This window comes from Amblyomma americanum, chromosome 9 (genome assembly GCF_052857255.1).
Source record: "Amblyomma americanum isolate KBUSLIRL-KWMA chromosome 9, ASM5285725v1, whole genome shotgun sequence".
NCBI lineage: Eukaryota > Metazoa > Arthropoda > Arachnida > Ixodida > Ixodidae > Amblyomma > Amblyomma americanum.
Genome location: NC_135505.1, coordinates 101,630,643 through 101,686,602, shown reverse-complemented (window position 1 = coordinate 101,686,602; position 55,960 = coordinate 101,630,643). Strand labels below are relative to the sequence as shown.

The following is a 55,960-nucleotide window of genomic DNA, read 5'->3' as shown; positions in this document are numbered from 1 at the left end:
CAATCCATGTGAAGACACAACAGACTCATCTTCCGATTCACTAGTGTCGTCGAGAATTTTCTGCCTGCACCTCTTGCTGGCCTAAACATAAATAGATTCCCAAAATGCAGTACAGGTGTTTGAACTATACACAGCACATCCCAGAAAAAGAAAAGGTCAAATTTCACTAATCTTTCATTGCATTTTTGACAAATCCCCATTAAATAGGTTTTCATCATAATTCAACACAGTCACTGTCAAATATGGTTACTTGTAAGAAACACATCCATTTGATCTTGAAATTATTATGATGCATGCAACTGACACTGTAGTAAATCAGTTTGCTAACCTACTTATCAACCCATCAGTTGCACCAAAAAGATAGAACACACATGCAACTTGAGAAGGGACTGCAGTTAGTGCGACACTTTGTCTAATGTCTACTGCAGAGTAAAAAAGCCAGGGATATAAAATCATAACAATTGGCCTGTTGCAGAGTATGTAAAGCAATATGTGGTTAATTTACAATGGTGACTGCCACTGGTGAAATATTACGTTTCTGCTAATTAAAATAACGTGCACCAGGTACTGCATGTGCCCAAGCCTGTTATTCTGTTTGGCCCCCTATGTGCACATTCATGCTTCACTTTTGAGACAAACATGGGCAGGCTGTTGAAACTAGTAACCTCTACTAATGGAGTGGCACTACAAACTGCTACATGGCTTTGGCTGCACAGCAGCCTTTTGTCTTTAAAGGCAGGGTCAAAGAGCCATGCATTGTTACTGATTGGAAAAATGCAGGCAAAAGAGATTCAAACAGTATTACAACCCTAGACAAGCCAGAAGCAGCCAGGGATAACTTTTCTAGCTACCCTCCTTAATTCTATGCCCATTTTAATCTATACGCTGATTCTCTATTTCTGCTTTCTGCCCTGTCTTCAGTTACTTCATTTACCCCCAACAATAATTTCCATTTGGAAAGATCTCTATCGTTTTCTTCTCTTGCCCCATTTCTTTTATTTGATATCTGGGGTCACCCTAGAATTTTCGCAAATGAGGTAGCCGGCCAGGCTGCTGGTAATGATGGGCAATATAGCGATTCACATACTTCTACCCTTTCACACCATTGCGTGCGTTACCCTTTACACCATTCTTCACTTCTTTTAAGGTGAACTTATTGGCAAAAGAATAATGGTGGCACAGAATTATTTAACTGAATCGCTAATACGCTCTATATTCCTTCCATCCGTTTAACTATGAATCCTCTAATTACTTTACTCATAGGGCATGGCAGATTTTCTTTCTACTTTCAAAAAGTTGGGCTATCACCACTTTAAACTTGTTCATATGGTGTGTGTTGAGTGAAGATGTCAATCATTATTTACTTTCAGAATTGTTCCCTTACTAATCCTTTTGTTTCATGTTTGAAGTCTCTCTGCTCATCTGACATTACACCATCTACTTACCCCTCTCTTCTGAATAACCTTGCTGCTGGTGCTGTTCTGATTCAAATAATTCCCCTCATAAGCAGCTCAATACCTACAAATACCTGGTGAATTCCTTCATCACTCTCATTTCTCCTGCACAAGCTCTGCACAGAGAAGCGCTCTGTGTTCCGCTGCTGGGGATGGATGCCTCTCTATCGCTATGGCCTGACACTGCGTTTGCACAAACTGTGCTTGTGTTTCCGGCTGTAAAATGCCAACTCCAGTTGAATTTTGGGAAACCAGCTGCAAATCCAACCGGAAAATTCGATTTCCAGCTGGAATTCCTGCTTCCATTTTCATCTGGAATGAGAAGGCTTACTTGTGGAACACTGACAGTGCAGGCAGCAGCGTGAACATCCCACCTATTGCATGGTGCATTGCAGACCGTGCACATCTGATGTGCATAGCTGAAGGCATGCCAATGATAGGAGGGCCCTTGTTGCTAGGCAAAAAAATAGCCTAGACCCATAATTATGGTTTCTGACATTTGCTACTATAGTCTACGGCTACACCGCTTTTAGACCCTGACTCGCTTGTCACTGATAAAGTTTGTCTTATGGCCGGATACAACTTAAGTCTGCAGTGAAGCTCTGCCCACATTCAAGACCACCATACAAAATTCTTACACGACAAAAAAGTAGTTCGTAGTTAACAGTTTTCTCGTTATCTAAACAAGAAACTGATCACCAGAAAAAAATAATCTGTAGAATCGATACCAGGCTCATTTAAAAAGTTAAAGATTAAAAAGCCGATTTCATTTACTGTTAATAGTTTGGCCAGCGGAGTAATACAAAGTGCCGTTGATCATGGCCCAGTGTCAGCAACTGCTGTTTTTAAGGTGATAGCCTTTAATGGCTCATACTTGCGTATGTCCGCTACATATTAGGTCACGTGACCTTGTGATGTCACGTGATCTCCCTGCCATACTTGCACCCGCTGCTCTTCTCCTCCGTCGTAAATTTAAGTGTGGAGTACTACTCACCAAGATCTCCGTACACAGGAGGCTGCCCTTCAGTCTGCCTCTGTTACCTTTAATTATGCAATTAATGTTATCTCTAATTATACATTGTTCATTGGGCTTCAGCTATCCGTGCATAAAACAACATACACGGCGGTTGCGAACTGCTGGGGATGCCGTAAACTTCCTGCAAGTCCAATCCGTCTTTGCTTAGGCACTCCACTACAGGAAAGTCCGAGTGTAAAAATCCTTGGCTTAATAGAATCAGCGACTACATGGCTTTCTCAATTGCAAAAAGGCAAGCTATTTAGACTTTGGGCTTGATTAGAAGAATTGCTCCTAAAACGGGTGGCGCAGGCTCGTTCGTTACACGGCAATTGGTGAGGGCAGTTCTGCAGCCACGTATTGTTTATCAAGCCCAGTTTCAACATCCTGCAAGAGCCCTATGCATGGGATCACCTTGAAGCCGTGAACCGAGAGGCTATGAGGACCATTACGTGCCTCACACGCATCACACCAGTCATAGCTTTACAAGAGAATGCGCAGCTCAAAACTATTCACGAGCTGGTGCAGCAGCGCCGTGATGCACGCAGCCTTAAGGCCAGTCTATTGCACTCCACGCATGGACTGAGGACTTAATTATGCAACGTCACACTCAATTCTTCTGCCGCCAATGCCAGTTCTTCCCCCACTAGAAGTTTGTGCAGCTCAGTGACAACAAGGCAACAGATAATCGCCGACCAACATCTGCTAACTCGGCATCGTTGCTTCGCCAGAAATTTGAGCAACAAGATGCTAGCCTGCGTGAAGGATCCATTGTTGTCTGCAAGCATACAAGCCTGCGCAGCAACAACAGCAATATACTGCCCATGCAGACGCCCTAAATCAAACCTCTAGGTTTCAACTTACGGAACCCCCTTTGTCCTTTTGTACTGAGCTCGTTGCAGTTCAAGAAGCGCTCTGCTCCCTGCGGCCCACGTTGTCTACCGCACTGATGCCCTTCAAGTTGTCCAGTTCCTGCGACGTGTTAGCCGCTGTCCAAAGATATGTCAGGACATCCACCTGCTCGCGGCACGCATCCTGCAGGCAGTACGTATTGAGTGGGTCCCACAGGCCTAGATCTGCTGACCTCCAGCCACGCAGGCAGACTTAGCGACCCGCCTTGCGAATATAGACTCATAACTGCCTTAGCTCCTTCATTTGAACAACTTTACTCTCCTTTCATCAAGAAAGGAACCGCACACGGAATCCTTCCGTGTGCAACAACCCTCCCTCGCGGTCTTACCTGTGCAGAGGAGGTTGCACTTAGGAGGATAAGGGTCGGGGTTGCCCTCACACCTGGCGTCACTTGGAAATGGCCTCAGTACCGAGATTAGTTTCCTCGTCCAGGGTGTGCAATATGAAAGACAAGGACATTGAAGCCGACATTCATCACTTACTGTGAGACTGCCCGGCTCTCAAGCCTACAAGGATTTGGCACCTGAAGGTAGCGGGTCTTTCACCAAGCAACCCTGCTTCATACATTGCCTGGACGCAGGGACCATACCATCGTGATCTACTGTACTTTATCACATCAGCTAGCCTTTTTTCATTCATTCAATCACTATTACATCATTCATCACACCTTCACCCATCATTGATATGCCCTGAGGCAATAAATTTCGCTTAAAAAAGTGCTGAAAATTCAAATCAGTGCAATGAGTCGCAAACGGCTTTCGCCCTCCCGCAGTTAAGAGAAATCTAAGTGCCTCAAACGAATTTTTAAGTTGTATCCTACAATAGAGTGAAAGGCTCTACTCCACCCATGCTGAATCTGAAGGTCAACTGGCTCTTTATTGGGCCTCTAACAGGAGGCGCTCCTCGTGGCTGTACCATCGTGCCATGTGACTTGCCGACACCACAGCTGCGCGCTTCGCAGTCACGTTCGCCACTTTGCTGGCTGCTGCTCGGCCGTTTCTCCTCGCCAGTAGTGGCATGTTATGTGTCACGTGATTTTCTCTTGCGCTTAGCGGAAGCTCGACCTTACACTTGTGGCACATGACACATCACGGCCGGGATTTCCTCTCGCTAATATAATTGCAGTGCTTTCTGACAGAGCTTTCACTCTGTATATCCTGTCTGAGTTGAGCCACAGTTGCTTCATACTGGCATTCTCACAGTTTTCATGCCAGGGTGCGTTTCCCTCTTTTACGTCCACTTTGTTCTTTCAGCATGCCAATCACTTGCTGTTCGCTGTTTGGGACATGGAGTGTCCTCACAACCTGTCACCGCATTTTTGGCAGTTATTTTATTGAAAAAGGGAGGGGAGGGGGAAAGGCAGCATTTGATGTGGCGACCATAGTGTTGTTCTGGAATTTCTTCTGGTGTCCTGAAATACGAGATAGGAAGCTTTTACCGCCCATCATGCTATTAATTAGTGGCCACTTAAGTGTCAGTTCATGGATTTCAATTTTTCACTTATTGAGCATGATCACGTACATTACAGGTTGCATACTGTTATATGTTTCCTAATCAAGAAGTATACATTGCTGTGCACGTTGCTTGTTTTTTTTGCATGGTGCTGAGTTACTCTGACTTTGTTTTCTTGGGTTGCGATGTCCATACATAGTTGATTCATTCCTGAAATTTTTTTTACTAAACAGATATGCAATATTCGATGCGATATATTCAAAGGAATTTTTTCTTGATGTTCATATTCAATCTGTAGTTTAAAATTTCACTATTTACACACCCCAATAATATATGACTATATGTCACAAAGACCCACTGCAAGTACATTTCTTTTGTATTTGATAACCCAATGACACTGCATAAGGGAGCCGGAAGTAAAAGCTTCTTCTGTTCAATTCTAAAAACTTACAGTTGAAAGAACTAAAGAATATTAAAAACACAAGTAGTGTGTTTTCCAGACATTTCTTCAAGCTTCTGGGTCATACTACACAAGGTTCTTATCCTGAATGAAGCGAAACGTACTAGTGGATGGCAATGAGTTTGGTTAGATGAGGAGGTAGGTAGTTTGCCAGGATGATGTGGCTCATGCTGACAAACCACAAGGTTGACTGGAGGTCAGTGGAAGAGGCCTTCGTTGTGCTGTGCAAGTAGTTAGAGTCAAAAAAAGGAAGCAAAAATGTTCATCAATCCTTATACAAGTCACCATGCTTCCATGAAGTCACAGTGAAGCCGCCACATTATTGTTCACCTTACGCAATGCAACAGAGTGGCCCTAAACACTGCTATTTTATTCGGAGACCTTTGACCATGCAAGATGCACAGGCTAAGAGCACACCTTCTGATACGCTTAATTTATCCTTTGAGTCTTTCCTCCGTGTCCAAAAAACATAAAAGGGCAAAATAATAACAACCCCAAATGGACAGTTAAAACAGCTGGAGTAACGGACAATAAAACAGCCAGTCTGCATCCGCTTGGGCTCCAGGAAGAACTGCACGCTGGTTTAATTGTCAATCTACATACATCCTCCTAACGCATGGCAAAGTCAATGAGCCTCCTGATGAGGAAGGCATTACTTAAAGGACATGAAAACTATAAGCATGGGCGTGGTGCATCAATCTAAGCAACAATGAATGAGAAAAGTGGAACGATGAGAATTGGGCTATGAATGCAGTCTAATAGTAATATGCTGCTGTCAGCGTGTGCCTGCAAAGAAATCATAAAAGAACAAAGGATGCAAAGAAAGAACTCAATATGCTTCCCACCATCAAGCCAACAATATTTGTGTTTCAAGAAGAGCATTCCGTCCTGTGAACGTTGCTTTCAAAACTTTAATAGCATCAAACAGAGAAAAGGTGGTTAGGAGGGCTACATGGAAAACTCGCAGTTCATCTTCAACAGATGTGAGAAAGACGATGCTGCAGCAGAAAAAATTGCAGCAGTCTGCTAGATTTTATTTTCTGGCAAGCTAACAAAGATGACCGCATAAGTTTAGTACACCGTAGGCAGAGTTTCCTGTGTTTGCTACTGGTAATTCTGTTCCCCCCCTGTGCCGTGCTATCTTCTGAACGTATCCCATTTTAAATTAAAAATAGAATGAAAACTGCAAGGCAGCAGCGAGTTTTCATTGTAAAACTGATTGTTGCGATGAAAAATGCTAATTGGAATGTGCCTTTGATGAATTAGTGTGATGCATCAGAGCCAAGATAACTTGTATGTTATAACAAACTCCTAATTTTCACATAACTGATGTCAGTATCCACAGAGACTTCTGTATTTAATTATATGAGGGATTGAAAAAATTCCTGCATGTAAGCTACTGACCTAATTATATGCAAACAGCTCCCACAAGGCAGCCATTACTGTGGTATATGTTCTTTGAGATATTAACAAACATTAGTAATTGTCTGCATTATCTGAAATTAATAAGAAACTGCTGTTCGCTGTGAGTACAATTTTGAAGATGAGAGCCAAGTATCTGATCCGACAGACTGCTTCACCTGCTAGGTGAGGAAGCGACCGAAAGTGTGGCTTAAGGAGTTGTTCACCTGTTTTGAAGGTTACTGCCACATTTTAACATGTTTTACTTAGTGGAGTGGTGGCTTTTCCTTTGGCTTTAATTTTAGCAAGAAAACAAAATGGCATCTCTGAGAATCTGCACAACTCGCCCACCTGCCAAGCCAGGCCAGCGGTTGCTTCTCCAACTGTTTTGGCTGCTCACACAGCCTTTCTGGAAACTGTATGTGCAAATGGCACATAACTCACATTAACACATTTTCAGAAGAAATAAACAACGGTCAAACATATATTAGAGGAATTTTTCATCATCATCAGCCTGACTACTCCCACGGCACGAAAAATGCCTCTTCCATATCTGAGACTCTAATTAACCCTATCCTGTGCCAGCTGTCATCACGCTAACTCGGCAAACTTCTTAATCTCATCGTACACCTGACTTTTTGCTGCCCCTGCTATGCTTCCCTTCACTTGGAGTCCAGTCTGTTACCCTTAAAGGCCATCGGTTATCTTGCCTTTCCATTACATGTCTTGCCCAGTCTTATTGCTTCCTCTTGATTTTGACTAGGAAGAAGGGCAACAATGGCATAGAGGCAGAGCATCGGACTCACATGCAAAAAGACAAAGGTTCGAATCCCAGTGTCGTGAAATTCTCCACCGTGTTTAAAAAATTACAGAATAAACTCTACATGTCGATAGAATTGCATAACCAGGTCTCGTGTGTGGCCTGCATGATCTCAGTGACTAGAACCGAGAGTGCACTTACTCACCAGAACAGAATAGTCACCCTGGTGCTGTACTTGACCGCAACCTAGCTCGTATATTGAAAACTTATTTGTTGCAAGAATATTTAGGAAGCAAAAAATATGAGGAATCTGCATTTTATGCTGATACTACAAAATTAGCAAGCTACATTGGAAGTGCTGTGGCAGTAAACAATAAAAAAGGGCCACAAATCGGCTTGCAATTAGAAAACTGGCGGGTCCCCGGTGGCACTGGGGTCGATCCCCAGCACCTCCCGAATGCGAGGCGGAGGCTCTACCACAAGGCCTTTTTCCGAGCAAGGTTGGAATCAGTGGCAGTGAGCAAGGTGATCCATGTGCTGCACAAGCTCAGCACAAATAAATCAAGAGTGAATGTTTTCTGCAAATGCTACTCTACAAATTAAGCTCCATACTCTGTAAGCTTTCAACTACCTTACTTAACGGAATAATGGCGCAGATCAAGTGACAGGACAGCAAGAGAGTACTTGATCTGCACCTGTCACTTGATCTGCGCCATTATTCCGTTAAGCATGTCTGACCAACTTGCCCAATCCTTTACGCTTCTTTCAACTACCATTGTTGAAATCTTTAGCCTATGCAGCAGTTGTACGGCCAAGACAAGTGTGCATGCACACTGTGAGACTCTAATCAAAATAATCTTTCCAATACACTAAAGCAACACAAAACTGTTTCGCTATAGTTAATCTTCTCTGCTTATTCTTATCATGAAGTGTTCCCAAATTAAAACGCAATGCTCTTCTCACAAATTTAACTCACAGGTCACATCGAAAAACTTTGTCTGTACTACAAATGCTATTATCAAGTTCTGCATGAGTATGTTATCATCCCTGTCTACAGCACCTTCAGCCGCATGATCCATGAAAAGACCGCACATGTCCTCCGCCTGCCCCCACATGTGCACATCTGTTTTCATTTGTTGTGTGCGCTATGAAAGACTGGAATGACTTGCCCAGCCACGTCTTGCTCCATATGCTGACCCCATCACTATTCGAATCATCAAATATTAAATTAAGCAATGTACTTTAGGCTATATATATATATATATATATATATATATATATATATATATATATATATATATATATATATATATATATTGTAGTATAAGACGTCAACTGGCCTTCAACCAAGAGGTCCTTCAGAAACCAGGAATCCGGTAAGGGCACGACACAGAAGCGTCTTTAGCATTCGGCACGTCGTCGGCTTCTTCAACAACACCCACATTGTGTCGTCATCTTCTTTTGTCACCGGCCGCTGGCACTTCCAAAGCCTCATTTCTGTCCAACAACAACCCCCTGGGCGAAAGAAGCCATCCTGGCGGCTGGGAGTATACAGACGGGCGACTTATGAAGAGGCAACGATGAGGGGATCATAGTACAATTTAAGGCGATCGACGTGGACAATTTCGCAGCCATGGTGACGGTGATCCGGGGACGGTTGGAGGGGCTCGGTGAGGTAATTTAAAGGAGAGGTTTGCTGGATGATGCGATAAGGCCCTTGATTGATACTGGCTTACGAGCTTCGAGGAGAGGCCGGGACTGGAAGACGGGATCCACAGCAAGACAAAGGAGTCAGTAGGGTAAGGCGGAACAAGAGCAGATGGGTCACGGATGCTTTTGTGGTGCTGCTGGGCTTCAGACGTGAAGGAACGGGCAAGTTGACGACATTCGTCCCCAAAAGCAAGAACACGAGAGCTATCCTCGGATTAGACTTAAACAATTAAGGCCTTTGACAACGTGTCACACGAGGCCATCCTCATTAACCTATTGAGGCTAAATCCAGGATTCAGAACCTTGAATTACAGTGAATCATTTCTGGACCAAAGGACGGCAGAGATATCGCTCAGTGGGGTCATCTCGGATCCTAAACGCATGGGCTGTCGGGGGACCCTACAGAGCTCGGTACTCTCGCCGTTCTTATTTAACCTGGCCCTCATAGAACTACCGAAACACCTCGAGGCCATCACTGATCTCGGACACACTTTCTATGCCGACGATATTACCTTCTGGATTACGAAGGGGAATGATGGGGAGATAGAAGAGACCCCACAAAGGGCCGTCGATACCATAGAAGCCTACATTAAAGCGGTAGGACTTGAATGTTCTCATCCCAAATCGGAACTCCTAATTAAAAGAGACATTCCTAGAGGACAGAAATCCAGCCTCCCGCCAGCCAACATAAGCATGCAAGTGCAAGGAAAAGTAATTAGACAAGTGCGTTCCATCCGAATCCTTGGAATGATAATCGAAGAGAACCGCCAAAATACCGAAATAATCAATAATTAACGCCTCAGTTCACCAAACCATAGACAATATATGGAAAAATTACGTTTAAAAATCCTTCAAGTGAGAAATGAGATAAAACAGATGCCTTTGATCTATAGCAGAAGGAGAGAGAGCGAAGAAAAGAACTGCAACGCAGGATTTAGGTCATATGAATAATTGGGCATCAAAAAGAAATAGAAGTATAAATAATTTACTTATTAAGTTTTCATGTTGAAATCTCTTGGTGCTTGTTGTTATTAAAGTTACTCAAGTAAGAAAACGGTGTAAAACATATATTGAATCCCATTAAATGTGAAGCATGGAGGAATGCACCTGTGATCACTGTAAAAATGATGCAGAGGTCACAATAATTAAGTGCCAAAGCCGCTCAAGAAGATTGAAATTCCCAATTTAAAAAATCTTTCATAAATCAATAACATGTTCAGAACAGTGCTTGCAAAGTTACATTTCAGATATTAATTGAGCAAAATAAAATAAAAGGCACTGCACTGGTCTCTACGTATGTTATTGTTGAAAAGGCATGGATTCACTCTGAAGTGGCCTTGGTGTCGAGGTTTTTTTCCTTGGCCTGGGTGTCCAATTTGTAAACGTGAGGACATTGAAGCCGACATTCACCATTTGCTGTGTTGGGACTGCACAGCTCGCAATTTAGCCTACAAGGATCAGGCACCTGAAGGTAGCGGGTCTTTATACTGAGCAACCCTGCTTCATATATAGCCTGGACGCAGGAACCATACACCATCGTTCATTACTGGACTTTATGAAATCGGCTAGCCTTTGTTCATTATTTTAACCATTACTGCATCCTCCATTACACCTAGCCCAAATTCATGCTCTGAGGCATTATATCGTATTTTATGCTCATGTGCAAAAAAAAAAAACACTTTCCAGTGTCTTCCGATATTTTCACTCGTGTAAATTTGCTCATTGGAGAAAGTGCACTTGCGGACATGCATGTCTTGTGTTTTTAGATTTTTATAAGAAATGCCAACAAACTGAGATTTTAAATACCTCAGAGGTTACTTAAAGGTAAACAATTTATATCATTTGATTGGGGCGTGATAGTCGTCGCTTATACGTACGTTATAAAAGTCAACGCAAGACAACACGTGTGCTAATTCTTGTCAGCGATGTTTGGTCTTTAATTATTACTCTGCATTAGACTGCGCCCAGGATAATAATTTCTTTAAGGGAAGTTTCTGTAAGGAGGGTTTTAAAAGTTGATGAAAAGGGGACAGAGCTCGCACCCTAGGGTACAACTAACGCCTTTTCACAGCAACGAATGCGCCGAAATCCATAACAATTGCCGAAGCAGAACGTTAGCGCGCCTACAACCGCAACGAAGCGTACGCTCCAAACGATCTCTTTGCATATCGTTACCTATTCGCGTTTTCCGGAATGAAGTCCGGACAAGGGGCCATAATTTAAAACTGTGCGCATGATCAGGTCCTTGTTGCAAAGGCCCTGGCCATGCAAAGAGTTCACGATACGCGTGACATGCGTTGCGCTTGGTAGGTGGTGGTGGTGGTGAAAAACATTCATAAGCAATTAAATTTTTACAGAAAGGTGATTGGGGTAGGACCCTATTGGCCCTTTCCCCTCACAGTACTAGGTGGAGCCCCTATTCCGGGGCCCCATTGGCAAGCAACGCCGCCCGCGTCCGTTGAACCAAGGCCTTTTGGCTCTTCAGGTCTTGACAGCCGAGCAGGGCCGCCTCCCAGTCCTCTCTGGTGGGGTTGGGGTTGGGGGGGATAGATGGGTTTAATTGACACGCCCAAACCATGTGGAAGGTGTCAGACACCTCCCCACAGAACTGGCACGTGCCATCAAAGGATGTATTGAAGTGTTTAAGCACCGCCGGGCACAGTACAGTGTTAGTGAGAATTTTGATGAGGAGGCGCTCGTCAGCGCGATCCAGACCCTTACAAGGGGCCGGGTAGCGCCGGTGCTCCTCCTTGTAGTAATCGGTGATTTGTTTGAATGTAATGGCCAGATTGTCTGATTGGGAGTACCCTTCCAAGGACAGGGAGATAGCCCGGGGAGAGAGTGCGCGGGCGGCCTGATCGGCCTGTTCGTTTCCCTGGAGGCCCTGGTGACCGGGGGCCCAAATCAGGTTGCGTGGAGTTGGATCTTCAGATCGACAGCGATATTCCAGTATGCGCCAGGCAAGCGGGGGAGCCCAGCCCAACTCGTAGTTCCGACAGGCCCCTCGCGAGTCGGTGATGATGTGTTTTGACTTGGGATTCGTGAGAGCCAGAGCAATGGCAATGTCCTCCGCGTGTGTTGCGCTGTAGGCTTTGAAAGTGAGCCCGTTAACTGTGTTTTTGTAGCAGCGAGCTGGACGGGTTCTAGTACTGTGCATTCAGCAAATAAAAAATTGGGTGCTATGCATCGGTGGAATGTAGGTTCAAGAGAGTGGAGAAGTCTCTCCACGCACGATTTCTATTCAAGCAGCACGCAGTGGCAACGAGTAAATAATCGCACGTACAAGCTCAGCCAGCTATAAATTTCGGATATAAAATTGAATGATTGTGCTCCATCGAGTGCGATATCGAAACCAACCGCATCAAAATTCGGTTTTGGTTTCGATCGCGCTGTAAGGTCGCAACTGACAGCCATTTTTCAAAAAAATATACAATGTGCACAGCTCACACTTTGCTGCGTCATTAATACTTAACTGAGGCTGTCTACATGGTTCTTATAATGTTTATATTTAAACGTGTCCACGCCTAACATGCAGGCAGGATGCAAGCTGCATTGCGGGCGCCATCAACAATCGCACAAATTTCGTTCTTTGCCTGTTGTTGCGGTTCTTCAATTTGTTGTTTACATATTCGGTTTTCGTGTCTTGTGGGTCTGTTTGAAGAAGTTTTGCAGAAGTAAATCTGGCTGCCTACAGAGCAAGGGTAAGTGCGTGCGACCCGGTGAACGTCACTTTTGCAGCGTGCGCTAGTGAGGACGCGCTCCGTCTTAGTGCGCGCTTGGGCAAATGTCGCCGCACTGTCAGGAAAGATTCGGTTTTGTAAACGCCTTCACTGGTAACAGGCAAGCCGCAGAAATGTCCAACCACAATAGCATACGAATTTGCTCTGTTGAAGGCGGTCGTAGTCATCTCTTTAAACCTGCTATTCTTAACACTAGCGTCGGTGGGCAAGTGGACACAACGGGGACCTTGCGCTGAAGTTTGCGGTGCCGATTGCAGCCCCATAACACACTGCCTAGCGGGAAGAGCAAGAGGTCTCCTCGATTTGGCTGGACTTTCTGCACTAGTCCATAAAACTGCCGTGTCAGTGTAGTGCCAGCTCTTGCGGCGCGAGTGTAGCCCGACACAAGTGCTGTCGGTGCAGCGGCCAAATCGTGTGCAAAAGTGCAGAAACTTTCGTCTGCTGCGGCCATGTGTTGGTGTTTGTCGCGTGTTTTCACATATGCGCGAGATTGTGCTAGCCGCATTGAACGCTGTGCAAATTTGCTCGAAGTGGCATATCTCGTGGAGCGGCTATAAAATTTGTTAATTCCAAAAGTGGTGAAGAATTTGACACCGTTCGTTCCGTTGCGTTGTGCAAAGTGGCACAGGCCGCTCGACCGTCACTGATTCAACGGGAACTTTGAAGAGTCAACAATGAATTCGAGAGGTTATTCAAATTACCGCTCGAGACGATCTTTTACAGTCCATACGCATGATTCAGGCTGCTTCCGTTCTATCGAAAAGTGACTGCGGTTGTCCGCCAAGAGTTGCCTGATCTCTATTCGAACTCAACTCAATCGTGTTCATTTTCGGTGGACGGGGACAGCGACGTGACTGTCAGAGGCTAAGTGGCAGGCGAAGGTGTGGGCTGACAGAGACCTCAAGCCCAGTCGCTGTCTTAAGCGGAGGTACTGATGTCGCAGCGAGTCACAAACGTTGCGATTGCCCACGTAGTATAAAACATCTCACAATCTGCACCTTACACTTACGCGCGTACACAGACGCGCGCGCATACCCACACGTACATGCACTGTCATTTCAGCTGTTTGGTGAGGGCCCGGCACGGATGCCGCGTCTTTCACGGGTACGCGGCCGTCTCAACCATGGTCTCAACGCCGCTCACTAAAACAGGCATAGCCACCGTAGCATGGCCGCGGAGCCGTCTGCTACGGAGCGCGCCAAGCACATTGCATTACATTCACGAGAAGAGAACTCGCCAGGAGGCTAGTGCAGCTGTGCAGAAGAACTCGTGAAGAACGAAGCCAAATCGAGTGCCGAAGTGTAGGTGGCACTAGCTGCACTGTCAAATCGAGTGCGAGAGTGTCCCACTTTCTGAACTGGCACAGAAAGTGCAGCCAAATTGAGGAGACCTAAGATGTTTTGGGTCGTACTCTTAGTACTTTTCCGTGCCACCTTCAGGCGCTTATTGGCGTGAGCCTCCGCACTCTGTCGAATGCGCACGTGCCGTGTGTCGGCTATCTGGGCTATGCCGAGAGAAGCTAGGCAATGAATGCTGTCAGCCAAACGCGGGTATCTAATCGCGCAGAATGTGTTCTCGCGTTTGCGGTGGCTCAAGCGGCTGACAAAAGCAGTTTTGAGTCACTGAACGGAACAATTGCAGTGCCACCTTGGCAGCGCAGGTTCCCCATAGGCCACAAAGCTGTAATTGGCATTAATTTATCCAAATTCATTACGTATATGTCTTCAGCCACGGCTATCTCACTAACTGGGTCGCCAGTTAGCTCTCCACGCCTTATTTCTCTTGTAGCAGGCCTTAGCAAAGATAGCACGTTCGTGGCGATCGCCCCGTTCACATTTCTTATTGGATTTTTGCGTCCTTCTATGTCTGTAATCGCATAGCAAATGCAACACTTAGATCTTTTGCAGCCTATAGCTTTGCTGTAAAAATGGAGATGCTTTATGAATTCTGTGGCGGTATGTGAGAACTGTTTCGTGGTGCATTATCGCGACCTAATTGTGAAAGCTGGTGAACCATATCCGTATGGCAGTACCTGTAGCTAGCAGTTTGTGCTGAAAACTGGTAGAAATAGCTACTAGTTAGGCATGTCACCAGGCTTTTTTCATATTGTAGTCGTCCGTTTTGTTCATGCTCACATGGCATACAAGTATAAAATCCTTATTCCGCGTCTTAATAGCCGCTACACAGGACTGAAAAAGGCATGGTACTCTTCGATTGCACTATATGGTCTAGTTTAAAGTGCAGGACTAGTCGCCATATTGAACAATGTTGATGTCGTTTTTCGTCTTTTTGTTTTTGCTGGGCCTGTTTTGCGTCCTTGTTTTGCAGGAATTGCAGTAGTACCAGTAGCCTGGGGAAAACATTCCAGAAGAACTGCAGCCAGCCATTTTGAACCATAGCGTGCTGCTTCTATCCAGTAAAACAGAGTACTGAAGGAGCAAGTCTCCCCTAGATAGATAACTATTGGCATCCTCTTTTTATCAGGCCAGTGGTGAGAGGTACCTTGCCTTGTAAGTTAGTGTCGAATTGTTTTATTTGTTTTGTACTACCCCTTCCTTCTTTCAGACTTATAATCCTGTTCTGTTTATTTTTTTCTATTCATGGCAGTTTTTCATGTTCAAAGCTGTATTCCTTCATTTCTGTGACGTTTCGTGCTGTTTCTCCATTCTGCTTTTACATCGCATTTTAATTTTTCTTTCGATACCACTGAACCCGGAGGCTATTGGAAGGCTGACTATCTTCTCAGCGTTCCTGTTGATATGGGGGGCTGAACTGCCTTCAGGTCTGGAGCCCAGTGCCCATCCTGGGAGTACGGCGCGGCCAGGGCACCACCCTGCAGATCCGCTTTGGGGCGCTACAATCACCATCTTATGTTACTCTACAAATTCCGACTGCCAGTACGGCCAGCCCTGCCGCACCCTATCCAATGCAGTCGCTGCAGCCGCCTTGAATACGTGACTGCCACCTGTACTCACCCCAGGCGCTGCCGCTGCTGCGTACGCCACCAGGAGATCGGTGCCTGTGATGCCTCTGCACCACGGTGCACGAACTACAGCGAAGGCCATCCAGCTGACAATCCGGCCTGTCCCTGTTGGCAGGAGGAACGACGTGCGGCAGAAGCGGTTGTAGCTGCTGCGGAGCCTGTGTCATGGAAGGCCATCCGGTCGAACCTCCGGACAGGGGAGAAATCATATGCCCAGGCTGTCAGGCAATCAATGTCAGACTCCCCCAGGCCACCCCTGCAGGCCCTGCATCCCACGATCCCTCGACATGGCTCAGGACCTTCCCTCCCCCAGACCGGCACACCACCTGTCCCCCTGAGCGGCCAGCGGGAACAGCTGACGAGGACCTTGGCTGCAACCCTCCAATCCCTCAATAGCAGTCCACCCAGCAGCCAGGCAGCCACCACTGAGCATGGTGCAGGCCCAACAGCGTCAACCAAACCACAATGGCTAGCCTTCCACGCGTGATCCCCAGACCACGGCTCCTCTAGTGGAACTGCCATGAGCTTTCGTCCCCGTCTCTCCGATCCCCACGACCACTTCTGGCTGGAGGAATATGACGTCCTTTCCCTCCAGGAGGTGTACCTTCTGCGGAACAAGCTTCACCTGCCTGGCTCCATCGGCTATGGTCGCAGGTCCAGCTGTCAGCAGCCCTCCTGTTTGGCGGACCCATGCTTAGAGGACAGCCATCCTCCTGGACCTTCCCGGGCAGCCATCTTCGTCCACAAGACTCTGGCCCAGATGGAGATTTTGGTGAGTGATGCGGTAGTGGCCCCCATGGAGTTCGTCTGTTTGAGGGTCAGGCTGGGTCGGGTTGATACTGGTGTGGCAAGTGTATACGTGCATACTCGGACCCCTTATGATGCCGAATCCTTGCCGCAGCTGGTCAGTCTCATTGGCGGCGACTGTTTTCTCTGCGGGGACTTCAACGCAGCACACCTGCATTGGGGATAGCACAGGGCGGATCTTCGTGGCTGGGATCTAGTTCTGGCTCTTCGCGGTACTGGGCTGCATGTTTTCTATACTGGATTCCCAACGTTTGTCTGTCGAGGGGGCGTCCGCATGTACATTTACCTCTCCATTGGGTCGCCGTGATGTGTTTATGGATGGCACCCCTCGGCAGACACTTGGGGTTCGGACCACTTCCAAGGGAGAGGATGAACGGAGATGCAAGGTTGTCCACTTGGACAAGTTTCAGGATTTCCTCCGCAGCTTCCCAATGCAGGACGACATCCTGACACATGTGGCCCGGTGTGCTGAGGCAGCCAAGGTCTGCTATGAGGTTCCCCCGACCTGCCCGTCCCAGATCTCCACCTCCCCAGCTGAGAGCACAATGGCGCCGGGCAGAGTGGGGGACCCTCCGCTTGAACAGGCCTGAACAATGGACCTAGCACAACTGGCTAGATGCGAACTGCCGTCGGACCCCCAACCGATGCCGCAGAGTCGTAAGATTGGATCTGTGCTTCCCTGGTGGCAGCCAGAAGGAGTGCCAGGGCCTGGTGCTTGTTGTGGTTGCTACTGCAGCCTCCCATCCAGCGGGCTTCTTACCTGGCCATCGCAGTGGCTGGTGGATTCGCCTACCACCAGCTCTCTGACAAGCTGGCAGAGGCCCTCCTCCCTCGGGAGCTTCCTCCTGCTGGTCTCTACCCCAGTTGAAACAGCATCCAGACAACCGGCAGACATGCTGCTGACATCACGGCCATCTGCTCCACGACTCTCACGAGAGGGGAACTCACCTCTGCCCTGCTCATTCCTTGCACCGCAGCGCTCCTGGTCCAGATGCCAACACGTGTCAGATGCTCCGGAACATTGATGACACCATGTAGAGAAGCCTGCTGCAGACATATAACAAGGTTGGAACAAGAGGCTGCCTACCGGAGGTCGGGCGCACGGCCCTGGTGGTCTCGGTCCTCAAGGCTGGCAAGCCACCTGCTGACCTGCAGTCATACAGGCCATTCTCACTAACACCGCCCCTGGGGAAGCTCCTATAATCCTTGGCCTTGGGAGTGGATCACTGGGGTCACCGGCTTTCTGCCTGAGCAGCAGTCTGGGTTCCTGAGGCAACACTGCACCGCTGAAGCCATCTCAGACATCGTCACGGTTCAGCATCGAGGAGGCACGTCACTCCCGCCATGTTATCTGCCTCACACTCCTGGATGTGAAGGGGGAATTTGACAACATCACCCATGTAAGCAATCCTTGAGGCTGTGGACTGCCTTGGTGTCACTGGCAACCTCCGGGGGTACATCCAGGGCTTCCTGACATACCGCACGTGCTGCATCCAGACAGGAGGTGCTAGTAGCGTCTCCGAGGTTCTCGCCAGTTCGTTCCCCTAGGGTAGTGTGCTGAGCCCCATGCTGTTCAACCTGGTGATGGCCCAGTTGCCCTGCAGCCTTCCTGATGGCCTGGGACTCCCCGTCCACATTGCCATCAACGCGGATGACATTGCTGTTTGGTGCCGTGTACCACGGCGCCAGGGGGTTCAGGTCATCAAGAACGTGCAGCGAGCCATTAACAGGGTGAGCTCCTACCTGGAACGAGTTGGCCTGCAGCTTTCCTCCACCATGTCTGAGGCCATGCTGCTCAACACTTGACCAGGAGCACTCCCAGGAAAGACCTGCCTCAGCATTGCAGGCCGGGAGCTCCCATGGCGGAATTTTTGCCACTACCCGGGCCTCCTGATTGACCGTCACTTCACGTGTCGGCCAGTTGTCAAGACCTGCAGGCAAGCAGCCAGGGTCTGTGCTGCCATCTGGAGGCTCCTGGCCAGAAGGAACGGCATCGCCCCACAAATTGGCTGCAGTTCTTCCAGGCCATGGCTGGAGCCCAGAGGGCTGTTGTCCGTCTGTGCCTGGGACTTTCCCGGGGCTCTCAGGTCTGCCACACTTGCAGAGGCCGTGGTGTAGCCTATAGTGCTGCAGGCCCAACGGGCAGCACTCTGACATGTTGGGCGACTTGATCTCGCCCTGAACCGATGCCCCTTCCTGGAGTGCCTCCTCATCCATCCCCATTCACGGATGGGGAAGATTCCCCTGGCACTCGAGCAGTTGGTGGGAGGGCAACCTGAGCACCTTCCTCCCCTTTCATGACTAGACCTGTGCCACCGGTTCTGGGTGCTCTTGCCACCAGACCAAAGCGCCTCACCCCAGAAAGTTGGCCTCCGGCAGTTTGCTCGTTGCCTATTCTGTTGCCTTAACCTATTAATTTTTTGTTCATGTGGATTATTTCTCGAGTAATTCACGGATTGTGCTTGCATGTTTCCTTCTTTCTCAAAGGGATGAAATTTGTGATGCAGTGCATCACATGCTCTTTAAATTGTACCCGCAAGGCGGCTGGTTGCACGCAGCTGTTCGTGTACTGGTCGGTCCTCACGGGGGCCTGCCCGTCTGCTGCAGCTGCCTGCATTGGCCCCTCATTGGGAGAGAGCCGGCAGGCCAGGCTCCTGCTCATGCCCAGTTCCACCACAGCACAGCTGGCTGCCCTCCGCCTGGCTGCTGACATCCTGGACTCCCATTCCACCATCCTGAGCTACTCCAGGGTGGCCCTCCAGCTCCTGCAAGAGCCGGCTCCCTATTGTTAGCAAGCCAAGCTCAACAGCATTTGTTCCTCCCGTGGCTGCTCCATCTCCCTTGCTTGGATCCCCCCAGCCACTTCGGAGCCCCGGTCAGTGAGGCTGCTGATTCCTGGCCAAGGCAGCCTATTGAGGCTCTACGCCACTGCAGTGGTGCCCCTGGATGCTGCCAAAGCCATCACAGAGCGGCAGCTGCTACTGGAGAACCCCAGGGTTGCCCAAGGGACACCCCCCAACTCCTGCCGGACAAGGGGATCCCTAGATGGCAGAGTCCGGGTTGGCTGCTCATGGACCGGGGCTAGACTCCATCGATAATGTTTGGCCCTCACTGCGGATTGCCCCCGCTGGAGCCACTCGAAGGAGACAACAGACCATGTCCTCCTCGAATGCCCCGCCTTTGCCGTTCACCAGGCAAATCTGGCTTCCAGATACAGGGACCTGCGGCTACCTTCGGACACGGCAAGTGCCCTTCTTTTTCTCACCGGCCCCAATGCTTCCAAGGCCCTCTGGTCTCTCCTTACCTTCCTGGAGGACACAGGCTTGGACGGCTATTGTTAGCCCACAGCAGGTGGTCACTACAGCACGTCTCTATACTCTTTCTCTCCTTCCTTTCTCCCTCTACCTATTTCCCTATCTATCTGCACGCCGCCACTGGTGGTGGTGACAACTGATCAGTCACAGGCCCGTGCTCATTTCCTTTCCTCTTCTATTCAACCTCTTACTACTACTATGAGCATACTTGCAGGATGCAAGCTGCATCGTAGGTGGCAACAACAATCGCACAACTTTTGTGCGTTGCCGGTTGTACAGTTCCTCAATTTGTGTTTTACTAATTTGGTTTTTATGTCTTGTGGGTCTGTGTAACAAAGAACCTTTGCAGAAGCAAATCTATCTGCCTGCAGAGGAAGGGGAAGTGCGTGCGACCTGGTGAACGTCATGCTTGCAGCATGTGCTAGTGAGGACACGGTCCGTCATTGTGCACGCTTGGACAAATGTCGTCGCACAGTCAGGAAAGAGTCGGGCTTGTTAACGCCTTCACCAGTAACATGAAAGCCACATAAGTGTATAACCACAACAGCAGGCGTACCTCTTTTGGTGAAACCTGCTGGAGCTATCTCTTTAAACCTGCTATTTTTAACACTTGCATCAGTGGCCAAGCAGACACAATAGGCCACAAAGCTGTAATTGGCATTAATTTATCTAAATTCATTACGTACATGTATTCAGCCACGACTATCTCAATAACTGGGTTGCCATAGAGGTCTCCATGCCTTATTTCTCTTGTAGCGTGCCTTAGCATAGATTGCACGTTCGTGGAGATCGCTCTGTTTGCATTTCTTATGGAATGTCCGTGTTCTTCTATCTCCGTAATTCCATAGCAAATGTAACACTTAGTTCTTTAGCAATCTATAGCTTTGGAGTGAAAATAGAGATGCTTTATGAATTCTTTGGCGGTATGTGTGATAACCTTGTTCGTGGTGCGTTATCATGACTTGTGGAAGCTGGCGAACCATATCCCGATGGCGGTACCCGCAGCCAGCAGTTTACTCCGAAAACTGGTACAAACAGCTACTACTCAGGCATATCACCAGCCTTTTTTCTCTATATTGAAGTCCCTTTCTCCTTGCTCGTATGGGATACAAGTATAAAATCCTCATTCCGCGTCCCAATAGCCGCTACACAGGACTGAAAATTCATGGTACTCTTCGATTGCACTAAATGGTCTAGTTTAAAATACAGGACTACCTGCCATATTGAGCAATGTTGGTGTCGTTTTTCGGCGTTTCTTTTTTGCTGGGCCTGTTTTTTGCATCCTCGTTTTGCAATCATTGCAGGAGTAACAGTAGCCAGGGTAAGAACATTCTAGAGGAACTGCAGCCAGATATGTTGAACCATGGCTTGATGGTTCTATTCAGTAAGGGAGGAAGTCTCCCCAAGATAGATAACTATTGTCATCCTATTTTTATCAGGCCAGTGGTGAGTGCCACCTTGCCTTGTAAAATAAAGTGGTGAGTTTTATTTGTTTTGTACTGCCAATTCCTTCTTTCAGACTTTGAATCCTGTTCTGTTTATTTTTTGCTATTCATGGCAGTTTTTCATGTTCTAAGCTGTATTTCTTCAATTTCTGTGATGTTTTGGGCAATTCTTCCATTCTACTTTTACATCACCTGTTAATTTTGCTTTCACTATCGCTGAATCCCAAGGCTACTGGATGGCTGACTATGTTCTCGCTCACATCTGGTTGAGTAGGTTTGCAGTCTACCAGAACATGTATAATATTTTCTGCACTGCTCCTCGATGCTGCACAAATATCTCTCTGATTGTACATTCTTCTATATATTTCCTGGTTCTAAGGCAAACTGATCTTGCCTCAAGTTCATGGATACTGACCCTAAAGTTATATAGTGTTGCCTTCCAGATTTCGGTCTGACCAGCTCTGTATTTGCGCCTTCATTACTTTGTTCTCATTTTTTCCTGCACTTGTACTCCATTTCATACATAGCAGGCAACGCTGCGGATAATTCGGAATTAGTCTGTTCGTGAAACCATACTCCACCACACATATCATTCGTTCTTCTCAAGACTCAGATGAGTGATAGGACGAAAACTTAGACCACTGTGAAACGAAGTATAAGCACTGAAAAGCACGGTGGAAACTGTGAACCGCTCGGTGTTCAGGCTTTCTGGCTGTAATTTTCATTGAGCGAACCACTTTTCGGACACGGATTGAGTTTGAGTGATTCACCTTGCCAACCTGGTGTCATATCGCCTCGTGTAACTTTTGCTTCTCGAAGACTGGATGAGTCACAGAGCGAAATGGTGGCAAGAGGTAAAACAAAATCCAATAGGTGCCAGCCTCGGCAATTAAGGTTTGTTGCAACAAAATATGCTTGTGTTCACTTTTATTGTTTGGCAAACAACTTTCTGGGTGCAGACTTAGCCTGCGTGAACAGGCAGGTTAGCTTTGGCAGCATTGCCTGCTTCGTATGAAATGGAGTATAGGAGTCTTGGGTTCACAGACTTCTTTCTTTTGGTGTTCCACAGGCATGTTCCACTGGAAGAGCGAAGTCATGTTGGATTAAACTCTGCAGAGCTTTCATCTTTTCCAGCAGACAGGGAACGTACTTCATTAAGTAACTCACTGCTCCCAAGAACCTTTGCACATCGTGCTTGGATGATGGTCGTGGAAAGTTGAGAACACACTGAATGAGATTTTCATCCATCTTAATTCCTTCCCTTGTGATTGCGTCTCCCAGGAATTTTAATTCTTGAGCACCAAAGATATACTTCTCTTTGTTCAGGGTGAAACCTGGTTCGTGAATCGCTTTAAGCACTGCCCTAAAATGACTGACGTACTTCGGCTTTGTTGTGTCCGAGATCAATATGTCGTCTATGTACATTCTCACTTTAGGCATGCTATCCAGTGCTTTACTGACTCCATTTTGAAATATTTCTTATGCGGAGCTTAAGCCAAAGCCCATAAAGTGTACTGAGGATGCAGATTTGGGACGGTTGCTCATCTAATGGCATCTGATAAAATCCATAGTTGACATCAAGTTTGCTATAGTAGGATACAATTTAAAAAAACAGCAGTTAACACTGGCTCACAGTCTGCGGCATACTGTATTACTTTGCTAGCCAGTCATAAAAGGGAAAGCAATAAGCTTTTTAATATTTGTCTATTAAACAAGCCAGGTATGAAAATTCTAGAGCTTATAACTTTTTTCTCTTGGTTAGCTTCTTGTTTAGGTGATAAGAGAAGTTTTAACAATGGCCTACATTTTTGTCGTGGAGGAATTCTGTGCGCCGGTCTGAATTTGGGCGGAGCTTCACTGCAGACTTAAGTTGTATCCGACTATAAAGTAAGTGGCACCGGCCAACTCTGCTGCAGTATCCTCTCTTCTATGAAGTTTGTACCTCTCACACTTGATGTTTTCGTTGGTAACCCATTTCTGACACAATGCTTCGAGTTCCAAGACACTGACACTCTATGACTGGCGTAGGAAGAACCACCTGTATTGCACTGAGCTTCCTTTTATACCCCATAGATTTGGCCAATGCGGCGCATGATACAGCGTAATCCACCACATATCAATACAGAGATGTGTCTTCGGAAGTCAAAATTTTTTTTGAAAAAGCACAGGGTCACATAGTAGGCTGCGAGTCTGGCAGTGGCATGGTAAACAACGGTAATGTTGGGGTGCCCCATCATCCCCTGATATCTCTACAGCTGTGTATTTGGCCAGAAAGCATTACCACCCTCTGATCATTCATGATAAGTAAAGCTGTGAGATAGTATTTAATATTTCTGTTAAGTCAGCAGTGATAATGTAGCAATGTTCAAATTTGATTTTGCAGCTTCCTATCTCCTCCATGGTTGGTAATATCATCATAGTTTTTAGTTACATATACATATATGTGGCCGCAAAGATTCAAATTAATGGTCAGAAATGAATATTCCTACTCAGATGCTTCTTGGATTAGGTTTGTATCCTGAGGTTTTAATTAAAGGTTTCAAGTTCCATAGACCACATTTTTAAGTTTAATGCAGATTAGTGCTATCTGTGCTTTTCTTTATGCCAAAATTAGATAGCTTGTATATTTGTCGGAAATGGTATACTGATTGCAATTTGTCATGGTAATAGAACTCTCACCAATATTAATTTACCTAGTTGGCTGTCACAGTGGCTCAGTGGTTATGGTGCTCGGCTCCTAACCCAAGAGATGCGGGTTCGATCTCGGCCACGGTGGTCTAATTAGATGGAGGCGAGATTCTAGAGGCCCATACTGTGCGATGCTGGTGCACATGAAAGAACCCCAGGGGGCCAAAATTTATGGAGATCTAACTACGGCATCCCTCATAGACTGAGTCACTTTGGTTTCAACTTGGATATTACAGAATTCAAGTTGGATAGGTCACATTTTGAAGTGTAACACAGATTAGTGCTATGTGAGCATTTCATTATGCCAAAATTAAATAGCTTATATATGTGTCACAAATCATATTCTGGTTGTAATGTGTCATGATAATACAAACTTTTAGCAATAATAAGTTAGGCAATCTTGTAGGTGTTAAGATCAAAATTTCTTGAAGAACTAGCTTCATAATGGTTTCTTTAAGGCTTTCATAAAGCTGCTTGGTTTTATGATAGAATCACTTGTTCCTCTAGACAACTTTTAAGACTGTATGTACATAATCATACCTAATGCTGTACACATCGGCAGATGCTCTGCTGACGACTTGATTATCAGTCTTATCAACGCTACAGGACTAACTAGGGTGGACATTTGCACTACCATTGTTTTGAACTGTGCTGGTGTGCCAAAGGAGTACTGTGTTTGCTGCTTTTGCAGCAGTATATCTAAGCGTTTTATTTCTGTATGTAGGGTTATTCATACAAGCACTGCTGAACGCAACAAATGAAGGAAATGGCTCTGCGCTTCATTAAAAAGTCTAACTTATTATGACTAATGTTTTTTTAGAAAAATCTGGGGTCCAACAGCTATCTGAGGATGTCATTATGATGGCAGTGATTGTATGCTCATTGATTCTAGGGTCCATAAATTTCAGCTTAGCTTCATTGTTCATCGATTTCCTTCACTTTTCAATTCCTTGAAAACTAAGATGTTGGGATGTACTACCACCACTAAAGCACTAAAGTAGAAAAAAAGCATTGTTTCTAAACAGACATTACTGTAGTGTGGTGTCATTTCTCTAGTCGGACACTAATTGTATGTTCACTATCACACAGCCAGGTGGCATGTGGTCGCAGTAGAAGGGGGAGGATATTGGCAACAACTTGGGAATTCCCTGGGTGCTCACATAAACAAGGACTAAAAGACCACTTAGACAGCAGTGCTGTTAACACACGCACCTTGTCAAAACTATGGCTAGAGGTGGCAAAGTGAAGAAGTGTATGCATCATGCACACTTTCAGCAGGACTGCAAACTCAAGCTACAAGCTGCGACACGAAAAAGATAAAAAATGCTACCCTGCCTGCCTTATACTGTTAGCGTCGGGAGTACGAGTGGCCAGAAAAGTTTCCGCGAGTCCTCGTGGAATTTCACGCTGACATGTTCGCATGCAATGAGTTTCTGAGGCAAAAAGAGAGCGCTGTCTCGCCAGTGCCTGTAATAGTCAACTCCGGCGATCGGCGCTAGGGTCGCTGCATTGCACGTGCCCTCCCTTGTTGGTTAAAGTAACTAGGGAGGACGACATTGTGGGGAAGTAAATCCAAGGGCACAGAGCGGGCAGAGTGCCCACAGCAGAGAGAATGCGCTCTCTAGTTTAGTTTTTGACATCAGAACTTGTACTCCTGGCTGCATATTATCAAAAGGGTCGCTGTGAATTTATCTCTGAAATCACATTCACAAGTAAAGCTTTGCTTTGAGATGCATGAGGCTGTGTGTGCTGATAAAATAGGTAGCTGCCTCAACATGTCTGATCTGCAATTTAGGGTGCACTCTGCTGGCTCCTGACACCTCCTTAAGGCAGTGGATCCGAGTTTAACCTTAGCCAGGAGTGTGCATCTAAAATTGCACCTGCTTTGCCTATATGCATCACACCATCGGCATCCTATGCATGAGTGTCTTCTCCGCTGCCATGGTTTCTTGGCAGTATAAAATGTATTCCTGCTTATTAATGGCTGCCTCTCCGACATTATGGGGCCCTGATGCCCATCGATCACACTAAATATTCTCTGCTTGCTCCATCTACAAGTGGCTACTGTATTAAAATCTTGTTTTGTGTAATTGTGGTTTTCTCTTGTGTTCTTTATGCTTTTCTGTGTGCCTTTTTGCAGAGAAATCGAGCGTACTCCCAGATGGAGTGCTAGGTTCTGGAGGAACAACCTGCATGGACAACTGCTGCCAAATTATGCAGATGATATCCTCAGCCTCTATCTTTTCAAACTGTCTATCTGTTGCTCTGAATTTGTGATGACTACGTGCCGAGTTAGGCAAATTACCCAATCTTGGGTAATTTGTGACGAGTATGGTGGGTCTTGATCTGACAGCACCTATATACGGCCTGCAGGCCATTTTGGTGCTCAGGTCTATGACTTTTCGTGGCATTTCTGTTGTGTTCATTGATCTCACTTTTGGGTGTGTTGAGCTGTATGCATTGACCTTTCAGCCAAGATCATCTGCTACTCCCGTAATAAATAGGGGTTGCAAAAATATAGGTCTGAGACAAGCAAATTGTTCTCACATTCCCCTAAGTACTCACTCAGTTGCGTGTCCTATGTGAATTTGGGCCTGGTGATCTTCTTGGGTGCTGGCAAAAAAGACACTGCGTTTACTTTATTCTTATGTATCTGCATCGTCTTGTTATCCTAATCCCACACCCAATGAAGGAGTTAGTTTGTTATGGTGTTATAAACAACCAGGTGCAGCGTTAACAAGACAGGCATGAAAAGAGTCTGGAGTATGTTCAATCTGGGTCAACTCTGGTGGCTTATGGAACTTGATGCAGGCACTAAAACAAAGTTTCAAGCATGGCAATCTTTCCTGTCACCTGCAATGCTTTTCATACTGTCATAAAATGTATGCCTGCTCCAGTAACAAAACAATTCCTCTCTGGTCAGCAGTGCATTTGTCTATCTTCTAAGCGCTGCTCCTCTGCAAATAACTGTTCATACCTATGGCTGTTGAAGTTAGGTAATCTGCTATTGCAAATCAACACAGGGATGCCAGTATATCGCATTTGAAGCAGCGCAAGGACTGGAAGCAGTAAGGAGACGCCACGAATGCTGGCTATCAACTGGTTTTATTCCAGAACGCTCAGCAACGTATATAGGTTTGCATATATATGGGAAGCATTCATGATTAATAAGGAAGAACAACTTTGTGTGAGCACACCATCTGTCACCCTGTTTCCCAAGGAGGCCGCATTTCCAGATCATCGGATTTATGGCGTGCGTCCTGACGCTAGATTTTAGCTGCCTTATACATTGTTGTGAATTTTTGCTTTTCTTGTTTAAACTTGTTTTGCCCCTTTTGTGGCTTCCTCTCACATCATCACTATGTATCTGATGCACGCCTTATCATTACAGTTTAGCTGTCTTATAGACCGGTTATTAATTTTTGTAGCTCCCCCTTTGAGATCTTGTTAGCAACTGAGCTGGGCATGTGCCGTTTTCTCCGTCATGCCAGGTTTAAATTATTTTTCTTGTTGTCCTTAGCTTGTCAAACATATAACGCATTCTTCACCTTGGAGTAAAAGTAGTATGCTCAGCACTCGTGTCTCCTTGCTGTGTCTTGTCTTCGCTCTGTTTCAATAATAGTCGGTAACCAGCAAGCCCAATTCATAACACTTGTGCCAATCTATGATTATTGAATGTATAGAGAGCATGTAGGCACCTTTGCTATTAGCATTTGGGTTTTTTGTCTTCTGTCTTGCTCTGTTTTTTTTCACAGAGATATGTAGTCCTGGTACTACCCTCCGCCAAGCATTAACCTTTCAAAATGCTTCCAACTCTTAGTTCGCTTGTCTTAATATTGAAAACATGTTAATTTCGCATCCCCAGTAGTAGTAATAGTATCTGGCTTTATACTTGCATTAAGCCATAAACACAACCAGATGCATTTCAAACAGACAAGTACCTACTGAATTATAAGTGCTGCATGCATTATAAATGCTGTACAACTATTCAGATCAGCTGTGCTAAATACACCACAATTGACATTGCATTGCATATACCACAATTGATATTTTCGTAGAAAACGTCAATTTCATGTCTTTATTCTCTTATTTTTCTGCACAATGCAGTTACACTTCTTTATTTCTGGCCATATCCTTTCACATTTTGTGCCTAGGGAAAAAAGAAAATGACACAATGTGTTGTCAAATCTCGTTTTTGTAAATGATTGCTGCTGCTCTGTGCATCACCATTTGCACAAAAGCATACAATCACTGGTGCTTGTGGCATTTGTGTTCATTATAAAGTGACACTCTATTTCTCTCCGTTATTTTGCAGGGCATTATTGATAAGGGAATGTGTACAGCGTTCCAGAGGAAGAAACCTTCAGCACCATGCCTGCCAGCCTTCCATGTCTCCATTGCTTCATGTTCATAACCTGATAAATTGTGTGTGCAGTGGTCTCAGTGCATTGTGCTTATGTACAAAGTGAGATGAAAATGGTTTTGATGTAATTGTATTAATTAATGGAATCTAAACTACGAATATGGGCATTGCCCTCAAAAGAAACATTTTGTTTAGTGAACTTGTTTTGTAAACAATGTAATTTTTTCTGCAGAAGTGGCAGCTGCGTTGGGAAAGGAGAGGGAAGGAGGGGATAACGAGAATAATGGATGGCTTCAGATGTTACTGATGCTGAGGGGGCACCAGGTTCTTTTTCTTTTTGGGCCAAAGATTGTCGAGCAGAAACCATTGGTGTACATTTGCTGAACAGTTTAAATTATGCTCTGAATGAGATTCCCATACAGAGCATGCGACCATGTACAGCAATCAAATGCAACCCCCGACCTGTGTGCTCTTGCAGTCTGCACTTAGCAGTATTAGTATTATAATCAATGTATTTGGTCACAAGAATCAAGCACCATGGAGGGAGTTGACCTAACAAACAAGTGCCAGCCGGTCTTGCAGCTATCTTAGACAAGCCAGGCACTCTGAAAAAGGGGCGGAGAGGCAAGGAGGTTTAATGGCGGTAGAGCATTCCAGGAGGCAGTGGGTCAAACTGGTTTATGTTTCAGGGCAGTTCCAACGTTCAGGAAATGTATTCTTTTGGAAAATCTCTGCGCCAGTGTCACAGAGACGTTGCATGCCTGTTCGTAAACTTTGTGACTTGGAGAATTGAATAAAATAAGCAGCTGGAGCTCACTTTTGATAAAGGAAAGTCATTGGTTCCGAAACATTATGCTCAAATAAAAATTCAAATTGTAGAAAATGACGCCTTTATTTTGGTGCAAAGTAAGGTGAAATAGAAACCATCCTGTTAAACAGAGGTCAAAGCAAGATCTCTGGAACCGAAGCGATGGTCACCGTGAAAAACTTAAACTTCTTATGAAGAAGGACAAAATGCAATTATGCTGGACATTCTGTGATCGTTCTGTTAAATGTGCAAATTGATTCAATGTTTTTTCTTGCTTTTCAAAACAAACTCAGATGATCTGCATGCACTTGAATAATCAGTGTTTTCGGGCATCTGTGTTTGACACTTCAGTCTTGATCTTCATTGTTGTGTTGTATGGTCTCATGTTTGAAAATTCATGTCAATGTAATTGAATGTGACTCCATCACTTTGCACTGTTGCTTTGTCTGCTGATTCCGGCCTTGTGAAGGCCATAGCTGTGCAAAACCTGTCCTGTCAGTATCATGCTGTGTATTCTCTATGTTATTGTATGTGCAGCTGTTCACTGCTTTATGTGCATTTTTTTCTGCTTTGTTGAAGATTATAATATGATTCCTTGTGATTAATCACCAGTGAATTAACTCATTTTGTGATATGCATATCATTACTTACTCTTTCAAAACGGTATTTGTTGCTGTATGGATTTAGCCTGCATTCTGACATCTTCCGTTCCATTTGGGGCTTTTTTAAGAGCAGGTGACATTTATGTGTATAGTTAGTACTGTGAGAAAGGTTGTAGTTTTCTCACAAAACTGATTGTTCTGCACATCTGTTCTACAAGGTGGCACCAGTTTTACCAGATTTGCTGACCCACGGTGTTCTTTCTTTTAGTTGCCCTACTGGGGCCCTTTCACGAGTCAAGCCTTCATGCACCACAAAATTTCTGTAAAATCAGTATAGTGCTGTGATTACGCCCAGAATAATGCAGCAGCTGATAACAAGGTGGCAATGCACTTTTATTCACAATTTATCGCCATGTTCACTCCCTCTACAGCGGTGGTCTAACCATTGGAGCATGCACATTACATGTAGGATGTGTGGTGTTGGGTTCCCAGTGCCACTGGATACCTGCCAATGCTACAATACGCAAGCTTTGTCCCTGGCTTGTGCTGGGTGGAATGCCTGGAAATGGGTGTTTGGCCCCGCCCTGTGTAGACAAAAGTGCATTGCGCCATGCTGCTATTTGCCAGAGCTGCCCTTAGAGGCCCACTTGTGTTGGTGGCCGTCTGGTTTGCTTAGACGATGCTGCTGCAGGTTGCAGGGTGAAGAATGCCATGAAAATTCACCATTGTCTTTATCAGCTCCCACTCTCGCTGTTCCGATGACATCACCTCATCATGGTGTTTTCAGAGATGGGCTTCTTTTGTACCATCCATGGTGTTAGAAAAGCTTGTAACCTTAAACTTTTCTGAACAGCACATTGATGAACTGATCCGCATTTAGAAGTGCATTGTGAAACTCGGTCGTGAGAGCTTCTTCCTTTCTTCACTTGTCCTAAAATTTGAGGCGCAGGTATTAAGCGAGTAAATATAATACGCTCTAACTGCACTCAACAGACTGTAGTGCACAGTTTAGATGTTGCACTGATTTGATTTGTTACACTCTTGGAGACAATGGAGGCAGAACATCATAATGGGCATAATGGCAACATTCATGGGCAGCTGTAAGCTCGGCATTTTTACCAGTAGCTATGCTCTGAAAGGTTTTTTCCTTTGTGCAGTACAATGCCTATAAATGGTTTAATGAAGAAATGACGACTGTATCAATGTTTTGTACCATTTTTGCGTGTTTTGTGTCTGGGGAGACGTACTGTCCTTCCCATGAAGCCAGAAATTGTGCAAATTCATTCATCAATGCAATGGCTGTTAACTCAGTTCAAACAGGTGTATAAATTTGAAGGACGTTATCAGTTTTTCTTGAATGTAAGTATAGTACTTATCTGCGTGCAGAATTAAAAGTCAAGAATGTTTGCTTTGCAACTATTTTCTTTTAAGGCTCTCTCTACTGAATTGACGCAACTTTGGAAACCTGGTTTACGAAATTGTATGCCATATTCCAAGCGCGCGACACCACATGAGCGGTTGCACATGTAATCTTTGTCTCAGTGGATGTAAACCGCTTTTCACATGCAGGTCTGAGCTCCAGGGACCACAAGCATAGTGTACCTTCTGGACAGAACTCGCCAGGTTAGAATCTGCACTTTTTCTCCATATATGCTTTCCTGAAGAGCGTCTTTGAAAGACTAGGTTGAAAGATACAGAAGCTTCAATTTACTTAACTGTGGTAAATGACAGTGATATGTGCCTTCGATATTCTGGAAAGCTGTTTTCTGTGATATTTGAACTACTCACCAAACTCACTGCTGAGAGTTTTGTTTATTGATGCAAAAAATTATTCAAGGGGCAAAGGCCTTGTCAGGTTTTTAGACTTTAGCCTTAATTGGCCTCCTTAGACACTCTGAGAAGCTAATAAAACAAAAAATGGCATTCTGCATTGGCCTAAGCATAGCCGACTGCCACTTGTACAGTTATGTAGCCCACCTGGTTGGACTTTGGACAATGTCGGTCATGATGCCAGTAATGTAAGTTCAGTGATCAAATACATCAACTTTGGATGCATTGAAAGGCTGCCCTATTTTTTTGGCAGTGATAACATTTCTTGTAGCCTGAATTTTTTTTTTTTGCGTGCAACCAGAATTGACTATAGAGACATCTTGTTTCAGGCTTGAACTCTCTTTAGAGCTGATTTGTTTAATAAAAGTTTTGGTCAACATCCCCAGCTAATGATGAGTGCGCCCTCTGCATTCAACTTGTTTCCTAACTCCATGTGAAGTGTGGATTGTTGGTTCTGTCATTTTATTTAAAGTACTCTGCCTGTGCAACACAGGTTCAGTCGTCACCCAGAGCACCCACGGCACACCTCCCGTGCAAGATTCAACCACTGAAAGGTGCCCTGTGAGCAACTGCATGGAGTCTACTCCTTCCGGCATAGGTAACCACCGGGCGAAACCCACAGGAAAGAAGCTGCATGAATGCACCGACTGCAGAAAGGGTTTCAAACACAGATCCCAGCTAGTGGCGCATCTCAGAGTCCATACCGGCGACCGCCCATACCAATGTAATGACTGTGGAAGCAGCTTTGCACAAAAGGGCAATCTGAAGGCACACGAGCGCACTCACACGGGCGAGCATCCTTATCATTGTGACGAATGTGGTAGCAGCTTTACACAAATGACCACTCTGAAGAGGCACGTGCGCTCTCACACGGGCGAGCATCCTTATCGTTGTGACGAATGTGGTAGCAGCTTTACACAAATGGCCACTCTGAAGACGCACGTGCGCACTCACACTGGTGAACGACCTTACCATTGTCGGCAATGCGATAACAGCTTTACACATCAGGGCAACTTCTTGAGACATCAGCGCACACACACAGGCGAGCGTCCGTACCCTTGTGAACATTGTGGTAGCACCTTTGCACTCAAGCAAAACCTGGTGGCACACATCCATACTCACACAGGTGAAAAGCCGTTTCAGTGCCAGCTCTGCCCCATGGCTTTTGCGACGCGTTTAGCCCTTCGGAGGCATGAGAGGGCCCATAGGGGAGAAAAGCCCTACCAGTGTGACTTGTGCCAAAAGACATTCAGTCGGAAGAAATATTTAATCAACCACAAGGAGACGAGACACAAGGAATAGCATTGGTCCCTAATGCCCCTAACCAGTGTCCTTGAAAACCTTTCCCGTTCAAGTAACAAAAGTCGGCTAAGCTCACTAATTTGCATTAATGACAGCAAAATCGCAGCATTCATGAATGACATCACTTACTCTTGACAAGAGACTTTCAAAAACTTTATATCCAATATTTATCGCTGCTGCTGTTTGTCAGCTTGCCTCAATGAAATTTGGGGGAATAAAAGCACGCGAAACAATTCCTTTTAATCTTGAAGTCTGAGTGGGCTACTTTTTGTGACAATATAAATTCACTCATGTATATCACTGAACCTATAAATGTTTGTATGACAACCGAGGAAACTTGCTGTTGTGTAAATCTTTTTGTGTTTGTCCCAGCTGTGTTAGTTGCAGAAATAAGTGAGGAAAAGCAGGTGTCCAACCTCGGATTGATGAGACTTGTGTTAGTTTGTTAGCTTTAAGAGTTGACAGTTGTTGAAACGAAGACTAACGAAAGGGTCGCAACCTCGGATTGATGTGTCTTGTGTTAGTTTGTTGGCTTTAAGAGCTGACAGTTGTTTGAAACAAGAACTAACGAAAGAGTTCACAACCGTTTCTCACCATTTCTCATACTGCTGTCTCTGCTGGATATAAATGGCTTATTTGTGGAGCATTGTTTCTATACCATTTTTAATCTATCTGATCTGTCAGAATACCAGCTGTTTGTGACCATTTCATATTGTGCTAGCTTCTTTGTTGTGTTGGTGCTGCTTGATAAAACCTTCTTTATTTACATAAGGTGTTCATGATAAGCTGCAAGGGTCGTGGCTGCTAAAACAAAAATTCTGTGATTAATGCCTGTTAAAAGCATTGTAATCCTGTAGTGGATTGTAAAGCTCGCAACTTGGCTCATACGTGAAATTGCTTAGTGCCAATGGTTCAAAAGTGGCATGCTACATTGGAAGTGCCGTGGTACAGGACAATTGGAAAAAACAGTACAGCTATCTCGGTGTGTGTGTCCATCTTTACTGTGGAGTGTTACGTTTTCTCTGTTGCTGTAGAAAAAATAATAAATGATAACATCGAGAACAGCATCATTTCCACAGATTCTCTGAGCATACTCCCCTCACTTCACCATACAAATACAGTTCTACCACTAATCAGAGACATCATATACACAACATAACAAGAGCCACAACAGATCGACATCACAAAATTTTGCTGGGTTTCGAGCGACGTTGGAATCAGTGGCAGTGAGAAGGCAGATCCACGTGCTGCACAAGCTCAGCACAAAGAAATCAAGAGTGAACTTTCGCTACAAATGGTACTCTTTAAGCTCTATGCTCTGTAAGCTTTGAACTGCCATCGTTGAAATCATTACTCTATGTAACATTTGTGCTGCCCAAACTATAGTATGCATGCACTGTTTGGGACCGTAATAAAAATAACATTTATAATACATTAGAAGCAATACAAAACCACGCAGCTAGGTTGATCTCCTCTGCTTATTCTTAGCATAAAAGTGTTATGGAACTAAAATGCAGTGGTCATCTCACAACCTAAAGGAGTATAGAAAGGTAAATTTTGGGTGCGTGTTTGTTTTTTGCAATGATGCGTAAGGCATTAATAAACGTGGATTACCACCTCCTATTCACCTGTGACTGCTAAATAATTTATAATCACATTTCTTTCTTGTGCTGTCTCGGTTTCAACAGCCAAATGAACACTGTGACGTCAACGTGTCAAACGTCCATATAATCGCTGTTTCCACATACGTTGTTATTCCGGCTCTTGAGGAAGGCTGGCGTCAGCACTGCAGGAAATTAAAATTTTGAACAAGCGATTAATATATGAACGTTTTCCCATGCCTCACGAGACAAAAAAAGCACTCTTTGACGTCACAGCCTTCGTTCGGCTATTGAAACCGGAACTGAAAAAGCACGACAGAAAAAATTGTGTTATAAATTATTTAGCAGTCGTAGGCAAATTTCACATGGTGATTCATGCGTAGTAGTGTCTTCCACATTTGAGAAGGATACACGGCATCAAAATTAGGTGTCTATATTCCTTTAACTAACCGACATCATATCGCAAAACTGTCTAATCACAAATTTATTTTTCTTGTTCCGCACGAGTCTATAATCATCCCGGTCTACCACACCTCCAGCCGCACAAACCATGAAAAGACCACTTATCCTGCACCTGCCTGCATATCTACATATCTGTCTTCATTTTTGTGCACAATGCGAAAGAATGGAATGACTTGCCCAGGCACATTGTGCTCCATTGTGACCCTTGAGTATTCAAATCACTGACTGAAGCAATGTTAGGCTCTGTAACCTGCTCTCTCATGTAATACCCCATCAAAGGGCCTTGGAGGTAGTAAGAAAAAAAAATAGCAATCTAAAGGGCAATTGAAGTAAATCATAACATACATGAAGTAAAACCTGTTATAACAATGGATGTCATGGTCACACCAAAAATGATTCATTGAAGTCATTTTGTGTATATATAGAAAAAAAATAGGTTTAAAGCTCCTTCAAGTAAATGCTGAAATAAAATGAGACCCACTTCATTTTCAGTGACAGGTATGTTATTTTGATCGCACAGAGAGAGAGAGTGCAAGGATTAGAACTTCAGTGCGGGACTTGGGTCATATGATTACTTCGTCATCACGAAGAAATAGAAGTTGAAATAAGTTGCTTATTCATTTTTTATACTGAAGGTTCTTCACGTTTGTTGTTATTAAAGTTACTAAATCAACCAAGAAAACGAAAGCATATATTGAATCGCATTAAAGGTGAAGCATGGAAGAATATACTATCAGAAGAACCTGTGATCACTACAAAAAAGATGCAGACAACACAATAAGTGCCAAAAGCCCCTCTAGATGAATTTAAATGTCAGATGATAGTATAAATAAATCATAAATCAATAATATATTTAGAAGATTGCTTGCAGTTTCAAATTGGATAATTTATTGAGCAGAACAAAATAAAAGGTGCTGCACTCGTTCTGCCTATACGCTGATGAAAAGGCATGAATGCCCGACAATGTACATACCAGTGCTCTTTCCTATTGAAGTCATTCATTGAAGTATATTTATGTCGCTTTTGCATATTGTATGCATGCATTTATATATACAGTCTTATTCTTGCAAAAAAATACATCAACATTTGAGGGGAAAGTGCCACCATAAATCATGTTTTACGTTCATGCGAAAAACAAAAAAATATGGAAAAAAACTGTTTCCACTGTTTTATTTCGAATGTCTACCATTTATGGTTCCAGTATTGGAATTCTGGGCTAGCACTGCAGACACAAAGCAATAAATTTACGTGAACTCAACTGCAGCTCAACTCTTCTTTTAAAGAAGTCAAGTTCCCTCTTCAGGGAGGCAGTGCGTTCTTGTTTGAGATGGTATCGCTGTTAACAATACTTCACCTCCTTCACTGCATTTTTCAATTTTGTGAAGACATAACAGACTCATCTTCCAATTCACTACTGTCGTCGAGAATTTTCTGCCTGCGCCTCTTGCTGGCCTAAACATAAAAAGATTCCCAAAATGCAGTACAGATGTTTGAACTATACACAGCACATCCCAGAAAAAGAAAAGGTCAAATTTCACTAATCTTTCATTGCATTTTTGACAAATTCCCGTTAAATAGGTTTTCATCATAATTCAACACAGTCACTGTCAAATATAGTTACTTGTAAGAAACACATCCATTTGATCTTGAAATTATTATGATGCATGCAACTGACACTGTAGTAAATCAGTTTGCTAACATACTTATCAACCCATCAGTTGCAGCAAAAGGCTGGAACACACATGCAACTTGAGAAGGGACTGCAGTTAGTGCAACACTTTGTCTAATGTCTACAGCGGAGTCAAAAAGCCAGGAATCTTATATCATAAGGACGATTCGCCTGTTGCAGAATATGTAAAACGATATGTGGTTAATTTTAGAATCGTCACTACCTATGGTGAAATATTACCTCTCTGCCAAATGAAATAACGTGCACCAGGTATTGCACGTGCCCAAGTCTGATATTCTGTTTGGCTCCCTATGGGCAAATTCATTCTCACCTTTGAGATAAACATGGGCAGGTTGTTAAAACTGGTAACCTCTACTAATGAAGTGGGATTACAAATTGCCACATGGCTTCTGCTGCACAGCAGCCTGTTGTCTTTAAAGGCAGGGTCAAGGAGCCATGCATTGTTACTGATTGGAAAAATGCAGACAAAAGGAATGCAAGCAGTATTCCACCTCTATACAAGCCAGAAGAATCCAGAGGTTTTTTCTGACCGCACAGAATTAAGTGGAAAAGAAGTATTTGAATTTAGAAGGTTGAAGGTGTGTAATGCTGTAATCGCATCAGAAAGGTACAGCAGACATGTCAGGATAAATAGCACAGCTGCTCTCTGGGCTGATGGCACATATGCTAGAGCCAAGAGGATCACTTGCTCTTCAGAGCCCATTTGAATACACACGAAAAAACACAAGGGGCGAGGAAGAAACCAACAGGACAGAGCGTGGAACTGGTTTATTACAACGGTCCATCACATTTATACAATCATCGCAATCACACTGTAAACTGACAAACAATCATCACGTAACACTGGTGCTATGGTGTGTACGGGACATCATGTCATGAGATCTCCTTATCAGAAAAGTTTGTCGAGGTTTTGCTGGCACACGAGCTGGATTCCATCTTAATACAAGAGGCCTCATATACTTCTCTACTTAGTTTAGGCGATAACTTATTCAAGATTGTGGTATCACAGAACCGAGGAGTGCAACCACTGCAGTGGCGACGATGGTCGGCCACATGCCCTACCCACGCCAATGCACCTACTCCTGCTTGGTGCTCCAGAAGTCTGACGTTTATACAACGTCCAGTTTGTTTAATGTAGTTTTTGCCACACGACAGGGTATTCGGTAGATGACCCCTCTTTTGCACGGGACAAACCTGTCTGCGTGCTTGATTCCACATTCTTCCTTGTGGCCTCCCTGCACCATATTGCACAGGCCGGCCAGATTTTGTGGTGCGGTGAAGACCATGGTAATATCGATGGCAACGGGTCTCTTGCGTTGTGCTTCTTCCCTGCGGTGGTGCTCAGGTACGCCCCTAGCTTCACAGGCCAGGGCGTCTAGCACAGAGGTGATAAACTTGCAGGAATAACCAGCAAGTGGTTTCATGCAGTTTTTCTCGCGCGGTTTCGAGATGCATTCTACTATTAGTCCCCAACTAGGCTGAATTTCTATATATTTCTTCAGAACCATCTGGTGAAAACTGGTTCTACATTTTGTCCAATTCATACCATGTTCACTCTTTGTCGTGAAATTCTCCACCGTGTTTAAAAAATTACAGATTAAACTCTACATGTCGATAGAATTGCATAACCAGGTCTCATGTGTGGCCTCCATGATCTCAGTGACTAGAACCGAGAGTGCACTTACTCACCAGAACAAAATAGTCACCCTGGTGCTGTACTTGACCGCAACCTAGCTCGTATATTGAAAAACCTAATTGTTGCAAGAATATTTAGGAAGGAAAAAATATGAGGAATATTCTGCATTTTATGCCGATACTTCAAAATTAGCAAGCTACATTGGAAGTGCTGTGGCACTAAACAATGAAAAAGGGCCACAAATCGGCTTGCAAATAGAAAACTGGCGGGTCCCCGGTGGCACTGGGGTCGATCCCCAGCACCTCCTGAATGCGAGGCGGAGGCTCTACCACAAGGCCAATTTCCGAGCGACGTTGGCATCAGTGGCAGTGAGCAAGGTGATACATATGCTGCACAAGCTCAGCACAAATAAATCAAGAGTGAACGTTTTCTGCAAATGCTACTCTACAAATTAAGCTCTATACTCTGTGAGCTTTCAACCAACATCGTTGAAATATTTAGCCTATGCAGCAGTTGTACGGCCCAAACAAGTGTGCATGCACTCTTTGAGACTCTAATCGAAATAATCTTTCCAATACACTAAAGCAACACAAAACTGTTTCGCTATAGTTAATCTTCTCTGCTTATTCTTATCATGAAGTGTCCCCGAATTAAAACGCAATGTTCATCTCACAAATTTAACTAACAGGTCACACTGAAATACTATGTCCGTACTACAAATGCTATTATCATGTTCTGCATGAGTATGTTATCATCCCTGTCTACAGCACCTTCAGCCGCATGATCCATGAAAAGACCGCACATGTCCTCCGCCTGCCCCCACATGTGCACATCTGTCTTCATTTGTTGTGTGCACTATGAAAGACTGGAATGACTTGCCCAGCCACGTCTTGCTCCATATGCTGACCCCATCACTATTCGAATCATCAAATATGAAATTAAGCAATGTACTTTAGGCTGTATATATATATATATATATTGTAGTATAAGACGTCAACTGGCCTTCAACCAAGAGGTCCTTCAGAAACCAGGAATGCGGTAAGGGCACGACACAGAAGCGTCTTTAGCGTTCGGCACGTCGTCAGCTTCTTCAACAACACCCACATTGTGTCGTCGTCTTCTTTTGTCACCGGCCGCTGGCACTTCCCAAGCCTCATTTGTGTCCAACAACAACCCCCGGGCGAAAAGGCGCCATCCTGGCAACTGGGAGGATACGGACGGGCAAATTATGAAGAGGCGAGGATGAGGGGATCGTAGTACAATTTAAGGCGATCGACGTGGACAATTTCACGGCCATGGTGACGGTGATCCGAGGACGGTTGGTGGGGCTCGATGAGGTAACTTAAAGGAGAGGTTTGCTGGATGATGTGATAAGGCCCTTGATACTGGCTTACAAGCTTCGAGGAGAAGCCGGGACTGGAAGACGGGACCCATAGCCAGTCCAAGGAGTCAGTAGGATGAGGCGGAACAAGAGCAGATGGGTCACGAATGCTTTGTGGTGCTGCTGGGCTTCAGACGTGAAGGAACGGGCAAGTTGACGACATTCATCCCCAAAAGCAAGAACACGAGAGCTATTCTCGAATTAGACTTAAACAAGGCCTTTGACAACGTGTCACATGAGACCATCCTTACTAACCTATCGAGGCTAAATCCAGGATTCAGCACCTTGAATTACATAGGATCATTTCTGGACCAAAGGACGGCAGAGATATCGCTCGGTGGGGTCATCTCGGATCCTATACGCATGGGCTGTCGGGGGACCCCGCAGGGTTCGGTATTCTCGCCGTTCTTATTTAACCTGGCTCTCGTAGAACTACCGAAACACATCGATGCTATTCCTGATCTCAGACACACTTTCTATGCCGACGATATTACCCTCTAGATTACGAAGGGGAATGATGGGGAGATAGAAGAGACCCTACAAAGGGCAGTCGATACCATAGAAGCCTACATTAAAGCGGTAGGACTTGAATGTTCTCATCCTAAATCGGAGCTCCTAATTAAAATAGACATTCCGAGAGGACAGAAATCCAGCCTCCCGCCAGCCAACATAAGCATGCAAATGCAAGGATAAGTAATTAGACAAGTGCGTTCCATCCGAATCCTTGGAATGATAATCCAAGAGAACTGCCAAAATACCGAAATAATCGAAAAATTAAATGCCTCAGTTCACCAAACTATAGACAATATATGGAAAAAATAGGTTTAAAAATCCTTCAAGTGAAAAATGAGGTAAAAGAGATGCCTTTGATCTATAGCAGAAGGAGAGAGAGCGAAGAAAAAAACTGCAATGCAGGATTTAGGTCATATGATTAATTGGGCATCAAACAGAAATAGAAGTAGAAATAATTTACTTATTAAGTTTTCAGGTTGAAAGCTCTTGCTGTTTGTTGTTATTAAAGTTACTCAAGTAAGAAAACTGTGTAAAACATATATTGAATCCCATTAAAAGTGAAACATGGAGGAATGGAGGTGTGTTCACTATAAAAATGATGCAGAGGACACAATAACTAAGTGCCAAAGCTGCTCAAGAAGATTGAAATTCCCAATTTACAAAATCTCATAAATCAATAACATGTTCGGAACAGTGCTTGCAAAGTTCCAATTCAGGTATTTATTGAGCAGAGTAAAATAAAAGGTACTGCACTTGTCTCTACGTATGTTATTGTTGAAAACGCATGGATTCAATCTGAAGTGGCCTTGGTGCCGAGGTTTCTTTCCTTGACGTGGGTGTCCGATTTGTAAATGCGAGGACATCGAAGCCGACATTCACCATTTGCTGTGTTGGGACTGCCCAGCTCGCAATTTAGCCTACAAGGATCAGGCACCTCAAGGTTAGTGCGCCTTTAACCGAGCAACCCTGTTTCATATAGCATGGACGCAGGAACCATATACCATCGTTCATTACTGGACTTTGTGAAATCGGCTAGCCTTTTTCCATTAATTTAATCATTACTGCATCCTCCATCACCCCTAGCCCAAATTCATGCCCTGAGGCAATATATCATATTTTATGCTCATGTGCAAAAAAAAAAACACTTTCCAGTGTCTTCTGGTATTTTCACCCATGTAAATTTTCTCATTGGAGAAAGTGCACTTGTGGACATGCATGTCTTGTGTTTTTAGATTTTTAAAAGAAATGCTAACAAACTGAGATTTTAAGCACCTCAGAGGTTTCTTTAAGGTAAACAATTTATATAATTTGATTGGGGCGTGATAGTAGTCGCTTATACGTACGTTATAAAAGTCAACGCAAGACAACACGTGTGCTATCTTGTCAGCGACGTTTGGTCTTTTATTATTACTCTGCATTAAACTGCGCCCAGGATAATTATCTTTTTACGGAAGTTTCTATATGTTGCTGAAAAGGGAACAGAGCTCGCACCCTAGGGTACAACTAACGCCTTTCCCAACAACTAATGCGCCGAAATCCATAACATTTGCCGAAGCAGAACGTTAGCGCCTACAACCGCAACGAAGCGTACGCTCTAAACGATCTCCTTGCATATCGTTACCTATTCGCGTATTCTGGAATGAAGCCTGGACAAGGAGCCATATTTTAAAACTCTGCGCATGATCAGGTCCTTGTTGCAAAGGCCCTGGCCATGCAAAGAGTTCACGATACGCGTGACATGCGTTGGGCCTGGTGGCAGCGAGCTGGACGCGTTCTAGTACTGTGCATTCAGCAAATAAAAAATTGGGTGCTATGCATCAGCGGAAAGTAGGTTCAAGAGAGTGGAGTAGTATCTCCACGTACGATTTCTATTCAAGCAGCACGCAGTGGCAATGAGTAAATAATCGCACGTACAAGCTCAGCCAGCTATAAATTTCGGATATAAAATTCAAGCATTGCGCTTTATCGGGATCCATATCGAAACCAACAGCATCGAAATTCGGTTTTGGTTTCAATCGCTCTGTAAGGTCACAACTGACAGCCATTTTTTAGTAAACTATACCTTGTGTACAGATCACACTTTGCTGCGTCATTTAATTGAGGCTGTCTACATGGTTCTTATGATGTTTATATTTAAACGTGTCCACGCCTAGCGTGCAGGCAGGATGCAAGCTGCATTGCGGGCGGCATCAACAATCGCACAAGTTTCGTGCTTTGCCAGTTGTGGCAGTTCTTCAATTCGTTGTTTACATATTCGGTTTTCGTGTCTTGTGGGGCTGTTTGAAGAAGTTTTGCAGAAGTAAATCCGGCTGCCTATAGAGCAAGGGTAAGTGCGTGCGACCCGATGGACGTCACTTTTTCAGCGTGCGCTAGTGAGGACGCGCTCAGTCTTTGTGCGCGCTTGGACAAATGTCGCCGCACTGTCAGGAAAGATTCGGGCTTGTTAACGCCTTCACCGGTAACATGAAAGCCGCAGAAATGTCCAACCACAATAGCATACGAATTTGCTCTATTGAAGCCGGCCGGAGCTATCTCTTTAAACCTGTTATGCTTAACACTTGCTTCGGTGGGCAAGTGGACACAACGGGGACCTTGCGCTGAAGTTTGCGGTGCCGATTGCAGCGCCATAACACACTGCCTAGCGGGAAGAGCAAGAGGTCTCCTCGATTTGGCTGGAATTTCTGCACTAGTGCATAAAACTGCCGTGTCAGTGTAGTGCCAGCTCTTGCGGGGCGAGTGTAGCCTGACACTAGTGCTGTCGGTGCAGCGGCTAAATCGTGTGCAAAAGTGCAGAAACTTTCGTCTGCTGCGGCCATGTGTTGGTGCTTGTCGCGTGTTTTCACATATGCGCGAGATTGTGCTTGCTGCATTGAACGCTGTGCAAATTTGCTCGAAGTGGCACATCTCGTGGAGCGGCTCTAAAATTTGTTAATTCCAAAAGTGGTGAAGAATTTGACACCGTTCTTTCCGTTGCGTTGTACAAAGTGGCGCAGACCGATCGACCGTCACTGATTCAACGGGTACTTTGAAGAGGCAACAATGAATTTGAGAGGTTATTCAGATTACCGCTCGAGACGATCTTTTACAGTCCATACGCGTGATTCAGGCTGCTTCCGTTCTATCGAAAAATGACTGCGGTTGTCCGCTAAGAGTGGCCTGATCTATATTTGAACTCAACTCAATCGTGTTCACTTTCGGTGGACGGTGACGGCGACGTGACTGTCAGAGGCTAAGTGGCAGGCGAAGGTGTGGGCTGACAGCGACCTCAAGCCCAGTCGCTGCCTTAAGCGGAGGTACTGATGTCGCAGCGAGTCACAAACGTTGCGATCGCCCACGTAGTATAAAACATCTCACAATCTGCACCTTACACTTACGCGCGTACACAGACACGCGTGCGCATACCCACACGTACGCGCACTGTCATTTCAGCTATTTGGTGAGGGCCCGGCGCGGATGCCGCATCTTTCACGGGTACACGGCCGTCTCAACCATGGTCTCAACGCCGCTCACTAAAACAGGTATAGCCACCGTAGCATGGCCGCTGAGCCGTCTGCTACGGAGCGCGCCAAGCACCTTGCATTACTTTCACGAGAAGAGAACTCGCCAGGAGGCTAGTGCAGCAGTGCAGAAGAACTCGTGCAGCACGAAGCCAAATCGAGTGCCAAAGTGTAGGTGGCACTAGCTGCACTGCCAAATCGAGTGCGAGAGTGCCGCACTTCCTGAACTGGTGCAGAAAGTGCAGCCAAATCGAGGAGACCTAGGATGTTTTGGGTCGTACTCTTAGTAATTTTCCGTGCCGCCTTCAGGTGCTTATTGGCGTGAGCCTCCGCACTCTGTCGAAGGCGCACTTGCCGTGCGTCGGTTATCTGGGCTATGCCGAGAGAAGCTAGGCAATGAATGCTGTCAGCAAAACGCGGGTATCTAATCGCGCAGAATGTGTTCTCGCGTTTGCAGTTGCCCAAGCAGCTGACAAAAGCAGTTTTGAGTCACCGAATGGAATAATTGCAGTGCCACCTTGCCAGCGCAGGTTCCCCATAGGCCACAAAGCTGTAATTGGCATTAATTTATCTAAATTCATAACCTACATGTCTTCAGCCACGACAGCGCAGGTTCTCCATAGGCCACAAAGCTGTAATTGGCATTAATTTATCTAAATTCATAACCTACATGTCTTCAGCCGCGACCATCTCACTAACTGGGTCGCCAGTTAGCTATCCGCGCCTTATTTCTCTTGTAGCAGGCCTTAGCAAAGATAGCACGTTCGTGGCGATCGCCCCTTTCACATTTCTTATTGGATTTTTGCGTCCTTCTATGTCTGTAATCGCATAGCAAATGCAACACTTAGATCTTTTGCAGTCTATAGCTTTGTTGTAAAAATGGAAATGCTTTATGAATTCTGTGGTGGTATGTGTGATAACTGTTTCGTGGTGCATTATCGTGACCTAATTGTGGAAGCTGGTGAACCATATCCCTATGGCAGTACCTGTAGCTAGCAGTTTGTGCTGAAAACTGGTAGAAACAGCTACCAGAAACCAGGCTTTTTTCATATTGTAGTCCGTTTTGTCCATGCTCACATGGCATACAAGTATAAAATCCTTATTCCGCGTCTTAATAGCCGCTACACAGGACTGAAAAAGGCATGGTACTCTTCGGTTGCACTATATTGTCTAGTTTAAAGTGCAGGACGTGTCGCCGTATTGAACAATGTTGGTGTCGTTTTTCGTCTTTTTGTTTTTGCTGGGTCTGTTTTGCATTCTCGTTTTGCAGCCATTGCAGTAGTACCAGTAGCCTGGGGAAAACATTCCAGAGGAACTGCAGCCAGCCATGTTGAACCATAGCTTGCTGCTTCTATCCAGTAAAACAGAGTACTGAAGGAGCAAGTCTCCCCTAGATAGATAACTATTGGCATCCTTTTTTATTCAGGCCAGTGGTGAGAGACGCCTTGCCTTGTTAGTTAAAGTGTCGAATTGTTTTATTTGTTTTGTACTACCCCTTCCTTTTTTCAGACTTATAATCCTGTTCTGTTTATTTTTTGCCATTCATGGCAGTTTTTCATGTTCAAAGCTGTATTCCTTCAATTTCTGTGACGTTTCGTGCTGTTTCTCCAATATGCTTTTACATCACATGTTAATTTTTCTTTCGCTACCACTGAACTTGGAGGCTATTGGAAGGCTGACTATCTTCTCAGTGTTCCTGTTGATATGGGGGGGCTGAACTGCCTTCAGGCCTGGAGCCCCAGTGCCCATCCTGGGAGTACGGCACGGCCAGGGCACCACCCTGCAGATCCGCTTTCGGGTGCTACAACCACCATCCCATGTGACTCTCTACAAACTCCGACTGCCAGTATGGCCAGCCCTGCCACGCCCTATCCAGTGCAGTCACTGCGGCCGCCTCGAACACGCGACTGCCACCTGTACTCACCCCAGGCACTGCCGCCGCTGCGGACGCCGCCACGGGATCGGTGCCTGTGATGCCTCTGCACCACGGTGCACGAACTACAGCGAACGCCATCCAGCTGACAACCCGGCCTGCCCATGTTGGCAGGAGGAACGACGTGCGGCAACAGCGGTTGTAGCCGCTGCGGAGCCTGTGTCATGGAGGGCCATCCGGTCGAACCTCCGGACAGGGGAGAAATCATATGCCCAGGCCGTCAGGCAATCAATGGCAGACTCCCCCAGGCCACCCCTGCAGGCCCTGCATCCCACGACCCCTCGACATGGCTCAGGACCTTCCCTCCCCCAGACCGGCACACCACCTCTCCCCCTGAGCGGCCAGCAGGAACAGCTGACGACGACCTTGGCTGTAACCCTCCAAGCCCTCAACAGCATTCCACCCAGCAGCCAGCCAGCCACCACTGAGCATGGTGCAGGCCCAGCAGCGTCAACCAAACCACAATGGCTAGCCTTCCACGGGTGATTCCCAGACCACGGCTCCTCTAGTGGAACTGCCATGAGCTTTCGTCCCCGTCTCTCCGATCCCCACGACCGCTTCTGGCTGGAGGAATATGACGTCCTTTCCCTCCAGGAGGTGTACCTTCTGCTGAACAAGCTTCACCTGCCTGGCTCCATCGGCTATGGTCGCAGGTCCAGCTGTCAGCAGCCCTCCTGTTTGGCGGACCCATGCTTAGAGGACAGCCATCCTCCTGGACCTTCCCGGGCAGCTATCTTCGTCCACAGGACTCTGGCCCAGATGGAGATTTTGGTGAGTGATGCGGTAGTGGCCCCCATGGAGTTCGTCTGTTTGAGGGTCAGGCTGGGTCGGGTTGATACTGGTGTGGCAAGTGTATACGTGCATCCTCGGACCCCTTATGATGCCGAATTCTTGCCGCAGCTGGTCAGTCTCATTGGCGGCGACTGTTTTCTCTGGGGGACTTCAACGCAGCACACCCGCATTGGGGATAGCACAGGGCGGATCTTCATGGCTGGGATCTAGTTCTGGCTCTTCGCGGTACTGGGCTGCATGTTTTCTACACTGGATTCCCAACGTTTGTCTGTAGAGGGGGCGTCCGCATGTGCATTTACCTCTCCATTGGGTCACTGTGATGTGTTTATGGATGGCACCCCTCGGCAGACCCTTGGGGTTCGGACCACTTCCCTGTCACTCTGGCTCCCAAACCAGGCAAGGGAGAGGATGGACGGAGATGCAAGGTTGTCCACTTGGACAAGTTTAAGGATTTTCTCCGCAGCTGCCCAATGCAGGACGACATCCTGACACATGTGGCTCGGTGTGCTGAGGCAGCCAAGGTCTGCTGCGAGGTTCCCCCAACCAGCCCGTCCCAGATCTCCACTTCCTCCAGCTGAGAGCTCAACGGCGCCGGGCGGAGCGGAGGGTCCTCCGCACGAACAGGCCTGAACACTGGACCGAGCACAACTGGCTGTATGCGAACTACCGTTGGACCCCCAACCGATGCCGCAGTGAGTCGTAAGAAGAGATCTGTGCTTCTCTGGTGGCCGCCAGGGTGAGTGCCAGGGCTTGGTGCCTGTTGTGGTTGCTACTGCAGCCTCCCATCCAGCGGGCTTCCTACCTGGCCATCGCAGTGGCTGGTGGATTCGCCTACCACCAGCTCTCTGACAAGCTGGCAGAGGCCCTCCTCCCTCGGGAGCTTCCTCCTGCTGGTCTCTACCCCAGTTAAAACAGCATCCAGACAACCGGCAGACATGCTGCTGCCATCACGGCCATCTGCTCCACGACTCTCACGAGAGGGGAACTCACCTCTGCCCTGCTCATTCCTAGCACCGCAGCGCTCCTAGTCCAGATGGCATCATGTGTCAGATGCTCCGGAACTTTGATGACACCATGCAGAGAAGCCTCCTGCAGACATATTACGAGTTCGGGACAAGAGGCTGCCTTCCGGAGGTCTGGCGCACAGCCCTGGTGGTCCTGGTCCTCTAGTCTGGCATGCCACCTGTTGGCCTGCAGTCATACAGGCCGGTCTCACTAACATCGGCCCCAGGTAAGCTCCTGAAATATATGGCCTTGGGGAGACTGGAGGGAATCATCACCTGCTTCCAGCCCGAGCAGCAGTCTGGCTTTCAGAGGCGCCGCTGCACCGGTGATGCCATCTCAGATATCGTATTCAGCCTCGAGGAGGCACGTCGCTCCCACCATGTCTTCTGCCTCACACTCTTGGATGTGAAGGGGGCATTTGTTAACGTCACCTATGAGGCAATCCTCGAGGCTGTGGACTGCCTTGGTGCCACTGGCAACCTCCGGGGGTACATCCAGGGCTTCCTGACAGGCCGCACGTGCTGTGTCCGGGCAGGAGGCGCTACCAGCATCCCTCAGGTCCTCATCAGAGGGGTCCCCCAGACTAGTGTGCTGAGCCCCATGCTGTTCAACCTGGTGATGACCCAGCTGCCCTGCTGCCTTCCTGATGGCCTGAGACTCCCCGTTTGCATTGCCATCAACGCAGATGACATTGCCCTTTGGTGGTGTTTTCCATCTGTGCCTGGGACTTCCCCAGGGCTCCCAGGTCCCTGCTACACTTGCAGAGGCTGGGGTGTGGCCTATAGTGCTGCAGGTCCAACTGGCAGCATTTTGACATGTTGGGTGACTTCATCTCGCCCCGGACGGACGCCCCCTCCTGGAGCGCTTCCTCAGCCACATCCCCATTCACGGAGGGGGTAGATTGCCCTGGCGCTCGAGCAACTGGTGGAAGGGCAACCAGAGCGCCTTCCTCCCCCTCCACGACTGGACCTGGGCCACCGTTTCTGGGTGCTCTTGCCACCAGACCAAAGCGCCTCACCCCAGCAGTTGGCCTCCCAAGGCAGCAGCAGTGACCCTGGAGGAGGAGTTTATTTTTTTTTTTTATCATACTGTTAGTCTCACTGGGATGGTTACAGGAGTGGATTTATAAGCAAGGTACAAATTAACAGACAGTAACACAAGGGTCAGCAATAAGGTTTAAAGAAACAAGATAGTAAAGCACCAATAAACGACCACATCGAGTGCGGCATAGTCAACGGAAGATAGTTCGCTATTCTGGTCTTCAAAGCATGCGTTCAAACACATCCAAAGCAGTACAGGTAATTGGCCCAACATTGGAATCCGTATTAGCAAAGGCCAGCCTTACAAAGAACCAGGATGGAACCATCCTGTTACATTCCTTCATACAGTAAGCTAGGTACACAACGAGCGGGCAACAACAAAAAACCAATAAAGACTGTACATGATAATCAGGTTTGGCTTGTTGATAGGACCGATGAGTCTGCAAGCTCAGCGAACTTTTCAAATGAAGCCTGAGCAGTTATAGATTTATCCAGGCCATTCCATTCTCTTATGGCTTGGGGGAAAAAGGAAACGTAATGTGTTGTTAGCACAAGAATATTCATTATTTTAAATTTATGCTTGTGATGTGTTTGTTTAGAATCATTAAAACTAATGTAAGTAGAAGGATCCATGTTGAATGCATTATGAATTAATTGATAAAGAAACTTTAAGTCTATGGAGTGTGACGCGGCTTGATAAGGTGTCTAGGCCTGCGCAGGAAGGCAGCTCTGTGGGAGAATTCGTGCGCCGGTACCTGTGGTAGATAAACCGAACAGCTTTTCGTTGAACTGATTCGAGCATGTGTACATCTTTTTGCATATACGGAAACAAGGTGACGTTCGCATATTCTAAGATTGGACGGATAAGGACTTTATACGCGAGTAACTTGGTATCTTAATTTGCAAAGCACAATGCGTGTTTAAGGAAGTATAAACTGTTCATTGCTTTTTTGGTAATGTTTAGTACTTGGGCTTTAGAGCTCAGGTCATCAGAAATAATCACACCAAGGTATTTCTTTTCAGTTACTGTTTTGAGAACGCCGTTGCCCGTGCCATAAGGGAATTTTTGTTTTCTTATTTGCGACAGATCACTACAGATTTTTTCAAATTGATTACCATTTGCCATGTATTGCACCACTGTATGACGTTGCCCAAAGCTGTGTTTAACCTTACCTGGTCTGCTTGAGTGTTTATTTTTTGATATAGCACGCAGTCATCTGCAAAGAGACGCACCTTCATATTAACGTCATATGTTATGTCGTTTATGTCTAAAATGAACAAAAATGCTGCTAGAACAGAGCCCTGCAGCTCACCTGAAATGACCGGATTGATATCAGGGGCATGGTTATTGTATTGCACATATTGTCAGCGTTCCGATAAGTAGCTGGCTATCCACCTCGTAACGGGACCATGACCAAGTATTTGTTTAGTTTGAAATTCAGTTTAGCATGTGCCACACGATCGAAAGCTTCTGAGCAGTCGAGGAAAATTATATCAGTTTGACTTTGGTCATTGATTACCTGTGCGAGGTCATAAAAAACTCTGGCCAGTTGGGTAACAGTAGACGAACCTGCTCTGAAGCCATGCTGGTTTTGGTGAATGAAGTTTTGAGTCTCAGTATGTTCTTTAAGAAATTTTAATAAGATGTGCTCAAGAATTTTGTAACAGGTACGTGTGAGGGATATAGGCCGGTAAGTGGACGGGGACGTTACGTCGCCTGATTTGTGAATGGAGACAATTTTGGCTATCTTCCATTCAGCGGGCAGACAGCTGTCCTGAAGTGACTTAGAAAATATGAGATAGAGATATTCACTGATTGGTTTGGCATAACGCCTAATTCAGAATTCCATCAGGACCACAACTCTACTTTTCATCAAGGTTCAACAATAGAGAAATAATCCCAGGTACACTTATGACCGGAGCGCCAGAAAGTTGTGTTGACTCGTTACTATGGCACAGTAATGTTCCTAAAACATCATTGTCGGCGGTGAAGATCGATTGGAAGTAATTGTTAAATAGATCAGCTTGCTGCTTCCCACCTGTAAGCGAACTAGCAGTAACATTCTTTCTGTTTACATACCTCCAGAACTTGGCCGGGGAATTTTTAATGAAGTTGTTAAGCGTAGTGCCACAAAATCGTTTTCTACCTTCGAGTACTTTATTCTTTAATTTTTTTGTTAGCGAACTTATGTTGACCCTTAGTTCTCAGTTTGCTCGTTGCCTATCCCGTTGCCTTAACCTATTAATTTTTCGCTTCATGTGGATTATTTCTCGAGTAATCCACGGATTGTGCTTGCATGTTTTCTTCTTTCTCAGAGGGATGAAATTTGTGATGCAGTGCATCACATGCTCTTTAAGTTGTACCCGCAAGGCGGCTGACTGCACGCAGCTGTTCGTGTACTGGTCGGACCTCATGGGGGCCTGCCCGTCTGCTGCAGCTGCCTGCATTGGCCCCTCATTGGGAGAGAGCCGCCAGGCCAGGCTCCCATTCCTCCCATTCCTCCATCCTGAGCTACTCTGTTCCTCCCGTGGCTGCTCCATCTCCCTTGCTTGTATCCCCCCAGCCACGTTGGAGCCCCGGTCAGTGAGGCTGCTGATTCCTGGCCAAGGCAGCCCATGGAGGCTGTACTCTTCTGCAGTGGTGCCCCTGGATGCTGCCAGAGCCATCACAGAGTGGCAGTTGCTACTGGAGCACCCCAGGGTTGCCCAAGGGACACCCCCACAACTCCTGCTGGACAAGGGGATGTGATGGCAGAGGTCCCTCCTTGTTCGGGTTAGCTGCTCATGGACCGGGGCTAGGCTCCATTGAAAGGGTTTGGTCCTCACTGCAGATTGCTGGAGCCACTCGAAGGAGACAACAGACCATGTCCTCCTCAAATGCCCCACCTTTGTCGTCCACCAGGCAAATCTGGCCTCCAGATACAGGGACCTAGGACTACCTTCGGACACGGCAAGTGCCCTTCTTTTTCTCACCGGCCCCAATGCTTCCAAGGCCCTCTGGTCTCTCCTTACCTTCCTGGAGGACACAGGCTTGGACGGCTATTGTTAGCACATGGTCACTACAACACGGCTCTATACTCTCTCTCTTTCCTTTCTCCTTCTACCTATTCCCCTCCTCTCCATCTGCACACCGCCACTGGTGGTGGTGACAACTGATCAGTCACAGGCCCGTGCTCATTTCCTTTCCTCTTCTATTCAACCTCTTACTACTACTATGAGCATACATTCAGGATGCAAGCTGCATTGCAGGTGGCATCAACAATCGCACAAATTTCATGCGTTGCCAGTTGTACAGTTCTTTACATATTTGGTTTTTATGTCTTGTGTGTCTGGGGAAGTGTGTGCGACCTGGTGAACGTCATGTTTGCAGCGTGTGCTAGTGAGGACGCGGTCCGTCATTGTGCGCGCTTGGACAAATGTCGTTGCACAGTCAGGCAAGACTCGGGCTTGTTTATGCCTTCACCAGTAACATAAAAGCCGCAGAAGTGTATAACCACAACAGCAGACGTACTTCCTTTGGTGAAACCTGCCGGAACTATCTCTTTATACCTGCTGTTTTTAACACTTGCATCAGTGGCCAAGCATACACAATAGGCCACAAAGCTGTAATTGGCATTAATTTATCTAAATTCATTACGTACATGATTTTAGCCACGACCATCTCAATAACTGGGTCCGCAGAGAGCTCTCGATGCCTTATTTCTCTTGTAGCGTGCCTTAGCAAAGATTACACGTTCGTGGAGATCGCTCCGTTCGCATTTCTTAAGGGATGTTAGCGTTCTTCTATCTCTTTAATTGCACAGCAGATGCAACGCTTTGCTCTTTAGCAATCTATAGGTTTGTTGTGAAAATGGAGATGCTTTATGAATTCTTTGGCGGTATGTGTGATAACCTTGTTCATGGTGCGTTATCGTGACTTGTGGAAGCTGGCGAACCATATCCCGATGGCGATACCTGCAGCCAACAGTTTGCGCCGAAAACTGGTACAAACAGCTACTACTTAGGCATATCACCAGACTTTTTTTTTCATATAGAAGTCCCTTTCTCCTTGCTTGTGTGGGATACAAGTATAAAATCCTTATTCCAGGTTCCAATAGCAGCTACTCAGGACTGAAAAATTCATGGTACTCTTCGATTGCACTAAATGGTCTAGTTTAAAATACAGGACTACCTGTCATATTGAACAATGTTGGTGTCGTTTCTCGGCGTTTCGTTCTTGCTGGGCCTGTTTTTTGCGTCCTCGTTTTGCAGGCATTGCAGGAGTACCAGTAGCCAGGGGAAGAATATTCTAGAGGAACTGCAGCCAGCTATGTTGAACCATAGCTTGATGCTTCTGTCCAGTAAGGGAGGAAGTCTCCCCGAGATAGATAACTATTGGCATCCTCTTTTTATTATGCCAGTGGTGAGTGCCACCTTGCCGTGTAAGTTAAAGTGGTGAATTGTTTTATTTGTTTTGTACTGCCAATTCCTCCTTTCAGACTTTGAATCCTGTTCTGTTTTTTTTTGCCATTCATGGCAGTTTTTCATGTTCTAAGCTGTATTCCTTCAATTTCTGTGATGTTTCGTGCAATTTCTCGATTCTACTTTTACATCACCTGTTAATTTTGCTTTCGCTATATCTGAATCCCAAGGCTACTGGATGGCTACGTTCTCGCTCATATCTGGTTGAGCAGGTTTGCAGTCTACCAGAGCATGTTTAATATTTTCTGCACTGCTCCTCGATGCTGCACAAATATCTTCCTGATTGTACATTCTTCTATATATTTCCTGGTTCTAAGGCAAACTGATCTTGCCTCAAGTTCATGGATACTGACCCTAAAGTTATATAGTGCTTCCTTCCGGATTTCGGTCTGATCAGCTCTGTATTTGCGCCTTCATTACTTTGTTCTCATTTTTTTCTGCACTTGTACTCCGTTTCATATTGTCACGTAGTGGTGACGGCAGTCGAAGCAGCGATGAAGACGGACGAAAGGGTCTTCTAAAAGAACTGTTTATTGGGCTGACTTGCACCCAAAATGGACTGAATCACTCGGCGGCGGCGAAGCGACAAGCGTGCTCGGCGGTCGTCGAACAGAATGCCCGCCGCTGTCGGCCGTGCTCAATTTAAAGCTGATAGCGAACATTCGAGATAAAGGGCGCAAAGTTACTAGAACATTCCGGAACAACGTAGAATCAGCTTTGCCTGGCTGCGATCAATCGAGATAAATCTAGTCGCGTCTTGCGTCGCAAACAAAACGATAAGGTGGTGTCGCGGCAGATTTGAAAAACGAACAAACACTGGAAATATTCGCGGCATTACTCCCCTCTCAAAGAAGCATCTACCCGATGCATTAAAACAAATAATGCGACTAGTAAGAGAAAAAAACGGATCTTGCGAAAATAGAGCATGGAAATGCAGCGGCCTTTAGCGCGCATAATACGGCTTCAGACGGACTACATGGACAACTTCTGGTCGTACGCGGCGTCGCTGGGATGCAGTCATTGCGTCAGGGATGACTTCATAATCCAGTTCACCCAGCCGACGAAGAACCTTGTACGGGCCAAAATAGCGGCGCAAAAGCTTTTCACTCAATCCACGGCGGCGAATGGGTGTCCACACCCAGACTTGGTCTCCTGGCTTGTATTCCGCGTTGCGTCTTCGTAGGTTGTAGCGTCTGGCGTCGGACCGCTGCTGATTTTTGATCCGTAATCGGGCAAGCCTTCGAGCTTCTTCTGCGCGTTGAAGGTAGGCGGCAACATCGACGTTCTCTTCTTCTGTAACGTTGGGCAGCATGGCGTTTAGCGTGGTCGTGGCATCCCTGCCATGGACGAGCCTAAAAGGTGTCATCTGGGTGGTCTCCTGCACTGCGGTGTTGTAGGCGAAGACGACGTAAGGCAGGATGACATCCCAGGTTTTATGTTCGGCATCGACATACATAGCGAGCATATCGGCGATGGTTTTGTTCAGGCGCTCGGTCAGTCCGTTGGTCTGCGGATGGTATGCAGTTGTCCTCCGGTGGCTGGTTTGGCTGTAGCGCAGGATGGCTTGCGTGAGTTCCGCCGTGAATGCTGTTCCTCTGTCCGTGATGAGCACATCGGGGCCGCCGTGTCGAAGAAGAATGCACTCCACGAAAAATTTGGCCACTTCTGCTGCTGTTCCGTTCGGTAGGGCTTTCGCCTCGGCGTAGCGGGTCAGGTAGTCGGTCGCTATGATGATCCACTTATTTCCAGATGTTGACGTTGGAAAAGGGCCAAGCAAGTCCATGCCAATCTGCTGAAAGGGTCTTGTGGGAGGTTCAATGGGGTTCAGAAATCCTGCTGGTCGTGTGGGAGGAGTCTTTCGTCGCTGACAATCTCGGCATGTTTTCACATAGTGTGCGACATCGGCAGACAGTCGGGGCCAGTAATACTTGTCTTGAATGCGGCGGAGGGTGCGAGTAAACCCGAGATGTCCAGCTGTCGGCTCGTCGTGTGAAGCCTGTAGAACTTCTTCGCAGAGACAAGTAGGTACAACAAGGAGGTAGGCTTTTTTGTTCGCTGTAAAGTTCTTCTTCACAAGGACCTCATTCTGCACACAGAAAGAAGACAGTCCTCACTTGAATGAAGCGGGGGGTGAAGAAACCTTGCCTTCCAGGTACTCGATGAGGCCTGTTATGTTGGGGTCAAAGCGTTGCTGCTGAGCAAAAGAGCTTGCGCTGATGGGTCCCAGGAAGGCGTCCTCATCGTCGTCCAGCGGCGGTGCATCTACAGGGGCTCGTGAGAGGCAATCGGCGTCAGTGTGCTTGCGTCCGGACTTGTACACGACGTTGACGTCAAACTCCTGGAGACGCAGACTCCATCGAGCGAGTCGGCCAGAGGGATCCTTCAAATTGGCAAGCCAGCAGAGCGCGTGGTGGTCGCTGACCACCTTGAACGGCCGTCCGTAGAGGTAGGGGCGGAATTTCGACGTAGCCCAGATGATGGCAAGGCACTCCTTCTCAGTGGTCGAATAGTTAGCCTCGGCCTTGGAAAGGGAACGGCTAGCGTATGCGATGACCTTCTCCAGCCCGTCACTTTTTTGAACGAGAACGGCGCCTAGTCCCACGCTGCTTGCGTCGGTATGAACTTCAGTATCGGCGTTTTCATCAAAATGCGCAAGGATCGGTGGGGACTGTAAACGACGCTGAAGTTCCTTGAAGGCTTCTGCTTGCGGCGCTTCCCATTTAAACGGCACGTCTGCCTTCGTCAGTTGGGTCAGGGGCTCGGCGATGCGCGAAAAGTTTTTCACAAATCGTCGGTAATATGCGCATAGTCCGAGAAATCTGCGCACTGCTTTCTTATCGGCCGGCGGTTGAAACTGTTCAATAGCAGCTGTTTTCTGCGGGTCTGGGCGTACTCCTTCCTTG

At 46.2% G+C, this 55,960-nt stretch overlaps 3 protein-coding genes across 3 annotated transcripts; all 3 read left to right on the top strand.

Annotated features, from left to right (window-relative positions):
• The first annotated feature begins 9,087 nt into the window (after positions 1-9,087).
• LOC144103544 (uncharacterized) lies at positions 9,088-22,397 on the top strand. The gene is made up of 3 exons (XM_077636238.1): positions 9,088-9,129; positions 12,700-12,865; positions 19,302-22,397. Exons 1-3 carry the CDS (start codon positions 9,088-9,090, stop codon positions 19,484-19,486), a joined length of 393 nt encoding a protein of 130 aa, XP_077492364.1. The 3' UTR covers positions 19,487-22,397.
• Positions 22,398-29,302: 6,905 nt separating this feature from the next.
• Positions 29,303-34,116, top strand: LOC144103895 (uncharacterized). Its single transcript, XM_077636602.1, has 2 exons — positions 29,303-31,537; positions 32,238-34,116. The coding sequence occupies exon 2, from the start codon at positions 32,318-32,320 to the stop codon at positions 33,044-33,046; it is 729 nt and encodes a 242-aa protein (XP_077492728.1). The 5' UTR covers positions 29,303-31,537; positions 32,238-32,317; the 3' UTR covers positions 33,047-34,116.
• A 16,864-nt stretch (positions 34,117-50,980) lies between these two features.
• On the top strand, positions 50,981-52,627 carry LOC144103901 (uncharacterized). Its single transcript, XM_077636615.1, has 2 exons — positions 50,981-51,369; positions 51,428-52,627. The coding sequence occupies exons 1-2, from the start codon at positions 51,213-51,215 to the stop codon at positions 51,643-51,645; spliced, it is 375 nt and encodes a 124-aa protein (XP_077492741.1). The 5' UTR covers positions 50,981-51,212; the 3' UTR covers positions 51,646-52,627.
• Positions 52,628-55,960: the final 3,333 nt, after the last annotated feature.

What these genes read in the sequence shown, in the direction of transcription:
- LOC144103895 (XM_077636602.1), top strand. Translation starts at nt 32,318, where the DNA reads ATGGAGTCTACTCCTTCCGGCATAGGTAACCACCGGGCGAAACCCACA.
- LOC144103544 (XM_077636238.1), top strand. Translation starts at nt 9,088, where the DNA reads ATGGTGACGGTGATCCGGGGACGGTTGGAGGGGCTCGGTGAG. An exon ending in GGTTGGAGGGGCTCGGTGAG is followed by an intron (nt 9,130 to 12,699) that starts GTAATTTAAAGG and finishes CCTAACATGCAG; the next exon opens with GCAGGATGCAAGCTGCATTG. An exon ending in TGGCTGCCTACAGAGCAAGG is followed by an intron (nt 12,866 to 19,301) that starts GTAAGTGCGTGC and finishes CGTCTGCTGCAG; the next exon opens with CTGCCTGCATTGGCCCCTCA.
- LOC144103901 (XM_077636615.1), top strand. Translation starts at nt 51,213, where the DNA reads ATGGAGGCTGTACTCTTCTGCAGTGGTGCCCCTGGATGCTGCCAGAGC. An exon ending in AGAGGTCCCTCCTTGTTCGG is followed by an intron (nt 51,370 to 51,427) that starts GTTAGCTGCTCA and finishes TCCTCACTGCAG; the next exon opens with ATTGCTGGAGCCACTCGAAG.